Source organism: Aotus nancymaae, unplaced genomic scaffold (genome assembly GCF_030222135.1).
Source record: "Aotus nancymaae isolate 86718 unplaced genomic scaffold, 86718_ANA_hifiasm-v0.15.2.pri h1tg000017l, whole genome shotgun sequence".
Taxonomy (NCBI): Eukaryota; Metazoa; Chordata; class Mammalia; order Primates; family Aotidae; genus Aotus; species Aotus nancymaae.
In genome coordinates, this window is record NW_026988429.1 from 12052931 (window position 1) to 12123827 (window position 70897).

Consider the following 70897-nt stretch of genomic DNA (forward strand, 5'->3'; position numbering starts at 1 on the left):
AACAGCCACAGAAAAGGGACCAGCAAGGAGTGAAGCTCTGTTCTGAGCCTCAGAAGGGAGCAGCTAGGAGGTGGTCCTCTGGTGAAGATATGTGAGGGCCTGCTAGTTGGATCCCTTCTTTCCAGAATCTCCAGTGGAATGGCACAAAGGACTGAGGGTCTGGGGGGTAGATCTCTGTCCCTTGCCAATAAACGTGGGCATCTGCCAAGCTCTCACCTGGTGCCAGGCACTGCTCTGAGTACCCTGTGCATACATGCTCTTCACAGCTGCCTGGCCGAGGGGAAGGTATGATTATGACCTTCGTTTTACAGGTGAGGAAAGGGAGGCACAGAGAGGTTAAGTGACTTTCCCAATGTCACGCAGTGAGTGGCAGAGCTGGGGTTTGAGCCCAGGAAGTCTGCTTCAAGCAGCTATTTTGCCTCGATAAATAATAATAATAGTAACAACCACAGCTCCCATTTGACGACCTCTTCCTATGTGCCTGGTGCTTTACTTCCTCAGATCAATGCTGTGACTTAGACGTTGATGTTTTCCGAATTTCTAATTTCATAGATGAGTAAATCCGGGCTTAGCAGGGCGCCTGGTGTGAGGTGACTGCAGAGGCTCACAGACTTTAGGTCTGCCTAAATCCGAAGCTTCCACCCTCCTCTGCCTCTGTGACTTGCTGTGTGACTTTGGAGCTTTCGGAGACTCAGTTTCCCTGTCTTAAGCCCTCTGCTCCTCTTGCTTTCCCGCTCCAGCAAGTGGGAGTGGACTGAGCTGCCGCGCCTCGCGGGTGACGGTCGGGCAACGCTGAAGTTCCCCCTTCCCCATCGGCCCCCCGCAGAAGTCCCCGCTTCCCCCGTTTTCTGTTGCTTGGCGAGTTGGGGCGGAGGGACCGGCGGGAAGGTACCGGGTGGGCCAGGTCGGAGCTGTGTCACCGAGAGGCCGACGAGGCCGGGGAGAGAAGGCACCGCTGTGATTTGGGGAAAGGCCAAGGGGCCCCTAAATCGCGTGCTCGGGGCGGCTGTGCAGGAGCGGATGGTCCTCTGGGAACCCAGAAGCGCCCCAGACTTGAGTAGGGGAGGGGAGGGAGAGCCGGAGGAGGCAGATTCTGGGCCGAGGGGATGGGGGTGGGGGGAGGCAGGGAGCACGCGGACAAAGGAGGCGGCCGGCGGCCCAGCTGTTTTGAAAAATGCTTCCTGTTTCTTTAAAGGCGCTCGCGGCTCGGGCGGCCGGGGCTGGGGAGGCGGTGGCGGCGGGAGCTGCCTCCTCTCCGGGCGGCGGCGCTGACTGATCTCGCGAACTGGGCTTCTGTGTAAACTGAGGCTAAACAAACACAGATGGAGCGCAGCGGGCGTTCTCCAGAAATGCTGGCAAGGCGGCAGCGACTTCAGATGACACTCTGAGCGCTCCGGGAACGGACAGCCCGGCGGCTTCGCGGAGCCGGCGGCGCAGCTGCCCCGGGCGAGGGGGAGAAAGGGAGAGAGGGAGGGGGAGGCGGGCGAAGCGGGAGAGCCAGAGACTCCTCGGCGCTGAGCGCGGCGGCGGCCCGGGCAGCCCCACGCCCCTGCCTCGCGCGCCGCCTGCGCCATGAAGCACATCCCGGTCCTCGAGGACGGGCCGTGGAAGACCGTGTGCATGAAGGAACTGAACGGCCTCAAGAAGCTCAAGCGGAAAGGCAAGGAGCCGGCGCGGCGCGCGAACGGCTATAAAACTTTCCGATTGGACTTGGAAGCGCCCGAGCCCCGCGCCGTCGCCACTAACGGGCTGCGGGACAGGACCCATCGGCTGCAGCCGGTCCCGGTCCCGGTGCCGGTGCCAGCCCCAGTGGCGCCGGCCGTTCCTCCAAGAGGGGGCGCGGACACAGCCGGGGAGCGCGGGGGCTCCCGGGCGCCTGAGGTCTCCGAGGCGCGGAAACGCGGCTTCGCCCTGGGCGCAGTGGGGCCAGGACTCCCCACGACGCCGCCGCCGCCGCCACCTCCTGTGCCCCAGAGCCTGGCACCTGGGGGACCAGAGCCACAGCCTTTCCGAGAGCCGGGTCTGCGTCCCCGCATCTTGCTGTGCGCACCGCCCGCGCGCCCCACGCCGTCCGCGCCCCCAGCGCCGCCAGCGCCCCCGGAGTCCACAGTGCGCCCCGCGCCCCTCACGCGCCCGGGAGAAAGTTCCTACTCGTCAATTTCACACGTAATTTACAATAACCACCCGGATTCCTCCGCGTCGCCTAGGAAACGACCGGGCGAAGCGACTGCCGCCTCCTCGGAGATCAAAGCCCTGCAGCAGACCCGGAGGCTCCTGGCAAACGCCAGGGAGCGGACGCGGGTGCACACCATCAGCGCAGCCTTCGAGGCTCTCAGGAAGCAGGTACCCGCTCCCCGCCGCAAACCCTCACTGCGCCTGGGGACCACTGCTGGAATGGGTGGGTGAGTGGCCGGGCCGGGATAGAGGTGTGTTTAAGGGGCAAGCTGCCCAGCCCGGTCCGACCCTGGGGGGCCCAGACAGATGTGGGCAGCCCTGGGGCAGTGACTTTGCCACAACGTTGGTATGGATCATAGTTTTCAAAGTGGAGATAAAGGTTGGAGATCTCTGGCCCGAGCACCGCACCCCCCACGCCCGCCCTCAACCCCCGCCTCGGGGGTAACGCTGTCTGCGCGTCTGACTTCAGCCTTCATAGTTCACTTTTATGGCAGCGAGTATTTGCCTGCCGGAGTCCCCTGGGCGCGGTGCGCAGTGGAGAGGGGAAATGTGGGAATCTGTCTTGGTCGCGGGAGAAAGAGGGCGACCCTTCTCCAGGCATTTGGCATGGTCGGGGTCTTGGCTCCCTGTTGTTGGTGGTGAGGCCGGGAACGCTGCGGCGGGGCAGTCCGGGGGAGCTTGTCAGCCCTTCTTCAGCCCCCAGCTCCCAGCAGTGATGCTCTAAACATTCAGGTTGCTAACAGGCTATGCATCCCTTGCCCTGGTATCCTCAAGAACCAGCGCTACAAGCCTGTGCCCTCTCCCCAGGGGTGGCCTCAGGAATGAGCTGGTGGGAGTCTTTCCCTGAGATCCCTTCCTTTCATCCTGTGGTGAAGCAGTCAACTAGGCGTGCTGAGGGAGGCGCCTAGTTGAGGGATTTTCTCTGAAGCATCTTCAGAGCCTAGTTCTGGGGTGAGTTGGGGACTTTTTAGTTTGGGGCTGGTGAGGGCTGCCCTCATCAGACAGTGCCCCTGAGCAGGTGGAGGAAGAATGCTTAACCCAAGAATTACCCGTGGTGGGACGGGACAGTTCACAATTCCACTTTAGACAAGGTTGGCACTGATTTGGGCTTCTAGGCTTCTTATTTTCTTAGTGAGAAGGGGCTCTAGGAAGGAGGTGGTGAATTATCTCCCACCCGACACAGGGCTCAGAGAAGGGTTAGGGTAGATGTGGCTAATTCTAAGTGTGTGTGTTTTTTTGTTTTGTTTTATTTTTTTCATGCTCTACAGCTGACTTGCTGTGTGACTCCAGGAATTTTGCTCAACTTCTCTGGGTTTTAGCCAGCAACAAAATATTTCAGAAACCATAATCTTGTTTTTGGATCACTCTCCTCTTCCTCCTGTTGGTTGGGGTGGGGTGGGGCAGTAGTGCCTGTGTCTACCCATGGAAAGGAAATTGAATCCCTGGGGGAAAGAGGCCCTATGACTTTTGAGCAGAAGTGTCTTGCTTGGGCTTGGGGAAAGTGGTGAGTGAGGTGGGGTGGGGGCGGGGGGGGCTGTCACAGATCAGGCTGGGCCTCTGCCCTCAACCACACCAGCTGGAACCCTGGGCAGTGAGCCCAGTGGAGCAGTCAGTCCTACCCTGAGCCAGCAGCTCTGTGCCTGCATTGCTGGGTAGGGGTGGCAGTGCTTGGGGGATCCTGCGACGCACTCTCCAGGACAGAAGGATAACAGAAGGGCAGAGATGCCTGTCCACTTGCCCACCTTGCCACTAGGGAAGCCCCTCCTAGACTGGGGAGGCATGTACCCAGAGCCTCACAGTCAGTGAATAGCAGGTCAGGGCTGGCACCTACGGCCTTTGACTGCTTGTTCTGGACCCTTCTGCCCCTCTGCTACCTCTTTGTGTGCTGAGAGAATACTCATCTGAGTGTTCTGTTACATCTCATGTGCCCACTGGCTTTTACTTCATTCAGCAATCAATTCCATCTCATTTGATCTAAACAACATCCCCGTCAAAATTGGATTGGCTTATTTTATAGTATGGCACCCTGAGCCCCAGAGATGGAAGGAGACTTGTCCCAGATCACCTAGTGGATTAGGAAAGATGACAGCAGTTTCTGGAATGCCCTCTGGCCAAATGCTTCCCTCAGTGCCATCTGTATCAGCATCATGTGCTCCCCTCAGCCCCCAGCGGGATGTTTGTTAACAATCAAGGCAGGGTGTACACTTGGCCGACCCTTTGAAATGAGATTGTTCATCCTGGTCTCCTTTTACTTCCCCTGGTTCCCTCGGGAAGTTCTCTATAAAAAGGACAAGTTCAGCGTGTCTAAGCAGAAGGCAAACCCATGCCTTCTCAGGGAAAGAGTATGTATGCAATGCAAACACTCATGCAGGTACACACACACACGCTCCTTGCACGTGCTCAAAAGCACACACAAATGCACGGTCACAAAAGCGCCTGTTCCTGTTGGTTTCCTCCTTGCCCCAGCCATTCTGTCCCTTCCCTAGAAAGGCTGCCAGGCCATAGTGGGCACCTCTCTGTTAGCTGGGAAGGAAAGAAATACGGCCAGGACGTTTCTGGTCATACAGCCAGGGGCCAAGGCCACACTCACCATGTTCCCCTCACCACCATGGCACCCATTCAATGGAGGAAGTCCTGTGTTCTGGAGGAGCCCCTTCCTCCTCTGGGCCTCAGTCTTCATAAAATGTACTCCCCACCCCCGCCCCCAATCCAGATGAGCTGTAGCTCTGGAGCTAGCCTCGGGCCTGACTGTTTGAAATGGGCCCTTGGAAAGTGACAAAAGGCAGAAGATCAGCTCTGCCTGAAACGGGGCCTTGGCCAGTGTGGCACTGAGTTGGGTTCTGGGATTGTGTCTCTGGCCTGGGGCTTCGTTCTTCTGAGCAGCTTCCTGGGACCATGAGAGATGTACTGACCTGGGAACCTGGAGGCCTGGCATTGAGTTGTGTCTCCTCTGCATGCCTTCTGTGTGGCCGTGGGCAAGTCACTGGCCCTCTCTGGGCCTCAGTTGCTGAAGCTGTAAAATAGTAATATTGCTGATCTCATCCACAGTGTTGAGAAGAGCAAATGAGGAAAGAAGGAGGCCTATAAGAGCAGTGAACATTTCTTTCCTTCCTTCCTTCCTTCCTTCCTTCCCTCTCGCTCTCTTTCTCTCCTTTTCCCTTCCCTCCTTCCCTCCCTTCTTTCTTTCTATTTCCTTCTTTCCTTCCTTCCTTCTAGACAGAGTCTCTCTATGTCACCCAGGCTGGAGTGCAGTGGTGCGATCTCAGCTCACTGCAACCTCCACCTCCTGGGTTCAAGCGATTCTCCTACCTCAGCCTCCTGAGTAGCTGGGATTACAGGTGCACGCCACCATGCCTGGCTAATTTTTTGCATTTTAGTAGGGACGGGATTTCACCATGTTGCTCAGGCTGGTCTCTAACTCCTGAGCTCAGGTGATCCACCTGCCTCAGCCTCCCAAAGTGGTAGAATTACAGGCATGAGCCACCACGCACAACCAGAGCAGTGACCATTTCTTATGCAGCTCCAAGGTCCTCAGGGCTGGGCAAAGCTCTCGACAGATGAAGCAATAAGAATTCTTTAATCATTTTAATAACTATCAGAGAAACTAGCATTTATCACATGCTTACTTTGTGCCAGGCACGGTTCTAAGCCTGTTATGTATATTAGTTCATTTAATGAAATAGATATTGTCATGATCACACCCCCTGCCCTGTTTCATGGATGGTGACACTGAGGTTCAGAGAGCTTATGTAAGTTGTCCCAGTCTTTTGCCACTGCATGTGGCCCTGTGGGTTTTGTGCTACACCCGACCTTGGCCAGACTCTAGGGTGGCGGTGCCTCGCAGCAGTGTACATTTGCAGGCTGCGGAGCTTGGGTTGGACTCTCAGGGCCTCGACTCCTAACAGCTCTGCTCCTCAGCCTGTCTAATGTCCTGGCACCATCCACCCTCAGCATGAGGAAGCCAGACAAGCTCCCACTGTGTCATAATCCACTGTCCTCTCAACCACGAAGGGAGCAGGGAGGGTGGCTGCATGGCCGCAGGTGGGGAGGTGCAGGTGGGAGAGAGGCCCTCCAGTCTGGGCTGGATGGTGCGGGGCAGATGGTCAGGCCGCAGCACATGCCACCAGTGCAACTGCACCAGAGCCCTCCCTGCCGCCTCATGTGAAGGCCATGTGTGCACAGCTGGCCTGGCCCGGGAGTGGGGCTGCTCCCTGCCAGGTGGGAGGGGTCAAAGGGAAAGGCTGGCCTTGTGGGGTGGTGAGGGAAGGGGCCAGAGTGGCAGGACTTTCTGTCTCACAAGCTGTGCCCACCCTTGGGGCATCTGATGCGCATGTGGATTTCCTCTCTCCCCTCAAAGCCCCTCAGCACTGATGGAGGATGGCTGCAATAGAAGGCAGTGTGGGGCCCCAGGTTCTGCCATGGTCCTCTCCACTGACAATGTGCCAAGCAGTTGGGGCCCAGGCCACCTCCCCTGCTGCCCCTGAAGCCTCTCAGGGGGTCCTCATCGAGTGAACTCAGCGTGACCCTGGAGGGGGTGAGGGAATGGTGCCCCAGCACATTCCTCACTCTTAAACTCCACAGAGTGCAAGGGAGAGGTGGGGGGTGCAGAGAAGCCTGCGCACCATCCCCTCAGCCAATGAGGGACAGGCCTGCTTGCACTAGGGGCTCCATGCAGATAGGTAAGGATGATAAAGGTCTTCCTCGTGTTCCATCGTGTCCACGGTCACCAGGGCGGCTGCTCCTGCACTGAGTGAGGCCCGACCTGAGCCTGCTGTGGGAGGTCTGAAGTGTTGTCTTCCCATGTTACAGATGAGGACACTTATGGAGAGGTGAAGCAGATTGCTCAAGGCCACAGAGCGACCAGAATCTGTACTGAAGCCTGTCTGGCCCTGGAGCCATAGCTCTTAACCACCCAGACCCAGGTTCTTTCTCAGGGTCCAGCCTGCTGGCTGTGCAGGAGGTTGGGAGTTGTTTTTTTTTTTTGAGTCAGAGTCTCATACTCTCGCCCAGGCTGGAGTGTAGTGGCATGATCTCAGCTCACTGCAACCTCCACCTTCCAGGTTTACGTGATTCTCCTGCCTCAGCCTCCCGAGTAGCTGGGATTACAGGCGCCCGCCACCACACCGGGCTAATTTTTTGTACTTTTAGTAGAGATGGGGTTTCACTATGTTGGCCAGGCTGGTCTCAAACTTCTGATCTCATGATCCACCTGCCTTGGCCTCCCAAAGTGCTAGGATTACAGGCGTGAGCCACTACGCCCAGCAAGGTTGGAATTTTAAAGGACCTGTTTAGATAGACTTTGGGAAGGATGCTGAACAGCTCTGGGTAGAGTGGCTTCACATCGGGAATCCAGCGCTCACTGACATGAGACGATCAGATGATCATTTCAGTGGAATCTGATGCTCGTCTGTGTGTAGTGGGCGTAGTGCTGTTGGAGCCCTATGGGCTTCCAGGAGGGCGTCTTGGGCTGGGTCTGAAGGGTGGGCCAGAGTCGGCACAGAAACAAGAGTGTGGACGGCTTTGAGACCTTTTTTGCATTCTCTGGTAGGTTCTCAGCATTATTTCTTTGGGAAGCTTTCCCACATTTGCACCTGTGATCTCATTCTGAGGTAGCAGGTGTTCTAATGCCCATTTCACTAGTGAGGAAATTAAGGTCCTGTAAGCTTATGGACCTGCCTAAGGTCACATGGATGGCCAGGGGTGGAGCCAGGCCCTCGGGCTCCCAGGCCAGTGCTCTTCATGGTTTTTTTTTTTGCTTGCTGGAACTGGGTCCAGCTTAGGGTGGGTTGGGTGGAAGGTTTTGGGGGCATATGGGACCTTGTGAAAATGCCAAAGTCTATTCCTTCAAAGTTGAAAAATCCTTTTGGGATGAGCATAAGGCAGATCCTTTTACTTTCCCGGAAGTTGGGCAGTCTGTCGGGAGTGGGAGCCAGGTAACTCTGCCTCCTCCTTTGGCCTGTGTCTCCTGACCAGGGTGAGCAGACAACTGCTGTGGGGGCCTCTGTAGGCCATGGTGGTGGGTGGGCTCTGGGCCTTGCTGTGGATGCTCTAAGAGGGATCTCATGGCATCATCAGCCCAGGACTCTCCATCTCCAGCTCAGGAGGGTGGGCTGCCTACCTCCCCACCTTAAGCTATTGACACTTATTCAGATCCCCAGGCAGTTCCTGCTGGCTAACTGGAAAGAGCCCAGCTAAGCCACCAGTTCAAAACCCAGCTTATCACTCACCAGCTGAGAGATCCAGGAAATTCCTACATGCCTGAGAGTCACATGCTTTGCTGTAAAGTGGAAGTGATCATTTCTACCCCTTTGGGCTGCTTAAAAGATGAATGTGGACATCGTATTTGAAACGCTCACCCTCTGCCTGGCCTTAATAGATCATAATAACCACAAGGTGGCCTGGCCCAGCAGTCACGGGGAATCTGTGCTGCTCAGACTCTGGCGGGAGTTACTCGATGTAGTCCTCGAAGCCCTGTGAGCTGCCCAGGCATTGCTACCCCAACTTTCCAGATGAGGAAATGGGGGCTCTGAGGAGTGAAGGCACTTCCCAAAGTCACACTGCTTGTAAGTGCCTGGAATTCACAGCAGCTCTTTCCACCATATCTTGACATTCCAGAGCCAGAATGGGTGATAGATTCTCACTTTGTGGTGACAGCCCAGGCTGGGGTGCCTCTGAGCTGGGCTGTTGGGAGCTGAGCGGCTGCATCCTGGGGCATGGGCACCAGGAGGATCTGGAATTGGCCAGGTAGTGAGGAGCTGCCCATGGGGGTAGGAGAGGAGGAGAGGTGAACGAACTGAAAGAGGCCTTCGGTGTCCTGGATGTGGCTACTGCTGGTGTGGTGGGAGCTGAGAGAGCCTACTGGCCATGTGCCTGGTGTCAGTCAGATGAGTGATCTGGGGCCCAATATGTCACCTCTCTGTTTTTGTGTGTACAGATGGTGGGGAAGGTTTAAGTGGGCTAACACTACCTGTCAATAGCTACTGCAGTGTCAGATATACAAGAGCTCAATACATGGGTTTCTTCTTGTTAGACCTGAAACTTGACAGAAACAATAGGCAAGAAACGTATCTAGGACAGAACTGGCCCAGAACCTGGCATGGGAGCCCCTAGGTTGGCCTTGGCCTCAGCCGTTGCTTTGTGGTCCCACAGTGACCCTGGATCACGGTGTACAGATCCCTTCCAAAATCCCTGCTCCCTCCTGGAAGCCCAGCTGTTACAGGCCAAGGGCTCAAAGAGCTGGGCCTTTAAGAGAAACTCCTAGCATGGCCTCTGTGTGAAAGCAGTGCTGAGGGCTGTGTCATAGAGCTGCACCTAGTCCGCAGAGCCTCCCCCAGGCTGCCACACCCTCCCTGGGGTGAAGAGGAGGCAGCAGTGCTGGCCAGCCCCTGAGACCCCCTTCCCCGGCCCAGGACTGCCAGACTTTGTTTATTTGTTCAGGCTGATAAAGCAGGATTCCCTGGACTCTGGCTGGGAACGAGCAAAGTGCATTGTTCTGCTAGCATTTCTGGGATGGGTTTGGAGCTGCGGCCAGGGCTGGGAGTGGGAGATGGGGTGAGGGGTGGAAAGCATGGGAGTTGGCTTTCTCTGTCGCCTTCCTCTCCCTCTCTGGGTTTCTGAGTCTCAGCACCCCCAGAGGGTGGAGGGTGGTACAGGCACGTGTCCTGGCTCTTCACCTGCTCTGGAGCCCGACTTTGGGGACCTTCTGCAAAATCAACCATAGTACTTTCACAGACCTCTATCAGGCCTTACTTTATGCAATGCATACATCATCTCATTTAATCCTTACCACCTTGTGAGGTCAGTCCTGTTCCCGATATGACAAGGAAACGAGGCTCAGAAAGAGTCTGTCCCTTGCCCAGAGTCTTACAGCTAGACAAAGCTAGAGCCAGGAGTTGAACCCAGCTAGCAAAAAGGTATGTGTGCTTAGCTTTATGCCAAATAGCTACATCTTCATCATCAGAGAGAGGAAAGGTGTTTGAGCCCAGTTCAAAATATTCTGGAGTGAAGATCCAGAGGGAGATAATTCATTTGTTCACTCATTGCCTCAATCAACAAACCCTCTTGAGGGCCTGTTATAGGCAGGACCTGTGCTAGGCTCTGCAGACATGGGCCTTCCACCCACAGTTCATAGGGAGACTGACCACTAAAGTGCCAGAGTGTGGGCAGTTATGGCCAGATGGGGTGCTATTAGGGCCCTATGAAGGGCAAACCGTCCTTCCTCGTGTAGGGTAGAGGTGCGGAGGTCAGGGAAAGCTCTTGGACGCAGTGAGGTTTAAAGTGAGATCAAAGTGGGTGATGTGTTAGGGTCCCCAGTCTGGGGTGACTGTCTTGTTCATGCTTTTCCTCCAGGCTCTGGAATAGGGATTTCCGTCCTTCGCACCATCGACATTGGGGGCAGGTAATTCTCTGTTGTGGGGGCACTGTGGGATACTGTGCGCTGTAGGCTATTTAGCCGCATCCCCACCTCCGTCTCCGCAATGCCCCCACTCCCCTGCGGTGAAAAGCAGGAATGTCTCCAGAGATTGCCAGCTGTCCCTTGAGGGACAAAACCATCCCTGGGTGAGAATCACTGGCCTGGAAGAGTGCTTGGCATATTTCGGGGGCTCATTAAATACTTGTGTGGATGCATTGTGCCATCCCACCCGCTGTAGTATAGGGTTCGTCAGTGATATGGATGCCACGTGTAGATCCTGAAAAGCCATAGCGAGGAGAAAACCGGAAGCCATGGTTGCTAGGTTTTTAGCCCTTTAGGTGAACAGTGCATTATAGGAACATAGGGTCTGTTAGTTAGTATCTATCAGGTTGATTTCATAGAGCTATTTCCAGGTTTCAAGACAGAACTCTGTTTAAGTATGCTGCAGTCTTTGGAGCTTTTTGCTCATGCAGCATGAATATTGATGGAGCAGGATGTTAAAAAAATCAGAGGCTCCATCTTTCACCCCATATAAATCCCTGTGCAATTAGTGAGGAGCTAGTTGGTGATGAATCAGTGACAAACGTGTCAAGTTTGTTCAGTGCCATGAGTGTGTATTACACCACTGTTGTCTGCCCAGCAGCACCCCAAGTCCTAAGGGAACAGAGAAAAAGATTTTTAAAAAATGAAAACCAACCATGTTTGTGTCTTTCCAGCTGAGCACTGACACTTTCCTTCCTGCATGTCCCCAGAGTCCCGAGCATGACATTATAATCTCACTCAAGCGAAAGTTCTCTGAAGCAGGAATCAAGTCATTCATTGTCGCACTACCCAAGTGCCCACCAAAACAAGTGTTACTGAATGAATGAATGAATGGAACATCAGAGATGAAAAAACAAAATGCCTGTTCTCTCAGAGAGATTCCTGCTCAGGAGGGTGGAGGGCAGAGCTCTGTGGTGGTCGTGGAAACTCACTGAGCTTCCATTCAGACTGACTGGCAGGCAGGCACGAGCTGAACCTGTTTCTTCCCCTGCAAAATGGGAATGTCGGTGTATCTCAGAGCAGATGAGCTGAGGGGTGTGTCTGTGTGTATGTGTGTAAACAGCAGGTGCGTAGAGCAGATCATAAGATCAGGGTAGAGGGCCCAGATACACTGTAGACAGGCCACCTCCCATGCCTGCCAGGCTGGGCACTGCGACCCTGCAGCCCTTCCTGATGCCTTCTCCCCTCAGGTGCCGTGCTACTCGTATGGGCAGAAGCTGTCCAAACTGGCCATCTTGAGGATTGCCTGTAACTACATCCTGTCCCTGGCGCGGCTGGCTGACCTTGACTACAGTGCCGACCACAGCAACCTCAGCTTCTCCGAGTGTGTGCAGCGCTGCACCCGCACCCTGCAGGCCGAGGGACGTGCCAAAAAGCGCAAGGTATGCGCCAGCCTTGTGGGGGTAGCCTCTGGGGAGCATGGGGGAGGCAGAGACAGGAACTTGGGGGTGCCCTGTATGTGCCCAGAATTCTGAAGGGGCCAGAGAGATCAGCTCTTGGGAATTTGCTGGGAGTTACTTCAGCTTCAGGGCTCCTCAAATCCCTGGAATGATAGGTGTGTCCCTACTCCTGGTAACTGGCTGCTGGGTGACCTCGGACAATCACCCAGAGTCTCTGAGTCTCTGGGCCCAGGTTTGCTCCTCACTGAAATGAAGAGGACCATTGATCTCTAAAACCCCTTCCTGACCTTAGGTGATCTGGTGCTGAATTCCCTGGTTGGCCCCCGATAAATGTCATACCAGGACAAGATTCCCCTGAGCAGGGTGACAGCCCAGGATAGTCCTTTGGCAGGTTTTGGGAGGGTGAATTGGCCTGTGGGTTATCTGAGACTATGCATTAAAAGGGGTGATGGTCATTCATTCATTCAACCTGGAGAGATTGACGGAGCCCCAGCCATATGTTGAGCACACTGGGCAGGGTATAAAGATGACAAACATATGGTCCCAGTCCCCATGCAGCTCACAAGATGGTCAGAGAGACCCTCCTGTAAGTAGATGAGGGCAGGACCCCTGGGGAAGACCAGGTAGAAGGGAGACAGAGTCACCCTCCTGCCCACAGGAGTTTGAAATGGCATCTCAGTGTAAGTGGTGTTTGAGCTGGGACCAGCAAGACAGCCAGGTTACCAGACAGATGAAAGAGGGAACAGCATCCGAGGCAGAGGGAACAGCTTGTACAAAGCCTGATGTGGTTGGGGAAATGTGTGCAGGAGGAAAGGTGTTGGGCATAGATATAGGTCCCCAGATGGCCATAGCTGCGGGCATTCCCAGTCAAGGGTCACTGCTGAGCAAGGCTTAGTGCAGCCCTCCAGATCTCTGTTCCCACGTGGCTTGCGGGAGGGGAGCAATAGAGTGGGACCCAGTCTACATCTGTGAGGCAAGACGCCTGGCCCACCTAGAGGGTGAGGGTGAGTGCGGGACCCTGTCATCCTCCATCCATTCTTTACGCTGCCTCCTTCCTTCCTGGCCTGCCCCTCCCCCCATCCCTGCTATTCCTCTCCAGACCCCTTTTCAGTAGGCCCCTTGGTGGGTTCTCCGGGTTTCCCAGAGGTCCCCCACAGACTCCAGGCTCATGCCTGGAAGGGTCATGGCATCTCCTCAGGGCTCCCCGCCGCCGCTGCCACGGTAACTGCACGTTGCATTCCTGGGAGTGCTTTAACTTGGACCAATTAGACAAAATCCTCATCAAGTGGGTGAGAGAGGAAGTGCCACTGGCGGCTCTGGGCGGCTTTCCTCTGGAAAGTGACACTGGTAAATTAGGGTGTGATTGATGGCTCCCGCAGTGCTCGGTGACAAAGGAGGTTTGTAAACTCTCGGTGAACTTCCCCTGGCATTCAGGCGGTCTGGAGGTGTGGATGGGCAGAGTGGGCAGGCGCCCTGTCTCCATCTCAGCCCCTCACTGCCCTTCCCCCGCACCCTCCTCTTCACCCAGGGAAGGCAGAAGTGCAGCGTGGAGGCCCTTCCTTCCTGCCATCGCAGGTTCCCTGATCGGAGCGGGGTCCTGGGCTGGGAGGAGGCTGGAAGCCTGGCTGGCGAGGAAAGAGGGACAAGTCGGGTGGAGAGGCCCGACAGAGCCAGCTGAGCTTCTGGCCTCCCCTGAAATCACCTCAAATCTAACACATCCTAGACACCCTCTGGGCCTGGTCCAGCCTCCCCATTGTGGAGAGTTGGGGTCTGTACCTGAGGCTACAGGTTGTGGTTAAGAGCATCGCACAGCCCTGGGTTCAAGTCCTGGCTCACCGCCCGCCAGGTGCGCCATCCTGCACCCTTTGCTTAGCCTCTTCCGCCTCAGTTTTCTTGTTGATAAGTGGGGACAGTGGAAATACTCACTCATGGGCCACTGTGAAGATGAGAGTCACTGCAGGAGAGCGAGGGTGGGGTCTGCATTGTTGCCACCCTCAGGGTAATGAGTCCTCAAAATGCTTGAGCTCTGAACTTGAGGCTCATCCTACTGGGTTGACTTATGTGGTGAAATTGCCCTGGAGTGGGATTTTTGGGGGTCGAGATGGAAGTTCCAGGGTAGGAATGTGTCTCTTTCCTCTCTACCCTCCGTCCCTCACACCCGGCCTGGGCCTGAGGGCACTTCCTGCCTCCTGCCCTTGTCTTTCCCAGCTGGTGACCTCCTCCCCCAGCTGGGACTCTGGGAGGCAGGGTCTGTATGTCACTGCCCTGATGACCTTCATGGTCTCACAGACTCACATGATACTCGTGGTGACACATTTCTCATATGAAACCACTCAGGGAGCCCTGACTGGCCCTGCGTCTCCCCATGGGGTCCGGTGTTCATAATTCCAGCCATTCCTCAACCAGCCCCTTCCATAGTTTCATCTGGACCACCAGGATTTGACCTGGCAGACTTTGCAAGTGTGGGCATCTCAAGCAGCCAGATTCCTCCCCAGCTTGGGACCCCTGGAGTGGCTGGAGCCCTTAAGCTCCCAGGTGCCCCTTTCAGGTGGGCCCCTGCGTCCCACCTCTGGGCACCGATGCTTTTGCTGCCATAATCGCTAGCTGTCACCCTCCCTCTGTCTGTCTGCCTGTCTGTCTCTCTGAGCAGTCTGGCTCATACTGTCGCCCTCTTTGTCCTCTCCCTTGGTGGGGATGTGTGGCCTCACACTGAAGCCCAGCATAACTGGCCTTGGCTGGTCTTCTCAGCAGATGTCCTGCTCTGGGAGTGGACTCGTGCGCACTGACACAGAGGAGGCCTGGAGCCCTGGGGGGGGCCTTTCCTTGCCTCCTGGGGCCCCTTGTCCTTCCCTTTTGACTGGGGGCTTGAGATGGCCTGAATGAGGAGCACATCTTTAGACGTGTCCTGGCTTTTGAGTTGCATTTGGAACCTCACCAGTTCTATTTTCTTCCTTTTGTGGTCTCCCAGCCTGGGCCTCTGAGGCCCCACCTCCATTTACAGATATTCTGTTTGGGGAACCAACAAATATTCTTTCCTCATGTGTGGGACTGTTTCTATGAGAAGACTTGCAAAGGTCTAACAGCAGATTGCACCTGGTTAAGAGTTTTTGGGAAGAGGTGACTGACAGCACCGACTGCTCACAGCGCTCAGTCCGGCCACACCACAGCCTGGCAGCCAGGCAGGGTCCAGGGGAAGCCCAGGAACTTACAGTAGGTGCTGGGAGGAAGAGCCCCTCTTCCCCACCCTCCACCCTCTTCAGCAGGTGTCCACCTCCCCCAAAGGACATGTGACCACTGCAGGGGTCCCCAAGCAACAGATGGGTATCTCAAAGCACTCCTTGGTATTCCCATCCCTCTCCCCTCCCCACTCCTCCCTTCCCTTTCCCTCCCTACCTCCTTTCCCTCCCTCCCTTTTTTTTCTTCCTTCCTTCCTTTCATCCATCCACCCATGAACAGCTATTGAGTACCCTCTATGTACCAGGCACAGTGAAGGTACAAAATAATTTACCACATTGTCGCCACCATCAAGCAGCAACTGAACACTCCTTGGTCTAGAGGATTTGGGAACCAGGAGTGGTTAGGGTGAGAAAAAGGAAAAGCAAACCAAAGAATTTTTGCTCCTAACATAAGTCTCTAGCCATCAGGGGCCATCAGGAAGCTGTGGACTGTGGAGGGGACCCAGGAGGGCCGGGGAGATTGCTCAGAGTCCTGCAGGGGCACAGGAGCGTGGGAGAGGGGTGAGAACTCGAGCCTTCCATCCACACCTGCTCTGCCTTGTCTGGGTCAGGGGGTGGGTTCATGGGTTGGAGTCCCTGCCACACAAGGTCTGGATTAGCACACCGTCCCTGGGCCACCACCCTGGGGCTTGCCTCTTGGCATCACCTTGGAGACGGCTCTGGGATGGGAGCTTGGGCCCAGTTTGTGTCTGAATGATATCACGAGTGTGCAGTTTCTCTGTGGGGCCTTTCCACCTGACTTCAGGCCACTGTCCCTCTCACGGCCACTTGGGGCTGCTGGAGTCCCTTGCTGTTCCTCTCTGGAAAATGGGATGACCACCTCAGGGCTACTTGCTTCCCAGCCCTTTCTCCCCAAAATGAGCCATGCTTGCTGCCCCTTGTGTCTGTGGCTGTGGAAGCCTGCCTGGTAAAGGAGTTCCTGACGAGGTGCATGCTGGCCCATAGCCTCACAGTCGCCCTCCTGGAAACTCAGTTGCATGTTAACTGGGCTTTCAAGCCTTAGGACAGAGGAGCACCTGCTGATGGGCCAGTCAGGCAGGGCTGCAGGAGGCTGGGAGCAAAATTTGGATCAAAGACTGTGAGGCCGTGGGCAGATGCTTGCCCTAGCAGCTGTGATGGCGGTGGTCATCGCAGGTGTGATTGGAGGCCATTTGAACTGTCCCACACAGGGACTGCTTCTTCAGAGCTAATGTGTCCAAAAGAGACTGGGCGACCCTCCTTCAAGATGCTCACTTGGGAGGTTGAGCTCAGCGTCCTCTGAGGTCCCTCACACCCCAGTGAGCTGCCCTGTCGGTCCAGGTTAGCGTTAAGGAGATTTAAAGGGCGCTTGGCTCCCCCTCCAAGCCCAGATTCATCTTTCCACCCATCTCAGCCCTTCTCGGCAGGAGGTGGGGGACCTGCATTCCTTGACCAGTGAATCCTCACCTTGCGGACCCCAGAGATCATGACTTCTAGGATTTGGAGCCCCATTGGGAAGCCCCAGTAGTGCAGAGGCCCATGTCAGAGGCCACCCAGCAGAGAGACAGGCAGGAGGTGTGGAAGCGCTCTGGGGAGTTGAGTTCTGACTCAGCTGCAGCGGGAGATAATGCACGTTAAGCACCTGGCTCCGGGCCATGTTTCCACAGCTCCTGTTTTTAAAGCAGCAATTCCTGGGAGCTTCTGAGAAGGAGGAGGGGAAAGAGGAAGACGAGGAGGAAGCAGAACTGTTCTTCTGCACCTGGGCCGGGTGGGCCATCCCAGAGCTACGGAATAGGAAAGCACTGATTGTGCACAAACCAGGGCATCCTCTTCTAATGATTTTAAGCCACCAAGTAGTATATTAGTAACCACAACAATAGCTACTCAAATTGATAGCATATTTTGAGCCCTGGCAATAAATGGGCAGTAAGTTACTGCCCTCAAGTTGCTCAAAGGCTCCGGTTTGGCATGGGAGATAAGACGAACCACAATGTGCAGAGTTGAGGGCTGTGCCAGAGGCCTGGCTAGCAAGTGAGACCCCCGGGCCGTGTGCCTGCAGCCGTGTGTGCCAGTGCCGGGAAGGCTGGGTCTCCAGGGCTGGGAAGTTTGCTCTTGGCCCTTTGGGTGATCTAAAAACAGAGGTGTCAATTGCACTGGTGCAGCTTCGCCAGGTCAGTGTCATCCCTCTTTTCCTTGCTGCTTTCTGGGGGTGGGAGGCGGATCCTAGTATGGTCTGGTTCTTCTTTGGAAGAGCATCTTGGATGCAGACCCCTGTAGCTTTGGTGCCAGGGACAAGATGACAGGCATATTGGATTTTGTCGGGGGAAGGGGGTTTGGCGTAAGCCGAGGGTGTGTAGGAGGGGCCCCATTCTGTCTGGACAGCTGAGCCCAGGCCTGGGACAGGATCCCCTGGCGCCAGCCCCTTCAGCAGACTGTGGGACTTGGAGTCTCCAGAGCTGCACCCTGCCTGGATTCAGTCCCACCTGTGGCTCCAGGGTGCCCACCAAGGGCCACTGTCCCAGCTTTGTTCCCACTTACCATGTACATTGTCAGCCCCGCTGAGGCCTCATCTCCACTGAAAAGTGAGGAGCTATCTTAAATGATTTCTCAGGCCCTTGACAAGCCCACCTCAGCTGTCTTTCTGCTTTAATGATGACCCCTGTGTTACTTCTCTTCTGCCATCATGGACATGTCACAAATATTTGAAAGTCACTCCTAGAGACTATTGGGGCCCCAATGCAGCTCGTCCAAGAACACTGGCAACACCTGATGTTCAGAGAGTGGGGATTGTGTGCCAGGCATGTGCTTGGTGCTTCCTGGGTATCACTTCTTGGGCTCCTCTCACTAACCCTGGAGGTGGGGGACCAGTGTTGTTCTGATGCACAGATGATGAGTCTGGGACTCTCTGAGCCCCAGGATTGCCGAGGTCACCTAATCACTAAGAGAGGTGCACCCCAGCTCCTACCGCTCCCTGTCCTGCCTCTCACATGGAGGTGGGGTTGGGGAAAGGTTGGTAGTCTCACATCTTCAATTCCCCCCTGGCCCAGTTATTAAGTTAAATACCATCTGCTTTCAAAGCCCACAGAGGCCATCTATGCTGGGGAAAGGGGGGTGGGTGGGAAACCACCATCAAATTCCCAACTAGTCATAAAAATGGATGCAATTTATTTTTTCTGGCATTCCAATTACATAGACGTTTGTCGCCAGCTGTTTGTTCTAACACGGAGTGTTCTCTCAGCTGCCGTTTCTCTTCTCCCATTTGACACTGTTAGGCCACAAGTCTGGCAGGGCCTGGGTTGGAGGGGTCATTGGCTGGGGAGCCTCCCAGGTGAGCTGAGCTGGCTTTCCCAGAAAGTGGACCATGCCTCTGATGTTCCCCGGGTGGTCCCAAGGCAGGCAAGGCAGGGGTGCTGCTTCCTCCCTCTGTTCACACTCTCTGCCCCTTTCCTCCTTCTCTCTCCTTTTCCAAATTGCTCCCCACCCTCAACATGCGCTCCCAGGCCCCACGCCTCTCCCCAACACATTGGGAATGAATGAAAACTCAAGTCTTTGAGTTGTGGGAAGTCCCCTCTGATGCCCTAACTGACCACCCTAGGGAATGCAGAGAACCTCCCGGAGCACCTCTGAGCCAGGATTCCCCTCTGGAAGCCCCTTGGAGGCTTAGTGGCCCTGGGGAAGCTGGAGAAGGGGTGTCTATGTAGGGTGGGGGCTAACCTCAGAGAACGCTGTAGTTCTTGCTGTAGTGCTATCGTTGAAGGCACAGAAATGCACACAGAATTGATGCCCCTCAGCAAAACTGTGAAGTAGGCAAAGTGCAGAGCTTTGGGGCCAGAGACCTGGGTTTGAGTCCTGGCACTGTCACTTCTCACTCTGTGACCTTGGGCATGTCGCTTGACCTCCCTGATCGCCAATCCTCTCATCTGTAAAGTGAGAGCACACGAATCTGCCTTGCTGCCTTGCTGAAAGGATTAAACAAGACCCCATATGAGAAAGGGCTGGTGTGTTCTCAGTGAGTGCCAGAGAGGAAATCTCATGAATTTATAGCTACAAGGTAACAACTTAATTGGAACCCCAGGAAGGAACATCTCAGAAAAGGGCAGTGCCAGGGGTGGATGAATGACGGACCAGCCAAAAGGCAGATGGGGAAGGACCAACCATTCTGAGTGAGAGATTCCTCTCTCTCTAGCACTTCAGCGCAAACCCCTGGTCCTGCAGCCTTAGCGTGGGGTGCAGCCTGCAGCCCATCCAGAAGTCCTGATTTCAAAGTACATGGATTCATACCAAGAAACGTGCATAACATGTGGTTGTACAGTCATGCTAATCAGCAGTCCAGCAGACACCACCACCGAACACATCAACCGTGTGGTGAGTGCCCACTGTGTGCTCTTATGGGCACCTCACTCACATTATCTCTACCCTGTGTTATACTAACCCCAAAGTTGGGACCACTTTCCTCATCGCACAGATGGAAGACTGAGGCCAGGAGCCTGGGGCCACGTGGCCAGGAAGTGGCGGAGCTCAGTTTCCAACATGTTTTATCTCTTTAGTTCTGAGTTCTGAGGTCTTCAGTTCCTGAGGCCAGGCTGCTGCCTGAAGCTCGCACACTGCCCAGCACAGTGGCCTATGCCCAGGAGGCCCCCAGCAAGTGCCGGGTACTGTGCCTTGCCCAGAGCAACAGCTCTTATGTAAGCAGCCGGGCTGCAGTGCATGGAGGCTCCACTTAGCTGCAGGGAGCCAAAAGCCCGCTGGTGGTGGCCCTAGGAGCGGTGAGGGGTGGGGTGGGCAGGGAGGTATCATCAACTCGGAGCACCCCCAGCTCTGCGTCGTCGGCGAGGCCTGACACCAGGTTAAGTCGCCTGGCGGCCTCTGGCTGCAGCTGGGAGCGCGCCTGGTTCCCATTCGGGCGCTGTGGTTTTGATTAGCTGTTCTGCGAGGCGGGCCTGCTGGTGAGTCCATGGGAGCTCCGCTGGAACAGAGGGTCCCCCGCCCGGCCGCTGCGGCCCCCCCTCCTGGCAGCCCCAGACTCCAGATGTTCTGAGCACTCGCTGGGAAGGCCTGCTGGCGCCACGGAGGGCAGAGGGCAGGGAAAGCACGCGAGCTGGAAGCCCAAGCACTCAGTCACCGCAGGCCTTGGCAGCCCGCCCGGCCTTCTGCTGGCACATTCCCCAGCTCTCCCCTGGCCATCTGTTCCCAAAAAACCCTTTCAGAGCCTCATCATCACTCAGGATACAACAGCGCGAGCAGCTGGTTTGGAGGCAGCAGGGAAAACCGTGCAAAAGGTTCTTTGTGAGAGAGGAAACTCGCTTATGAATAACAGGACTGGACGCCGTAAAAGTTGGAGGCTGGAATTCTTGTTTCTCAGGCGCCGCTGTTTGCTCTTGACTTTTTATCTCTGGTTTTTATTTTGTCCCCGTTTTCTTTTAATGTTGTTTCTTCCTCTTCTCACATCAGTTGTGACTTTTCTTCCTCCTCTGTGAGCCTGAAGGCCACCTCATCGGTGCTCCTGGACACTGCCGAACTTTTCTTTCTCAGGGCTGTTGTCACTGGGGAAGGTTGGAAGTGACTGTTTTCCTAAGAAAACAGCTGGAGGGGACATGGGAGCAAGAAGGTGCCTGGGAGGGCAGGTCGGTGTTGAGGCTCAAAACAGGCAGCACCGTGGCAGAGTCGCTCTGCCGTCACCCCAAATAAACCCCAGGCACACAGATGTGAACAATGTCTGCTCAGAGGGAGGGTGTGGGAGACCAGACGCCATGCAGAGACCCCCATCAGCTCATCAGAGAGCTTCTCGGAGATGCTCTGGTAGGACAGTCACATTCATAAATACCCCAGTGCCTAGGCCCCGCGGCTGACTGCAGCATGACATGAAGCCTTTTTTAAGAACTGGCTGCTGCCGCCAAAGCCTTCTGGGAGATGTCTGCCTGAAACCTGGGCAGCTCCTGAGAGCAGTCGCTGGGTGGCCTGTCAGGGGCTGTGGGGTCCTGGGGCAGGGCCGGCAGTTGGAAGGCCAACCCTGGGGAGGAAAGGGCAAGGCTGGACTGCTTTCCCCACACCCCCTGGACCTGGAGGGAGGAGCTGAGTCGGGCGGAGGGAGGGGCTGCCATGTGTCAGATGGTGGTGATGGATGGGGGAGACACAGGTCAGGGGCAGGTACTGGGAGTTTCCCCTTTCCTTTCTCAGTTCGTTGCACCCATTTTCCAAGGGCTGCCTCCCCAGATCCAGAAGCCGTGGCAGCCCCTCATCCCAGCAGTGGAAAAAGCCCATCGTCGATGCTGCTGTGGGTGGCCGGCTTTGCAAAAGCCTCACATTTGGGGCTTTCAGGGCATTTTGCCTTTCATCTTTACTCAGGCTCCTGTACCTCATTCCTCTTGCCCTCCTCTCGGTTTTCCTCCCACTTCCAGTTAGAGAGATGGCAGCTCCGGCAGGACCAAATATTGATGTTTATGGCAGTTTTATGGCCGTCCATCTCACCATCTGAAGGGCTCAGCACAGGCCCACGGATTCTCTCTCCTGGAGTGACCTCTGGGGGCAGGTATCTGGTCTGGATGCTGGAGCTGGTCCCTACTCTGCCCTTGTGGGCTGTGCGGCCGGGTGCTCAAGTGTTTTAACCTCAGGACCCTCAGCTCCTGGGTCTGTTCACGGATCAGTGGCATAAAGGACATAACATTGTTTTGCAAAATCTGCTCTCCCTCCCGTGTCTCCTGCCCAAGAAGTTGGTCTTCATGGGGCCAAAGGCAAGGAGGACCTGAGGAGAGAAGAGGAACCACTGTCCGCAGCCCCTGATGATGACGTGGAGTCAGCCTAGTGACCAGAAATTGCTTTTGAACTCTGTGGCTGCCAGAGGACAAGAGGAAGAGGACAGGGCTGCCCTGCTCACTGCTCAGCCTTGAGCCCTGCACCTGGCACAGTGCGAGGCCTCGGACAGAGGGTACCAGCAGGTAGAAAGGGCACCCCATCTTTAAACAGGCCGTGCCCTTTCTACCTGCCCAGCAGACCAGAAAACAGTTTCCACAGGAAACAACAAACCTTCCCTGTGCTCCCAGGATAAGTGTTTCTAGAGGGCAAAGTCGGGAGCCATTCTCTCCTTTAAGGCTTTGCCACCTCTGCCCAGGATTCACAGCCACCGGGGCCTGTCTCAGCTGCCCTGGCTGCCAGTCCCATCAGAGCCCCTCCCGGCAGCTCTGCTGAAAGTGGGTGGGACTGCCTCGCTCCATCCCCTGCTCAGCTCCCCAAAAGCCTAGGAGCCTCCCTATGGGCCAGGGGATGAGGCCAGACTCAACAGGACACCTGATGGGCCCCCCAAGTGACCTGGCCCTGGCCAGTCACTCCCTATGTCCCAATTTACACCCCAGCAGCACAGAACTCCTTGCCCAAAGGGGCTATTTTCGGCCTCTGTGCTCATGCCGTCTCTTCTGCCAGGAATGTCCTTCTCCGCTGTCTGTCTGGCTAACTCCTGCTCATTCTGGAAGGCTCAGCTCCTCCTGAAAGCCCTCCCTGAACCCTACCCCAGCTTCCTCCTCAGGGCGTCGTAGCACAGGGATGCGCATGGTCTAATTCAGGAGAGCATCATGTGATATGCTTTTAAAGTAATGACTTAAAATGTTATACAATATGAAACTCTATTATGTGAGATATTCGATTTTATGTGATTATATTGCATTATATTTGTAGGCGGTATGCTGTGTGACATAAGATGCAATGTGATATTAATCCCATGACACTATGTTACACAGTGTTGGATTAGTGCCTGTGTCTCTAGCTAGACTGTGAGCCCCTTTCTCTTTGTGTCCCATCTCCTGGCACATACTAGGGCCCCAAATAATGAACACCATTCCTTCCACTAAAATCCACACTGCTAGGACTGACTGTCCCTATGCTGAAGGCAAGGACTCTAGGGAAGGATTAACTAGGGGCATTAGACACAACTAGGGAAATGCCCCTGGGCTGTTCTGTGCCCCAGCTGGGCTTATACCCTTGTTCCCTTGAATCTGCAAGGAGAGCATTGTGTTTCAATAACAGAAACCCCTCAAGCAACAGCTTAAACTAATGGGGGCTGGCATTTTTCATAGTTCAGAAGTCAGCTGCTCCCTGGAATCCAAGAGTCCAGGCTTCTTTTGATCTTTGCCTCATGGCGGCAGAGTGGTTGCCACAGCACCAAGCTTTTCATCCTCAAACTGCATCTACAGTCAGGGTAGGGGGCCATGCCAAGAAGAGTGTTTCTCCTCACCAGGGCAGTCAGTCTTGCCCAGACAGCCCCTCCCTTCCCCCAAAGGAAGATGCTCCCCTCGAACCCAAGAAAAACATCGAGGTCTTGTCAGCTGGGAGGGCAGCAGAGAAAACAGCCACGTCGCTCATGCCTGCAGGGTTGGTCCTGATATGTGACAAGGTGGTTTTCTTCCCAGGGGAGCTAACCAGTGTCATTACCTTAACCACGATCTCAGAGCCCCACTTCTTCGAGTTTGCCCAGTCCTCACCACAGCCCCACAAAGTGGGTGTCACTAGCTCCATTTTCAGGTGACAGTGCTGAGGTTCACAGAACCAAAATGACCTGACTAGGCCCCCAGTGACCTCGTTCCTGTTCACAGCACTTTCCAGTTTGCAGAGCCCTCTTACACCCATGACTTTCTTGAATCCTAGAACAAGCTCCTGGGGTCCACATTATTAAACATGGGAGTGAGATGAGGCGAAGTCACCCAGACTCAAGCATCTGGACAGGGCTGGGCAGGGCTTGGACAGGCTGAATCCAGGCGACCGCTGTCCTCTGTCCTCTGTTCTGTCAAAGGGAAGGGTGTGAGCTTCAGGGGTTGCCAGCAGTGTGGGACCTGGGGCTGGGGACACGGGTCTGAGTCTCAGCGCAACCACTCAGGAGCTCTGTAACCTCAGGCACCTGCCTTCAACAAGCTTCACTTTCCTCATCAAATGTGGATAAAGCCAGGTGAGGAGTGTTTGAGGAAATTAGGGCTGTCAAAGCATTTTTTCAACCGAAGGCACAGCAGTCAGAGAGGGTCACTGGAGGCCACTGCTGGTCTGTCAGGAAGGTGGGCAGAAGGACCTAAGTGTCCCCTCCTCACCCGGTGACCTAGAGAACATGCATGCATGCACACATGCAGGTGTGCTGGCGCGTCCGTAGGCACTGTCTGTTGGGGTCAGGTGGAGGGCCCCCTGCATGGTGGCCTGATTTCCCATGCACATGGGAAGGGGGCACCCCCTGGAAGGTGGCTGGTGGTCTTTAAGGGTTTCCAAACTGCCCTCCCCGCACTGAGCCCTGGAGCCATTAAAGATGGCCCCTCTGTGGCAGGGCAGGGTGGGGCAGAGCCAGGCAGCTGGGACGTGGAGAGCAGCTCTCAGAGTGAGCTGTGCGGAGCCCACCTGGAATCTGGGGAGCTGTGACCGGCATTGCTGAGAGCCACCCCTCCCCGTCCCAGCAGCTGTGCCTCCCGCCTCGCTTTCCTGCCAGCCCTGTTCCTACCACCACGTACACTCGAGTCCCTGCCACCACGGCCCACCCACCCCCTCCACACGCACACACAGGGACTCTTCACGTGTTCAGTCTTTTTAGGTACATGAGTTTTGAAAGATGAGTAAAACCTGAAAGGCCCTGCCCTGCACATCTACTTCAGAATAAATCTTCCTGAGTGTTTACTCTGTGTCAGATGCTGTTCTAGTGTTGGAGGCATTTGGGAGAATAAAACAGGTCCCACCCTTTGGAACTCAGAGCTAAACTACAAAAAGGCTATGCATGAAAACTGAGAGGAGGGCCCCTTGGGACGGTCTTTGGAGCCCACTACACTTAGTCTGCATACACTGCTTTTGAGCTTGACTCTCACGCCCCTCAGATCTGAACCTCAGAACAAAAACAGCCTGTGACGGCAGGGGCTGGGGGATCAGGTCCTGGAGCAGGTACAGAGATAGCACCGAGAATCAACCAGTGGCCTCATTGAGTAAGAAGAAACAGACACACAATAAAAAACAAGGTCAGAGGCTCAGAAGGACGGAGAGGCTGGAGGCCCCCTTAGTGTCAGGGCAGAGAGCCCGCAGCCTCAGGGTCCTTGGAATTGTGTGTGCACTGATGTTCATGGGCTTGACCTTGAGTTGTCCAGAGGAAGCTAAAGTACATCCAGTAACGTCGGGCTGAGAATGCAGGGAAGTGCATCAGTTATTGGGAAAGGGCCCATCCACGCTGTTTTGGCACAGAAAACATGTGGCTTCCTTTCTCCAGGCAAGTCTGCTTCTGTGCAGGAGCCTGTCTCCTAGGATGGCGGAGCTGGGAGGGCTGGGCTTCTCGTCTGCTTTGTTCACTGTGGGATCCCCAGAGCCTCCAGTGGAGCCTGGCGTGGCCTAAATGCTCGGTAAACATTTGCTGGATGAATGGAGCAATGGAAGCATGAGGCAAGGAGATGTTTTCAGTTGTTTTCCACAAATATCGAATGGGCAGCTCTTCTGTGCCGGTACAGAGGGAGGCCCTGGGGATCCGAAGTGGAGACGAAGTTCCTGCCTTGAGTTGGTGGTGGGTAAATAGGGTGGCTGGGGACTCTTCCTCCCCACCCCCATGGAGCCTACGTGCTCCAACACCGAGTGCCTGGCTTTGCAGCCATTGTGTTCTTTAATCTTCCTGACAAGCTCATGCAGTAGATACTACTATTACCATTTGTAAGTAAAGAAACGGAGCACAGAGAGGTTAAGCATCTCGTTCAAGGTCATACAGCTGGTAGAATGGGAAGTCAGGATTCAAACAGAGGCAGTCTGGTGCCATAGCTGACACATTTAACCACCGTGCTGGATTGTTTGCCAGTGGGTGTGCACATGTACACGTGTGTGTGTGTGAGAGAGAGAGTGAGAAGACCTCTGATCAAAGATGTCCTCACCTCCACCTGGATCCCTTGGTGGTGCCTGCATCTAGCTAGGGGAGGGGCTTAGAGACAATGGAAGAGGCTAGGGGAAGTGTTCCTCATCTTAAAACTGCATCTGCATGGAACGCACACTGTTTTTGCTGAAATCATTGGATTATTTGGGCTTCCCAAAGGGCTCGTGGCCTCTCCAAGCCACAGGTGGCCCAGTGGTCCTGAAATATCCACAGCTGGGCTCCCTCCTGGGAGTCTCCCAGAGAAGCACTGTGGTCTCTGCGAAGGCTTGCTGGCCAGCTCTTTGGCGTGACTTGGCTTGTCTGGTTGGTGCCCATCAATCCCTGCTGTCACTTTGCAGTAAGGACTGGGGAGGGGAGGCTCTGTGAGAGGCAGCAGGGTGATGGGAGCAGTTCCCAGTCCAGGAGGAGGCAGGCCTGATGGGGACCCTCCACCGTGGTCGGGGCATGTGAGCTTACATGTCTTGTTGGGGTGTCTGTGTGAGGATCGTAAGTCAGGCCCATACGGCAGGTAAAGAGCAAGGTTTTCCTTGCATGGCTGGGCCACCAGTCTGCCCATCGGTCTGCTCTCCTCCAGCCAGGTGGGCAGCCTCCTCCAGCCTGGGTGCCTCCTCCAGCCTGGGTGCCTCCTCAAGCCTGGGTGCCCCTTCCAGCCTGGGTACCTCCTCCAGCCTGGGTGCCCCTTCCAGCCTGGGTACCTCCTCCAGGCTGGGTGCACCCTCCAGCCTGAGTATCTCTTCCAGTCTTGGTGCCCCTCCAGCCTGGATGCTTCCTCCAGCCTGGGTGCTTCCTCCAGCCTAGGTGCCCCCTCCAGCCTGGGTACCTCTTCCAGCCTGGGTGCCTCCTCTGGCTATGCAGTGTGGCCATGGGCCCTTTGAGCTGCTGGCATCTGAAAGAACAGTGAAGCCAAGTGCAATGCCCGGACAGCTTCGCAGGACAGAAGCAGATGGGAAGCCGCAGCAGCTGCCTGAAGCTTTGCCTGGCCAGCTCGACCCTCACAGTGCCCCACGCTGGGGGTGAGCTGGAGTAGGGGCCCAGAAAGACAGATAGACTGATGGACGTGGAGAGACAAACAAAGAAGAGGCCAAGGAAGAGTTGGCAGAGACACACAGGCAAAGCACGAAGAAGGAAACAGCTTGGCAGCCAGAGAGAGTGGCCTGCAGCCCGAGAAGGCGTCAGCATGGCATGGCTGCCCCTGCAGGCCCAGCGGGCTCCTCTGAGCAAATGGGCCCTGGCCCTGGGGGTGTTGAGCTTCCCACTGCCAGCCACTTCCCCTAGACTCCAGAAGTCGAAGGCCAAGATGTTCTTAGAACCAGGGAGGTGACAGCTGGGTGGATGACTTGGGGACCTGCCATTCCTGTTTGCCAGTGAGAAAACTGAGGTCTGTAGGGTTTCAGGGTCTACCTTGCTCTGCTGCATCCTGGCAGAGTGGCCTAGGGCAAGTGAGGTCACCACTCAGGCCTTCATTTTCTCATCTGCAACATGGGTGCAGCTGCAGGCACCTCCCAGGAACTGCAAAAGACAGCACATGCAAATGAGTGTGGCACAGTGCCTGGCAAGTGGCCACCCTCCATAAATGGTGGCACTGGGCACTGACGCACTTGCTTCTGTTCCCAGGCCCTGGGAGGATGGGGTGCTGGTGGTGGAGGTATAGCTGAGGGGACTGTGGCAATCACACCGATAACCATTCGTGGCGTAAGAAGATGTAGGAGGAGTTGGGATAAAGAGCTTCAGGAGTTCAGAGGAGGCATCTGTTGTCCCCAGCTTGCAGTGGGCATGGGGCTGATGGGGGTAAGAGGCTGGACATGAGCAGGCCCTCATTGTCCCTAACTAGGGAGGCAGCAAGGTCTCAACTGACAATCCACCGCCCCGGCCCTGCACGTGTGGAACCTACATTCTAATGGGTGGAAGTAACTCCAAGTAAGGCCCTGCAGCACCGTGGCATGCATGGTAGGTGCTCAATAAATGCTAGCCTAGAATACCTGGGACCAAGTACCACCTCTAGCATCTCAGCACAGGAAGGGCTCCCCCAGGCTACCTGCTCTCATCCTCAACATTGTCTGATGCAACAATTGTTTCTTACTAATAGGAAAGTTCTGCACGGCCTTGACTGACTCTGAGGTTTGAACACGTCTGTTGGCCTCAGTGAAGGAGGAGTTGGACCACTAGTTCCACCTTGCTCCTGACCTGGGGAGCTGGGGCCTGGGGGGCAGCTGTCTGGCCAGCACAACTGAGGCCTGTGCCAATCCCCTCCTCTCTGATGAGCAGCCTTGAGAAATATAGAAAGGACTGGGTGGAATCCACAGTAGTGGCCGGGAACGGTGGTCCTCAGCTTTCCCTTAGAATTAGAATGTAAGCTGCTCCAGGGCAGGGCCTCTAACTCCAGTGCCTGGCATAGAGCTAGCCCCTATTAGGAACTAATACATCTTTGCTGAATAAATGACTTTTTCCTCCCCATTCTTGGCCCGTAGGCCAACTGTCCTGGCTCACTAAAGGGCCTGGCCATAACTGAACTCTTAGACACCCGGGACCTTGAAGGGCCCTCCCAGCCTGGACACAGCACTAGCCTCGATTCATGCCATGTTCCCGCCCCCAGCAAATAGCAGCCAACTCCGACTCCTCATAAATTTCCTGCCTGTCACCCATGGCGCCCAGGCCAGGCGGGCAGGAGGTGCTGGGGGCCGACTGGCCCATACCTGCTTCTGGGTCCCTGGGGAGCATGGAGGCCAGAAGCCCAAGCCTTGTGCCTGTGCCCAGAATAACCTCTGCAAAGCCTAGCCCTTGGAGAAGATGTGAAAACAGATCTTTCAAACGCAAGGATGTCCAGGCTTGAGCGTTAAAGAAAACACCAACACAGCTTATGGTGCAGCTTGTACAGCGTAATTTCACTTTTCATAAAATACTGTATTTGAGTACGCATACGCATGGGAATAGCATATAGGACAGCAGTCACCCAAATGTTATGAGCGGTGGAAAATATTTTCTTTCTGTTCACTTTTCTGTACTTTCTTTCTTTCTTTCCTTTTTTATTTGAGGCAGAGCATTTTAGGGGGCTGAGGCGGGTGGACCACTTGAGGTCCAGAGTTCAAGACCAGCCTGGCCAACATGGTGAAACCCCATCTGTACTAAAAATGCAAATATTAACCAAGTGTGATTACACATGCTTGTAATTCCAGCAACTTGGGAGGCTGAGAGTCGAGAATCGCTTGAACCTAGGAGGTGAAGGTTACTCATGAGCCAAGATCACGCCACTGCACTCCGGCCTGGGCAACAGAGCAAGACTCTGATAATAAATAAATAAATAAATAAATAAATAAATAAATAAATAAAGGCGAGGAAACTGACCAGGCACGGTGGCTCACATCTCTAATTCTAGCAGTTCTGGAGGCTGAGGCGGGAGGATCACTTGAGCCCCGAAGTTTGAGACCAGCCTGGGCAACAAAGTGAGACTCCGTCCCTACAAAAGATAGAAAAAAACTAACCAGGTGTGGTGGCGAGACCCTGTGGTCCCTGGTATACAGGAAGCTGATTGGGGAGAATCACCTGAGCAGTGAGCCTTGTTTACACCACTGCATTCCAACCTGGGCAACACAGCAAGACCTTGTCTCAAAAAAAAAAAAAAAAAAAAATGAGGAAGCTGAGGCTTGGAGAGTTTAAGCATCCTGCTCAGGGACCCCCACCTGACTTTAGGGCCAAGATGAGCCCCAGTAAAAATCAAGAGCAGCATTCAGAGGCAAACATGAAACCCCCCTTCCAGTCCACATACTGGTGTACTTAAAAGTGAAAGGCAAACTATCCTTTTAGTTTCAAAATAGCATTTGAACTCTGACTGCCCTTTTTAGGAAAGACCAATTTAAAAAAAGGCAGAATTTCAACCCTGTTGAAGGCTTTTCCCTTTCTGCATGTAGAAGGCTGTATCCAAATTGCTTAAATACAAAAAAAAAGTGTTTAATTTGAAATAGTGGAAAATGGTAAAGCAGGTAAAGTGAACAAGGCAGATAAAATTGTTTTCTTAAATGCTCCAAAGTGGTGAGAATTACCCTGCAGTGCACAGAAGTGATCAGGAGAGGAGAACCATGCATTTAAATCCAGAGACAAGCTTAGTAAGCCCAGGAAGTATAATTAGAAAAATTTTTTAAAACTGGAAATGAACAAAAGCATAAAGGATGCTAAATTTTTCCAGGGTTTCATAACAATTACCACAACTTCCCCTAAAGTATAGACAGACATATTTACAAAAATGCTCAATGTTACATTTAAAACAGGAGAAATATCTTGCAATATTTCAAAGCCACAGTGAGTAAAATGCCTGTGACAGGAAGTAGCTATGATTGAGTCAACCAGTATTTATTTGTTGCTGTCATTTTGAAACGGAGTCTCACTCTGACACCCAGGTTGGAGTGCAGTGGCATCTCAACTCACTACAACCTCTGCCTTCTGAGTTCAAGAGTTCCTCCTACCTCAACCTCCCAAGTAGCTGGGATTACAAGCATGCACCAGCATACCAGGCTAATTTTTGTATTTTTAGTAGAGATGGGGTTTTGCCATGTTGGCCAGGCTGGTCTCGAACTCCTGACCTCAAGAGATCTTCCCACCTCAGCCTCCCAAAGTGCTGGAATTACAGGTGTGAGCCACCACGCCTGGCCCAATATTTATTGAGATACTGCTGTGTGTTAGACACTGTTCTGGGCATTGGAGCCACAACAGCAAACAAAACAGGCCATGTCCCTGCCCTCGTGGAGCTGGCATTCTGACCACAAACAAGTGAACAGATAAAAAGATGATTTTTGCTTGTGATGAATGGTCCCACTTGGCCATCTGACCAAATCACCTCACTCTGACTTAGCATGTTGGACCAGCTAAGAGGACCTGTGAGACTATCTCATCTAGTCATTCTCAGGGTTAATTTTAGCAGCAGAACCTGTTGTTTAAAGGACATCTTCTGTGGTGGCAGGGGCTCTGAGGACAGTGAGCCAGGGAGTAAGCTGGACCTAGAGCCTTGGCCGGCAGCAGAAACACAAAAACCCACAAAGGGCCAGAGCTACGGGGAATGCAAGCTCTCGCACTGTGACCCTCACACAGGACACAGGATGTTGCCAGGCATTCCTTGAAAAGGGGTTCTGTGGTGTGGTGGTCACAGTGGGGATGATTGCTGTTCTCCATATTTGCAATTACGCACTCCCACATGCACGCTCCTACACACATAGCCCCTTATGAAGAGATATCATTGGTATATCCCTCAGCCACAGCCAATTGGTCCAGGGGAAGGAATCGGACCTACGCTGGACCAATGGACGTCCTCCACTGGGTGTTGGGGATTGGCGTGCTGGGAGACCAGGCTAGTCAGTACCCAGGGAGATAGGCAGATACCTGCAAGTGGCTGTTATTAGCAGGCATCTAGAGGGCAGCCACAGACTGCCCTTTGCTGTCTTTCCTGAGACCTTCCCCCTGGTCTCTGTGAAATGCCCTTTTGTAGCTTTAAATGACTTTCCTGGAGGGTTGAAGTGAGTTTCTGCTCCTCACCATGCAGTAGCAATTACATGGTCAAATCAGTTGGGGAGGCTGGCTACAGTGACTCATGCCTGTAACTTTGGGAGGCCAAGGCAGGGGGATTGCGTCCCAGAGTTCAAGACCAGCCTGGGCAACATAGTGAGACCTTGTCTCTATAAAAAATAAATAAATAATTAGCTGGGCATGGTGGTGCATGCCTATAGTCCCAGCTCCTTGGGAGGCTGAGGCAGGAAGATCGCTTGAGCCCAGAAGGTCAAGGCTGCGGTGAGCCGTGATCACACCACTGCACTCAGCCTAAGTGATAAAGTGAGATCCTGTTTCAAAAAAAGAAAAAGAGTCAGTTGGGAAACTGGGTCATTAAAGCCACACACATTTCTTCACTGCAGGACTTTTCAGAGCCTTTGTGCTAATATATATAGTGACTTTCCAAGTTGGGGCCAAGGTATGTGGTGTTTCCCAAACTCATGGAATACCTCACATAGCTGGGGTTCCACAGAACACATTTTGGGCAATGCTAATCTACCTCTCTCCCCTCACTGAACAAGTGAGGAAATTAAAGCACAGAGTGGGAGAGTGAACTACCCAAGGTCACACAGCTGCTTAATTGCAGAGAAAGTCCTGGCACCTGAGGCCTCCTAGTGTTCTTCCCATTACATCCCTGTGAACATAAGACTTCCTAGAATGGATGACGTATGTGTTGGGATTCCTGGGCAGAGGTGGTGGTGGTCCAGTGTAGACACCAGGAAAAGGCTGGGGTCATGAATTGAAGGTCAGGCCTTGGTAAGAGAAACCCCTGTCTCCTTTAATCTTCAATGGCAGCCATAGCTTCATCAGGGACTGACAGCCAGCGGAGGGCTTGGGACTGGCCCCAGGCTGCCCCAACTGCCTTTACAGCATGCCCAGGAGGACGGCTCCAGCCAACCCAGCCTCTGCTTCTTCCTCAGGCCACGGGCAGGCTGAACAGAGAAAAAACTTTTCTGCCCATGGCAGGGCCGGCCCAGGCAGCCTGCGCCGGGATGATGTGGGCTGTAAATCACCCCATGGACCACAGACTCAGTGCCATCCCCACGGGTTTCCTTTCCGCTTCTTAATCCTCCTCCTCAGACTCCATAACACAAAGCAGATTCCTGCTGGGGCCAGCCATGCACAGTGGGCTTGGAGAATGTGAGCCTGGGATTTACCACATCAAGATTCTCCCGCCTCTCCCTTTTCCTTTTCTCCCTCCTGAGCCACTATTAGCTGGAGAGCACTCCCTCCCTCTGGCCCGGCTCCCTCGCCCTCCTTGGACCCCACTTCAGCCTTGCCCCAGCCTTGCATCTTGGCCGGCAGCCGCGGCCCGCAGAGCTCACCAGGGCCTGTGGTTAGCAGGCCCTCCAACATCGTGGTCTGGCTCCATCCCGGCTCCCCAAGCCTCCGTCTCAGTGAGAGCAGCCTCTGTGGCAGGATGAACACTGCCGATCTGGATTCAAATCCTGATGCTGGCAACTTCTAGCACTTCCTTCTCACAGCCTGGGATTGCTCACTCGTGAGACGAGGGAATGAGAATGCTCCCTGGCAGGTCGGAGGTGCCTGACAGATGTTTGCTTTAAAAATAACTACTTATTAATAGCTGTTGGTTGAGGGTTGGAGCACGAATCAAAAGGGTGTTTGGAGTTGCTTTAAGAGGAGTGTGCTGTACTAGGGTCAGGGATTTTGTTATGTTTCATTCTGGGTGGGTCTGGAGGTCTCACAGAGCCTCCCCACCAGCTCTTAACTCCCCAGGGAGCTGAAACTCCCAGCCCGCATGACCTTTCCCCCTCTCCCATCCCTTCCTGGTAGCCAGTTACACCCTCTGCTCAGAGCAGCAAGTTCAGCTGCCAGAATGAGGATTGCACAGATCAGGGTTTCAGGGAACTTAAAGGTGGTCTAACCCAGCAGTTTTCCAACTGTGCTCCCTGGTACCCTGATTCTCACACATGTCCCAGGCTCTCTGTTGGGAGGAATGCAATAGGTCTCTGGGTCCCCCTCCCTCTGTGTCCCCTGTCTCCACTGCACCAAATCGACTGAACGATGTTTTCTGTGTTAGCGCTTCATGTACTTCATTCTCCTGCTTAAAAGGAGCTTGAAAATCATTGACCTGCTGCAGCCATGCCATTTTACATCTGAGGACACTGAGGCCTAGCGAAGTCAAGTGACTAGTCTTGGGTCACCCAGCTGGCAGGTGAATGTGCTACAACTAGAGTGGGCCTTGTGACTCTCAGGGCAGTGCAAGGAAGCCACGGACGGCCATTCCAGTGGGGCTGAGCCTACAGAGGAGCCTGCCACCCCAGGGTGGGGATGGGCCTGACTCTGAGACCCCTTAGAGGGGTGGCCCTGCGGATTGTGGTGTCAGTCCCAGGTGTCCCCGAGCCTCCAGCGGCCCCGGCTCCCGATACCCACTGTGGTCCTCTTCTTTTCCCAGACCAACCGCAATGCAGGGGCTCTGAAATGCAGCACTGAGGAGGAGGCGGGAGTGTGGGCTCTGGAGGTAGCCAGGCCTGGGTTTGAATCCTGCCTCTTCCACTTATCGAACGCTTCAAGGTGGAGGCCCCTGCCGGGAGGATTCAGTGAGGGAACATTCTGCAAGTGTCCAGAAATAGGAACCAGGTGGAGTAAGGGCAGCTTTCTAATGGCTGCTCATGTCTTTCAGGAATGACTGGATACAGGAGAGACCGAGGACAAGGTGAGCTTGCACAGTCCAGCCTGGTGGTGTTCTCCAAGATGCCGCCAGATGCCCAACCCACAGCCTCTCAGGGTCGGCCTGGAGCACGCCTGCCTCCCTCTCTCCTCCGCCCCGACCTAGCCACTCCGAGGCTGCTTCGCACTTTGCCCTCTGCCTGGTGGGGAGGGGACAAATCAGCCCCCTAGTCACTCAGAGCCCAAGACCCACTGTCCAGCTGCGGAAGTTCATTGCCAAAGATTCGACAGAGACACCGAAGGAAATGGGGTGACGAAGCCCCACAGTGAAGAGCCACACCGTTGCTCTGTGACTGTTGCTCCTCCTGTTACCTGAGTCCCATCTCAAGCCAAAGACGAGTCAGCGGTTCTGCTAGGAACTCATGGAAGGGATGGGCATTTGGTGACCCCCGGGGGCACTCTCTCCGCAGGGCCTTACTCTGGCTGAGTGCAAGACAAGCCTTGGGGGCTGTGAGAGGGAGGCTGGGGTGCCTGAGCAGGACCGGGAGTGGGGCCTGAGATCCCTGCCCACTCTCTGCCCTTCATTGGCTGCCCAGGCCACTGGCCCCAGTTGCCAGTGTCCCCTGGATCCAGCTCCTTGGGCCCTGAGCATCACCAGAAGGGAGTAAGTGGGGAGAGAAGCAATATTACCCACTCCCCTACGCCAGGGCTTGCCCCAGGGCAGGTACCTACGGGTCTCTGCTCCTCCAGCCAGCCTCTCCTCACTGTGACCACCCCCATGGGTGACCATCCCAGGCAGCCAGCACCATGGGCAGCTCTCCTATGGACAGAAAGGGAGTTTTTCTCTTGTTCACCCTGCCCGTGGCCTGAGGACGGAGTGGGGGCTGGGCTAGCTGGAGCCGTCCTACTGGGCAAGGTGGCTCCTCACTTGGAGGGTGGCAGTCTGTCTGTTACAGGGTGTGCAGGGGCAGAGGAGGAAGGGACCGGGGACTGGGTCAGTATGTGGGGGACAGTGGGTGTGTTCAAAGCCAAGGCCCGCTCCTTCCTTGTGCTCAAAAGGCCAAAGCTGTTCACGTCTGTGCTCAACCATCTGCTTCAAATTGAAGTAAAAGCCCCAAAATGTCAAGAAAATACTTGTGTGGAGTGGACTCTGTGGGTGACCAGGACTTTGGCCAGTCATCGGCTGGGGTGTGTGAGGGAGGGGGTTGATCTCTACCTCCAGGTTGAGAGCCTTTCGGGAGCAGACACTGTACAGGTGAGAGTGTGTGTGTCTGTGTGTGTGTGTGTGTGTCTTTGCAAGTGAGTGTGTGTGTCTGTGTGGAAGTGGGTAGAGGGCAGCTCCCACAGTAGTCTCAGCCTGGACTAGTGACCAGGAGGCCTGGTCAGGAACACCTGAGGAGCCCTCTCTGTCAGCACTGCACTTAATCTGTACCATGGATTTATGAGATGAGGGCCTCTATTATTCACCCCATTTCACGGATGAGGAACCGAGACTTCAAGGAGACAGGGCCAGTTGGTGACAGAGCCAATTGTCGAGTCAGGATGGCCTCACTCCAAATCCTGTGCTCTGAAACCCTTTCCAGCATCCTCCCAGTCCCAGCCCAAAGACTCTGTGTGGCCTTGTCACATGGTTTCACCTCAGCGGGCCTAAGATAGGAACAATAAAGGTCCACTGGGACCGGGAGAAGGGGTGGTAAGAAATAGGAGAGCACTGTCAAAGCAGAAGGGACAGGGCTGCCCAAGAAAAGGGGGAAAGGAGGGGACTGGAGGCTGCAGCCATGCAGGGCACAGTTTGTCCCTTGGTTTCACCTGTGTCACTTTCTCGTCTCTGCTGCTCAGATTCCTGGGCTGGGGTGGGGTCGGCTGCAGGAAGCCCCCCTTGCACTAATGTTTCCCAGGCTGCCCCTTTACCGAGGACCACAGTGTGTGGGCTGTCCTGGATCCCTGGGCTGGTGCAGAAACAGGGGACCCAGGTGGCCCTGAGCACTCCGCAGAGCAAAGGTGCTCTGGAAGCCGACTGGACAGAGTGGGCGTGGAATGGGGTCAGGAGGGTCCTTAGGAAGGTTCAGCCACCCTGCAACCCCGGCACAGATAACAGCATTGCTCTGTTGTCCTAAGGAAGCAGGACATGTGGGCCGACCAGCATCAAATTGTTGGCATAAAGGACCATTTCTGTTACTAAAGGGTATGGAGTGTACCCCCATTCTGCTGCCAAGGGAGCAGACCCATGGTCTTACCACCCAGAGACAGCCCATCCCCCACCTCCCATCTGCCTCCTGCATACGGTCTTCATTACATTCCTTCCATTCTGAAGCATCACTGATGGCCAGCTGTCTGTCAGACACTAAGATAGGCGTGCCATCATGGAGCTCGGGGTTCTGTAGGGGGGTGAGGTGGGGTGGGACAGACAGGTAGACAAGCAAATAATTATGATTGCAGTCAGACAACTAAGGTATTGTCAGGAGCATCAGGAAAGAAAGAACTAACTCCCAGGGAGGCTCTCAGGAAGGATTTTCCTGGAAAACAGCCATGGGATTTGGGTCTTAAAAGGTGAATAGAAGCTTTCCAAGAAGGGGAATAGAAGGGCTTTCTATGCAGAGGCAGGACATTGGAATCACCCGAGGAGATTATTAAATATTTGTATTGATGGCCCAAATTTCATCTTCAGAAATTCTGATGTATTGGTCTGGGGTGTGGCCTGGTCTTTCACAAGCTCCTCAGGTGATCTTAATGTGCAGGCAAGGTTGAAGCCGTTGGTCTAAGTGGGCTCTGGTCTACAACAAGAAAGCAACTTAGAGCCGCCAATTTGGGAGACAGGCTGTGGGTGGATGCATGTGGGTACACATATGTATATATGTGGATGACTAAAAGTCCATGCTCTCCTCTCCTTTCCCAGCTTCCTCTCTAGCACAGCAACCTGTGTATGCGTACATATGCACACTCCCTCTCCTGTGCACATGCACACCCACACGTACACTCGTGTACATTTCCAGAAAATGGAATTCCATTTCAGATAGATTCAGATTCCACAGCAGTCTTCTAAACAGTTTTATGAAAGCAGCCATGCAAGAAGACCCGCAGCAAAATATAAATGGTGAGGAGCTGCCCTCACAGGGCTCTGTGAAAGCCCGTTGCAGTCCGGTCTTGAGTTTGTGGTCACAGAGTCACCTGCGAATCTGTTTGTAGCTCACTCTCCTTGCCCTGTTGTCTGCTCTGGATCACCAGGCACAGGCCATAAAGGGATGAGAGGACCCTTTCCAGGGGCCCACAAGATCGTCCTGGGTGAGTCTGCATGAAGCCCCACGTGTGCACACGCATCTTCATGTGTATGTGCCAGGCTCCTGCTCTCTGCAACACAAAACCAGAAAGAACGGCTCTGGGAGTTGGAGATCTCAGCTTACAGACCAAGCTTTGCAAGACTCTCCAAAGACTCTGCCTACAGACTGTGCTGCTTCCTGGGTCTTGCCTGAGGCTGTCCCAGAAGAGAGGGTTAAGTTCTGGAGATGAGGTTCTGAGCAAGTGTCCATCTCTCCACGCTACACTCCTTCCTGCCTCCATGGCCACACCCTTCATGGCCCTGTGCCGTCCTCTTTGATTCCGGATTTCTCGACCTCCACCAAAGTCCCTGTTCTCACAGCCAGTGGAGGCATGAGTAGGCAGGTCCCAGGGGCCAGACACTGGGTAGCATTGCCATGTGCGGGGACTGTGTTGGAAGCTGCAGGTACAAGCAGAGCCCCTGTCTGCTCAAGAGCTTGCTGGTGAGCCTGGACAGAGACACAGGGGCAGCTAATTAGGGTAAGATAGGGGCCACACTGTGGCCAGCCATGGGAAGCTGGCTAGTGGGGTGGAGTTGGGGCTACATTTGCCGTCTTCCTATGCTGCTTCCTGAGACACGAACTGGTCGTTGCCAGCAGCCTAGGAAACAAACATCAAGACTCAGACATCTCCAAGGACACCCTTTGAGTGGATACGTACCATTGTTCTTGTCTCGCGCTCTTGCTGCGCCCCCATCTTTACAGCTGCTTTCTGTTTCCTGGTTCCAGGAAGATAGTGGGGCACAGGGTCCCTGCTTTGTGGGGAGGGGCTGGCTTCACCTTTACCCCTGGGGTTTTTGCCCTCACAAGTGTCTCCCTTCTGGTGACCTGGACCCCAGACAAACTATGCCTGCCTCCCTGAAGCCAGGCATCCTGAGAAACTTAGATTGACAAACAGTGACAGCATTTTACAGAACTGTGGGCACGTGTCTAATATCAGATGGTACTATGAATTCCTGGAGAGCAAAGTTTGGATCTATTTCAACCCCCAATCCTTGAAAGGGCCTTGCAAAGTGTATATATTGGTTTCTTTGTTGAATAAATGAATAAAACATGGAAAATGTGGTAACTCACTCATTTTTGTTTTCTCCCTTCCACAAATAACTCCCAAGCATCTAATTTGTTCAAGACTGGGAGGAAACAGGGCCCAGACCAGGTGATCTTCTATAAGGCTTCAGAGAAGTTTGAAGGGAGAGGGGTTTAGAGCTGAGAGAAGCCTGGCCTTGGACCTTTTTCCTCTTTATGTGGCCAAGCCTTTGTGAACTGAGCTAAGAGGACAGCATCATAGCAGACATCTGGCACACGGGCACTGAATGAACAGTTGCTGAATGTGTGGATGAATAAACGAAGGCCACCAAGCCTCCTTACAGCCCCACCTCAGACATCACTAATCAACAGTGGCTCTTTTTCTCCAGGGGTTCCCACGCTGCCTGAACTCTGCTCCAGACAACGTTCCAAGCAGTTACTACTAATCAATCAGAGAGATGAGCTGTCTCTGCCACCCTAGTCCTGTGCCCTCCCTGGAGTGGGCCAGCCTCCTTGGACCACCCCAGCACGGCGTTTGAGGTTACGGCAGGAGTTCACCTTTGCTCCTGCTCACAGACCATGTGGCTGCCTCCTTACTGGCTTCCCTGTCAATGGTCCGTCCCTTCCGACCCTGCCTCTGCCACGGCTGATACAGGTTTATTTCCTCCCCGGGCCCATTGCCTCCTAACTAAAGCCCAGGCTCCTGTGGCCCAGGCTGGAGTACAGTGCTGTGCTCTCGGCTAACCACCACCTCCGTCTCCCGGGTTCAAGGGATTCTCCTGCCTCAGCCTCCCGAGTAGCTGGAATTACAGGCATGCACCACCACTCCCAGCATTTTTTATTTTTTTGTATTTTTAGTAGAGACGGAGTTTCACCATGTTGATCAGCCCGCCTCCGCCTCATAAAGTGCTGGCATTACAGGTGTGAGCCACCGTGCCCGGCCAGCCCAGGCTCTTAGCTGCTTATCACAATGATCTTTTGTGCCCTCCAGATCTACAGCATCTCCCTCTCACCACCGTGTCTGGGCATGCCACCACCTTGGACATCTGAGGGTGGTGGCCCAGTCCCATCCCAAGGTATCATTAGCAGCTCCTCTCTCTCAGTCCTGACCCTGTTTCCTTCTCTCTGGCTGCCCATGAAATAGGATTCTTTCTGACCTTAATGTTTGCTGCAATGGAAGCAGTTCCTTTTTGTCCTAATGTTCCCCAGCGTTGTATCCCGCCTGGCGCATGGGTCGCCAGGGAACTCTAGTTCTTTCAATCCCAGAACCTGGGCAGACAGAGAGGCCCTACTTAACCCGACAGCAATGACCTAGGTTGCCACCCTCCTGCCCTCGGGGCTCATCTTTCCTTTTCACATATAAATAAAAACATCTCCACTCCTGCGCCATGTTCAGTGGGAAGCCAGCCCAGCATTGCCTGTGTCTCTGAGGATTCTCAGGGGACTTACATCCCTGGCTTTGATCTTCGGGGCCCGCTGAATTCATCTCTCACTCAGTGGCTCCTGTAGCTGCTTCCTTCTCTTTGCCCTGGGGCCCTCAAGGGAACACAGACACCTTTCCTCGATTTCCCCAAAACATCCCTCACCCAAGGCAGTGGTGTGGAGAGGAATGATTTTTTTCTTTCCTGATGAATTGTTTTAAATGCTTACACTCATGAAAAAACTAACAGGACCTTACCTTTTACTTCCTAACATATGCAGCTAATTTCATGTATTTTTGACAGGTTCATCATGTTTCTGGCAGTTATAAGTTTTTTTCCCCCTCTGGCTTCACTCCCTGGTGCTACATTTCTGGACTGTGACTCACCCGAGCTTGTCCCACAGCTGGCACTTAAATCTTGTCTTTTTTCTTCATTCTAACATCCTCCCTGCCCCGCTCCATGCCCATCACCACCAATATGGTGGCTAATGGATAGACCATGAGCAAACACAGCAGCTGGTGAGGGCACTCACCTGCCCTCAGCTGAGCAAGTATCCAGAATCTCACCTCTGGGAGAAAAGATGCACCGCCCTGGACCAGCCAGCCTCTCCCGGGGCTCTCCTGTCACCAAGTCTTGTCCAAAGGCAGCAGATGGGCCACACAGTGGGGAGCAAGGCCAGGACAGAGCCTTCCCCCCTCCAAGAAACTGGCAAAGCCAAGCCCATGCCCCCAACCACCTCCAAAGCCATCTGGCTCACAGACAACATACTTTCATCCTCTGGGATTTCATTCCCAGCACCACAACCAGAAGTTTCTAGAGAATTCCCCTGTGGCAGGCACACACATGCACACCACACACACACACACACACACACACACACACACACACATTTTAATTTCTTTTTTTAATAAGGAACTCAAAAATGTTTCCAAATCCCAGGAAAGGAATCTTCATTTTTGGAGAAGAAAATAGAACAAAAACAGCATGTTTATTTATTTATTTATTTATTTATTTATTTATTTTTGGTACGCTTTGAGATGGCTACATTGACCTTCATTTCCTAAATAAACATCAGGACAACAGGTTTGAGGAAGATTTAAGTGCCTTTTCTGCACAGGTCCTGGTGTGAGAGGCAGCCTGGAAAGCCAGATATTGTAATCTGGGGAGCAGCCCTAAGATGAGTAAGATTAGGCTGTGTAAGAACCACTGATTCAATGATCCTGTCCATTGAGGACCACAAGGTAATATATCCTTTTCCTAAAGGCACTGAAAAGTCCTGCAGTAGAAACACTCATTTAACTTTTTGAACTCAGTGCCTCTCAAACTTATATGAACACTTATCCTTTAAAAAGAATTTTATTATGGTAAAATATACATAGCATAATATTAAGCATTTTAACCATTAAGTGGACGGTTCGGTGGCATTAAATACATTCATAATGTGTGCAACCATCACCATTATCCATATCCCAAATGTTTTCATCATTGCCAACAAAAACTCTGCGCCCATTAAACTCTACCTCCTCCCCTCCCTCACCCTGAAAACCTCTATTCTACTTCCTGTCTCTACGAACTTGCCTATTCTAGGTACTTCATATAAGTGGAATCACACAATATTTGTCCTTCTCTGTTGGCTTATTTCACTATGCCTAATGTTTTCAATGTCCATCCTCGTGTTGGCATGTATCAGAGCTTCATTGCTTTTCGTGGCTGAACAATGCCCCATTGTATAGATAGACCACATCTGTGTTGATGGAGAATGCTTATCCTTTATTTCAGGGACCCATCTTTCGTGGAACATCAAGAAAGGTCCCCAGAACACAGTTTGGGCACCGTTGTCTTTTGGAGCCACTAGAATGTTGGGATTTGGAATGGGCCAGGGTGTTCATGTTCTTACCCACACATTTGCCCCAGGCACTGACAGAGGCTCAGTCTCCAATCTTAAGGCAAAGACTGAAGCCCGGAGTGGAGAAGCTGTCTGGGAGGTACCCAGGGGGTGGTGGTCAGTGGTCAGCCCTGGGGGCAAAGCAGGGGCCAGCCTTGTTCTCTAAACCCACAGGATGCTTGGTCCTGCTGGGAAGGCTGGCAGCTCAGTGTCGGTGCCATCTGTCAGGGCTGACTTCCCTGGTTTTGAGGACAAGGCTGGACAGAAGCCAAGTTTGAGGGGAGCAGTTGCCTGGAGGCCCTGGCCCCTTTTTGGCAGCCTCATGGGTCCTGTTCCTACAAGGAGCTGGACACGCTGTTCTGAACAACTGCCCCTGCCCCTCCCTGTCAGCACCTCCCACGGAGACCCCTTTCTAGTGGGTATACATGCTGGGGATTAATGAATTAGGGGGCCCAGAACCCCAGTTCAGGCAAGTGAGGAGACACCCAGAGTTGAGCCTCCAGTGACACGGGAACAACATGGACCTCTCTGGGAACCCGAAGGCCTGGGCTCCAATTTGGCCTGATCCTCCACTCCGTGCCCGTAACCTCTGAGGTCGCTCCTGGCTCAGCAGTCTCCCATGTGGGCCTCACGCTGCCTTGTCCTCCCCCAATGCTGGCATTCAGGGTCAGATGAAAACTCCCCTCGCTGGCTCTACTGCCCCACCCGGAGACCAAGGGCCCAGCCTGTTCTTGCTGGAACAGCTGTACTTCTCCTCCTGAGACATTTTCTTTTGAGCCAGAGAATTATTTGAAAGAGCAAAGACCTTCCAGAATTGTTAAACAAAACAACACAACACAGCATCTCTAGGCAAATTACAAATAAACGGGGTTCACCCTTCAAATCTGGATAAAGCTCCCCTCCCCAGACCTCAAACCTGTTGCTCAAGTAAAGCTCCTTTGACCTTGGACCAGACCTCCCTGTGCGGGGGCCTCCCAGGTCATCTCCTCTCACTGCTGTGACCAGGTTCCTTGCATCTCCATCTGTCTTCCTGGCTCCGTTGTGTACTCCTGGAAGGTGGTGAGTATGTCTGGTCGTCTCCCCAGGGCAGAACGGCCCTCAGGACCTGCGTTGATGCAGTGCTGCCAGCCTGGCTAGAAAAGCTTTTCGTGATTCTCTGCCCTGGTGAGGGGCTGCAGGGTCCCGCCCACCCCAGCACAGCCCAGCCCAGCCCAGCCCTCAGGTTATCCAGCAGAACCCAGCTGAGAGTCAGGTGTGGGAGGGAAGTCTGAAGTAGGATGAATGCTCTTGTACTCAGTGCACGAAATGACTAAGAAGCTGGAGCCAAACGGAGCACACAGTGAGGGGAAGCCCGAGAAGTACCACGTGTCTCCAGCGCAAAGCCATTCAGAGGGACTGAAGTGAATGTCTCGTGCACACGGCAAGGTGGCAGTGCCTGTTCCTCCCAGGGCCTGTCTGCAGCCCCCAGCCCCAGGTCCTGAGCCTCCCTTGAGGCCTGTCTCCCCACAGAGCTTCGTCGCTCTCTCCCGCTGAGCCAGGCCTGTCATCAGGACCCCCTTTCCTCTCCACAGAGACCAGCACTCTCCCGGCTCCCCTGGCTCTATCCCGGCCCATGCTGCCTCTGCTGCTTTCCTCAGTGCATGGGTTCAGCGGCAGCAACATCTGCAGGGCACCCTCTGGCCTGCGGGTGTCACAGGGTGCCAAGGGCCCTGGTGCTGGTTCTCGGCCCTGCCACTCACTGGCTGCAGGACCCAGGGCAAGTTGCTCCCCCCTCTAAGCCACAGTTTCTCCCTTTGTAAAAAGTGGTTGGAAGAGATGATGACTAAAGCCTCTTCTAGATACATAACTATCTTGCTGGGTAACAGCTGCTCATTCAACACCAGACTGAGTTAAACATCTAAGGAATTTCTACTAGAAATCCAACATTTAGAGCCAGCCCTACCCCACCAGGCATCATCCACGACAGGCAGGCAGAAGCATTGCATTCCTTCTGCTTTCTCCCTCAGCACTGGCCTCGGCTGCCCTGTCCTTGCCCAGGTCCTCCAGGCCCCTCCCAGGGCTGTGGCCTTCCTCTGGCCAGGTCCTTAGGCAGGGCTCGTTTCCTCCCCGGCCTGAGCACCTTCCCGAGGAGCTAGCGCCTGTCCCTGCTGCCCAGTGCTTCCTCAGAGGCAGGGCCTTGGCAAGTGCTGCCTTGCTGCTGATGAGACTTAATTAACTCAGGGATCTGTTTTCCTCCTGGCCCTGGGAGAGAGGCGCCCGCCTCGGAGCTCAAGGACACAGCGTCCCTCATTGTTCTTCGGAGAAACGCAGCTGCCCCTCCGCAGCTGCTGCCCCGGGCCTGTCAGCTGCTGCCCCTGTTCTCCGAGGGCCTTCCCACTCTCCTCCCTGAGGCGCTTATTCAAGCGCCCACCAGCAGCGATCCTCGTCCTTCCCCCAAGCTGGTCTCTTCAGGGTGTCCATGGTGCTGACTCTCGGCTCACTGCAACCTCCATCTCCCCGGTTCAAGTGATTCTCCTGCCTCAGCCTCCAAGTAGCTGGGATTAAAGTGTGCACCACCATGCCTGGCTTTTTTTTTTTTTTTTTTTTTTTGAGACAGAGTTTTTCTCTGTTGCCCAGGCTGGAGTGCAGTGGTGCGATCTTGGCTTACTGCAACCTCCACCTCCTGTGTTCAAGTGATTCTCCTGCCTCAGCCTCTGGAGTAGCTGGGACTACAAGGGTTGAGCCTTTGACCTATTGGACTGGACCTATCAGGTATCAGAGGCAGCCCTTTCCCCTGCTGAGATGCTGTTGTCACTGGCTCTGCGGCTCCGTCTACCTGGTTTGCCTCCTGCTTCTCTGATGGCTCCTTCCAGGCCCCCTTTGCCTGTTGTCACACTTTGGGGCTCAGCCCTTAGTACTCCCTACTCACTCAGGGCCATACCCTACATAGGCTGCTGACTTCCAATTCCTGTCTGTATCCCAGAGATGGATAGGAATAGATTTTGCTCTACCTTTTACAATAGGCATTCCTATCTGTATCACAAAGAGCGAAGCTGAGTCCTTGCCTTCAAGGCCCTGCACCACCTGTCCTGACAGCTCCCTGGCCTCACCTCCACAGCTGTCCTCTGTGTAGTTCTTTGACACACCAAACCCAGCCACCCTTTGCATTAGGCCCTTGTATTGGCTGTTCCCTCTTCCTGGAATGCTCTTCCCCCAGTATCCACTTGGCTGGTTCCCTTACCATCTTCACTTCTCTGATCTAACACCACCTTCTTAGTGAGGACTTCCATGATGGCTCTATTTTATTTATTTATGTATTTATTGTTTTGAGAAGGAATCTCACTCTGCTGCTCAGGGTGGACTGCAATGGCACGATCTTGGATCACTGCAACCTCGCCTCCCAGGTTCAAGTGATTCTCCTGCCTCAGCCTCTGAGTAGCTTGGATTACAGGTGTGCACCACCACGCCTGGCTAATTTGTATATATATATGTATTTTTGAGACAGAGTTTTGCTCTGTTGCCCAGGCTGGAGTGCAGTGGTGCAATCTCAGCTCACTGCAACCTCTGCCTCCTGGGTTCAAGCGGTTCTCCTGCCTCAGCTTCCAGAGTAGCTGAGATTACAGGCGCATGCCACCACGCCCAGTTAATTTTTTTGTATTTTTAGTAGAGACAGGATTTCACCATATTAGCCAGGATGGTCTCCATCTCTTGACCTTGTAATCCACCCACCTTGGCCTCCCAAAGTGCTGGGATTATAGGCATGAGCCACCATGCCCGGCCAATTTTTGTATTTTTAGTAAGACGGGGTTTCACCATGTTGGTCAGGCTGGTCTCGAACTCCTGACCTCAAGTGTTCCACCCACCTTGGCTTCCCAAAGTGCTGGGATTACAGGCGTGAGCCACCACGCCCAGCCAATGGCTCTACTTTAAATTGCAACTCCCCCCTACTTCCCCTAGCACTGTCTTTCTCTCTCCTCTGCTTTATTTTCTCCATATTACTCATCACCTACTGCCACGCTATGTCAGTTTAAAAACACTATCACCTCCTTCTAGACCATAAAGTTCCTGGGAGCAGGGGTTTCTGTTTTGCTGACTATCCCCAGTGTCTAAACAGTGCCCCCTTGGGGCTTGTTGGAACTGGGAATGCTGTCCTCAGCCCACAATAGCTGATTAACAAGTATTTGTTGTACAGATGGATAAGAGCTTATTAAATGTACTTGTACATGTATCTTTATGTCCTGGTGTTTGACTCCTGTACACTAGATCCTGGAAGTGGGGTTATTCTGTCCAGTGTATGTATATTTTTAATTTTAATAAACTACTCCAGATAGCTGTCCCAAGAGGCTGTAGCAATTCATGCCCATTTCCCTGCCTGTGCTGGACGTTATCACACTTGAGTTCTTGCCAGTCTTCTGGGGAAGTGGGGAATGCCTCTCATTGTTTTAATTTTCATTTTCCTGCCTAATAGAGAAGAACATTTTTCATGTTTATCGATCACTTGAATTTCTGTTTCTGTGAATTGTCTTGTTCATTATAGCCTTTGTCCATTTTTGTTTTTACAGGGGAGGTGGGTAGGGGAGGACTGACTTTTTCTAACGTGTGTAGGAAGGAATCTTTTTTTTTCTTTAATCATTTCAGGTAATTCCGATACTTATGACCATTCCCAGTGCTATCGCTCTAATATGAAGACTCTCCTGGTCGCACCGCCTGGCAGGCTCTGGGGTCCTCTACGGGTTTTAGAATGAAAGGTTTTAAGGTTTTTTTCTTGTTGGTACTCTGTACTTTCTACAATGATCTTGTGTTACTTTTTTAAAAAGGATATTAAAAACAAACATAGAAAAATTCTTGCACTGTAATACCAAGTGGAAAAGCGTATACAATTAGGATGTGATGTACTTTCTGATGAGAACGACATAAAAAGGCTCTCTGTATGCAGAAAACTCTCGCCGTGAATGGCCAGGATGAAGACATAGGATTGTGGGTAATTTTCCTTACAATGGGAGGCAGACAAGCGGGGAAAGAAGAGGCGAGGGCGAACCCCTAGTGGAAAAAGAGTGCCTGCTGGAATGGTGGCACTGTGGCTAAAATACACTCCTTTTGTGCCTTGGCAGACATCACTAATTAATCACTTCAGCAGTTCCTACTTAGCTCCAGCTCGGCCTTAGAATCTTTCTCAACACCGTAGTTCAGGGAGCACTGCTCACAGATCAGAGCTGGCAGACGACATTAAACCCAGTCACCAACCTTGCCTGAGCAGGGAGCAGCGCAGTCAGCCGTGGCAGCTAACTATCTTGCTGGGGCAGCAACAGGCTCCCTGGCAGCCTATGTGGCTGTGTTGGGGCTGCAGTCCAATTGGCGGCTCCTGCCCAGCCGTACCCTGGGGGTGGGGGAGGCACCTGGGGTCTTTTCAACCTGTACTGGCTCTCATCTCTGATACAGAGCATAGCTTCCTGGCATCTTTTTGCCTCCCAGCCCCTGGGGCTTGTTGGAACTGGGAACACCGTCCTTAGCCTGATTCTTGGCCTGTGCCTTTGCCTGGACATCCCCTCCAGCACCACACTTTGGCCACTCTCACTGTTTGGTCTGACTCTCCAGCCTCTGACCTCTGCTCTCGTGATTTCTGGCATAACCCCTCTCCACTCACATGGTCCCAGCTGTGACTTCATGCCCTGATGCTGTGTTCACTGGCACATCCTGACTGTCTACCCAGGCCCCTGGCTCTGCCCCACCTGCCTGCCCTGCGCATGGCATGCCTCAGAGCTGACAGCTTCACCAGCCAGACTCACTGCACAATGCAGGAATTCCTCATCCATCTTCTTCCACTAGACCAGCTTGGGGAGGGGTGTTGATTAGAAAGAATAGGAAAAAATATTTGTATAGCTTTTTCTGTTTTTGGAGAAACAGCAAATGATACAGAAAGGTGACATAGAAATATATGGGGAAATCGCCACTAATCTAATCCCCTGGAGATAACCACGGTGACTGTGTTGGTGAATATCCTTCTAGTCACCTCTCTGCCTCCACACTCTTTGAGATACACATATGCAAATTGCCATAAGTGGCATCCTGCTCCTATTCAAGCTGCATTTTTCACTCAACTGTATGTTATGAGCATTTTCAAGAATGAAATGATCAAGGTCAATAATGAAAAAACATGTTTTCCACCCCTAGAAGGTAAATTACATTCCACAGGATTCTTGTCTTTTCCTCCTAGCATGTCAGTGTTTTTGCTTCTTCTGAGGCAGAAACGTCATTCATTTCTCGTTTCTCTCTCGTAGTAATAGACCAGCAATTTCTAGTTGTGTGGATGGCCACTAGAATGAAGACAATGTATCTCAGCTTCCCATGGGACTCTGCAAGGCTGTGAGACTGAGTTCTAGCCAATGGGTGCAAGCAGAGGAGGTATGCGTACCACTGCCTGGATGTGCCCTGTGCTAGGTAGTTTTATATATGGCCATAAATTATTTGACAGTCCTTCTTCCATTAAGGTAGAGGCTTAATTCCCATCCTCTAAGCCTTGCCTATACTTTGTGACTTGCTTCTAATGCACAGAATGTGGTAGAAGCGATGAATACCTGAGGTTGAACTGAAGAGGCAGTTGGCTTTCTTCTTGCTTTCTGTCTCTTGTATTATCCACTCTGGAAAAAGCCAGCTGCCATGTCATGAGGCCAAGGTAGCAGCCCTGTGGAAAGACCCATGTGGCAAAGAACTGAGGCTTCCTACCAACAGTCACGTGAGAAAGCGATTTTGAAAGCAAGTCCTTAACCCCTGAACCAGCCTTCAGGTGACTGTGGTGCTGGATGACATCTTGTCTATAACCTCTGAATTCCTGACCTACAGAAACTGAGATAATAAACATTTATTGTTTTAAATAACCAAGTTTTGGGGTAATTGTTTTGCAACAATAGACAACTGATACATACCCTTAAAAGGATGGATGGGTCTTCCCTTCGCCTTTACCCTCTCTCTGGATGGAAGGTGGACGTGCAGTGTGCCATCTGGGATCTTGCAGATAAGGGCAACATGCTAGGGATGGAGGAGCAACAATATAGAGGGGGTCTGGGCCCTTGATGGCTTCATAGGACAGGGTTAGCATAAGACTTCTATGTGAGAGGAACATGAACATCTATATTAATTAAGCCAGAGCTTCCTAACCAATGTTGGACTTTCCTGGGATGCTGTAAATGGGTTGCAGGTGTATGAAGCTATTGATCCTCTGTCTCAGGACCACTTGCTTCTGCTTGTAGGCAGCCTTATAGATTGAATGTTTGTGCCTCTCCAACATTCATATGTTGAAACTTAATCCCCAATGTGATGATATTAGGAGGTGATTAGGTCATGAGGGCGGAATTTTTATGAATAGGAATAGTGCCCTTATAAGGGGCTAGTGAGACCAGAGATTTTTCCCTTTCCAGCATATGAGGACACAGCAAAAAGGCACCATCCATGAACTAAGAGCAGGCCTTCACCGGACACCACTCTACCAGTGCCTTGATCTTGGACTTCCCAGTCTCCTGAACTGTGAGAAATAAAACTCTGTGTATAAGCTATCCAATGTATGGTATTTTGTTTTAGCAGTCTGAAAGAACTAAGACACAGCCTTATTCTTTAACCCCGTGAGCTACACAATCGTTACAATTTTCTCTGTGTACTGTGATGGAAATAACATTTGGGAAGCCTTGGGTCTCTGTCATAACAGCCAAATTTTATCTCAATGAATACATTCTCCAAAGTGAGATGTGGCTTAGTACTTTAACATATGCTGCTCTCCTTAATCAGGCCATGGGACACTCGTGCTCTGAGGGGTATGTCAGGTCTTGGTAGGTGAGGTGGCAGGTACTACAAGTGGTCGGGCTTTCTCTAGATCCCAGAGATCCCAGGTGCTGGTGATCACTCACCTTGCCTGTGCAGGGACTGATTCTGCAAACAACAGGAGCAAACCTTCCTCCTGGCCTTGGGGAACCACTCACAGTTTGCCTCTGACTCTGGCTCTCTTCCCCCTGAGCTGTGTCTGCATTCCAATCTCCTCTCTCTTCTCAGGCTCTGTCCACTCAACAAGTTGCAACAATGTCCACCTCAACAGAGCTGAGCTTAGTAACATCATTTCTCCCTGAGGATGGTCATGGCTCACACACCTAAATCGAACCAAGCCTCCTGTGTACAGAATTCTATTAGGAGAGACAGGACTGGGGCTTTCCTAATGTTGCCCACTCAGAAGAGCAAAATCTCTATTTTAATGGCTAGGTGTTATACACGGAATGTTTGTGTCCTGCCTAATTCATATGTTGACATTCTAACCCCATGTGATGGTACTCAGAGGCGGGGCTGTTCAGAGGGGATGAGGTCATGAGGGTGGAGCCCTCATGAATGGGATTAGTGCCCTTATCATAGGAGTCCCTGGGACCTCTCACACCCTTTTCCACTGTGTGAGCACATCACTCAAGAAGATGGTAGCCTGTAACCCAGAAGAGGCCTCAGCAGAACGTGACTGTGGTGGTACCCTGAGCTCAGCCTTCCAGACTCCAGAACTTCGAGAAATACATTTCTGTTGTTTAGAAGCCACACAGCCTATGGCACTGTGTCATAGCAGCTCAAACCGACTGAGATGGTGAAGTTCACTCTACCCAGGCAATCCACTGGATGTGTCCTCCTCTCTGCTTAAACTCAGGGCTATATGAAATCAACAAAAGGATCCATTTGAGTATGAGTGACTTCACGCTATAACATGAGAAGCATATGCATTTTATGATATTACCTATGCAGACTTAGATCTATATGACCAGAAAGATTCCACAGTGGTGGCCGGGTGTGGTGGCTCACGCCTGTAATCCCAGCACTTTGGGAGGTCAAGGCAGGCAGATCACTTGAGGTCAGGAGTTCGAGACCAGCCTGGGCAAGCTGGTGAAACCCCATCTCTACTAAAAATACAAAAATTAGCCAGGCATGGTGGTGCATGTCTGTAATCCCAGCTACTTACAGGGGCTGAGGCAGGAGAATCGCTTGAAACCTGGAAGGCAGTGGTTGCAATGAGCTGAGATTGTACCGCTGCACTCTAGCCTGGGTGACACAGCAAGACTCCATCTCAAAAAAAAAAAAAAAAGATTCCACAGTGGCTTCTAGACTCACTGCCCAGTGGCTCCTCATTAATAACTGATGGGAATCCCAAACAGCGTGGCCAGTAGACTGCGTCAGCTCAGACCTGGTGGGTCCCTCTCCTCACAGGCCCTGCTGCTCCCTTCAGCTCTCCACGTCGCTTCATGACCACAACTACTGGTTGGTCTTGAAATTTAGTGTTTTTTCTTTTATTTTTCTTTTTATTTTTAATTTCAGGGCTCTTATTTCCAAACTAGTTCAGTGTCTGCTAAGGTGATTGTTCAAATTTTGCTTTGAGAATGAATTTGGGGGATTGTTTTCTTCTCATTTTGGAGGGGACAATTTTTTATTGCGTTAAAATATACATAACAAAATTTAACATTTTAGGCCTTTTTGAGTTTATAATTTGGCGGCATGAAGTACTTTCACAGTGTTGTACAACCATCACTGCTATCCATCTCCAGAACTTTTCATCATCCCAAATTGAAACTCAGAAGGTATCAAACAATAATTCCCCATTTCTCTTCTGTAACCCTGGCAACTCTATTCTACTTCTGGTGTCTATGACTTTGCCTATTCTAGACATCTCATCTAAGTGGAATCATGCAATCTTTGTCTTTCTGTGACTGGAGAAATATAGCCACACTCCATGTGTTATGCACGGAATGTTTGTGTCCCGCCTACACTTAGCATAGTGTCTTCAAGGCTCACCCATGCTATAGCGTGGGTCAGAGTTTTCTTCTTTTTAATGGCTGAGCTCATAAGTTTTTGTTTGTTTGTTTGTTTGTTTGTTTGTTTGTTTTTGGAGACGAAGTCTCGCTCTGTTGCCCAGGCTGGAGTGCAGTGGCATGATCTTGGCTCACTGCAACCTCTGCCTCCCGGGTTCAAGTGATTCTCCTGCCTCAGCCTACAGAGTAGCTGGGATTACAGGCGTACACCACCATGCCCGGCTAATTTTTTCTATTTTTAGTAGAGACAGGGTTTTACCGTGTTGCCCAGGCTGGTCTTGAACTCCTGAGCTCAGACAATCCGCCTGCTTCGGCCTCCCAAAGTGCCAGGATTACAGGTGTGAGCCACTGCGCACAGTGTAAGTTTTTAATCCATGGATTTCACTAAAAAACATGTAAGTGTTTAATCCATGGATTTCACTAAAGGTTGATGTTTCCAATACATTCTGCAAAATTCCTGCAGACACTTGTTAAACATGGAGTTGACTTCTCTTTTTCCTGAATCATTGTTTCCTTCATTCTCTACACAGTGACTGTGTGACATCTGGTAGTGTCTGAGCAGGTGTTTCATTCATTCTCTCGGATGAGAGGAGGTCCCCCCGGGCTGGAGGTCTATGTTGGCAGTAGGTGCCCCATGGAGTGGCACCGGCGGTGACACTGACAGATGCCCCTGTCTGATGACAGCTCTGGTCTACTCTTATATTCTCGAAGCCTCATCAACATCATGCTTTGGTATTTTTCAGTGTGGCTGCACATTTCTTACTTCATTTAGTCCAAACGCCCTGATGGGGGCTATGTGTCAGTAACCCTTTTAAATCTGAGGAAACTGAGGCCCAGGAAGGTGATGGCTCTTGCTGCCCCAGGAAGTCAGTGGCAAGTGGGGGCTGACCAGGGCACCCAAGTCCAGGACTGTTACCCCTCAGGGAGTCTTGAAGGTGGCAAAGGCTTCAGGCTCCCTCCTTTTTGTGTTGGCCTTCCTCCTCCTACCTTGATGGGCAAGGATGGAGTTCTAGGCGCTGGAGAAGGTGGAGAGATGGGGGAGAATGAGCACCAACCTTTCAATTCCCCAGCTTGTACAGACCTGGTTTCTTTTGAGCTATCTTCAGGGCTGAGTCTGGCACTCTTAAAAGGAAAGGGTGAGAAGGTGGCAAGAGGGGCTGTGGCCACCTCCAGGGGACTGGGGCTAAAGCCACGGGGTTGGAGCCTTCCCCTCCCCCTGCAGGAGGATACCAGGAACTACAGCCATTTAAAAATAAATGATTCATGCATATGGTTAAAAAATTATGAAATAAAGGAAATGCGGTGAAAAAATCTCTTCACTCTTGTCACCAGCAACCATTTCCTTCCTTAGAGGCATCAAACATTTTCTATTCTTGCGTATGTTTCCTGAGGACTGTTATGTATGCATATACACATAAGTACATACATATTTGTATGTATGTATGGGTATGTGTGTGTATATATAGTCTTGCTTCACTTTTTCCCCACAGGTAGTAGCATATTATACATACTGCCCTGTGCTTTGTTCTTCCATCACCTTCATTTAATGTATAATAATAATAGCACTGAACATTTATTAAGTGAGTACTATGTTCTGGGGTTCCGTGTACTGTTCTAACAACTTGATATGGGGTAGTCGTCTTAATACATTTGATCCTCACAACAGCCCCATGAGGTAGCATCATTTTTTTCAATCCTATACATAGTAAAAAAAAATGCAAGTTAAAACAACACTAAGATACTATTTTTCATCCATCATGCTGTTGAAGATCAAAAAGTTCGCTAATACACGGTGTGGAAGAGGGTGTGGAGACATTGATACTCCATAGATTTTTGGTAAGCAATTCAGCAAAAGTATTACCATTATAAAGGCACAAAACTTTGATTCAGCAATTCCACTTCTAGGAATTTTTCTTGCAGATCCACTTCACAGATGCTGAATGAGTTGGGCACCAATTATTCATGCCCCATTGCATAATAGCAAAAGACTGAAGATAGTTAAACATGCATCAGTAGGGACTGGCTACACGTGATATATTAACATCCATTTATTGAAATATTAGGCTGTGAGGTTTTTTGTGTTTTTTTTTTTTTTGATGGAGTTGCCCGGGCTGGAGTGCAATGGTGCAGTCTTGGCTCACTGCAACCTTCACCTCCCAGCTTCAAGCAATTCTCCTGTCTCAGCCTCCCAAGTAGCTGGGATTACAGGCACCTGCCACCACACCCAGCTACTTGTTTGTATTTTTAGTAGAGACAGGGTTTCACTATGTTGGCCAGGCTGGTCTCAAACTCCTGACCTCGTGATCCACCCACCTCGACCTCCCGAAGTTCTGGGATTACAAGTGTGAGCCACTGCACCTGGCCTAGGCTGTGAGTTCTTAAAAAATGAGTAAATTACTGATGCACAGAAGTGGTATTAGTGTGTTCTCATGCTGCTAATAAGGACATATCAGACTGGGTAATTTATTTTTATTTTTTAAATTTTAAATCATTTTCTTATTTTTCTAAGGTATTTTGTTAAGAGACTGGGTAATTTATAAAGAAAAAGGTTTAATGGACTCACAGTTTCACATGGCTAGGGAGACCTCACAATCATGGCAGAAGGCAAAGTAAGAACAAAGTCACATCTTACATGGAGGCTGGCAAGAGTGCGTGTAGGGGAACTGCCCTTTTATAAAACCATCAGTTCTCATGAGACAGTTCACCATCACGAGAACAGCATGGGAAAAACTCATCCCATGATTTAATTACCTCCCACAGGACCCTCCCACGACATGTAGGGATTATGGGAGCTACAATTCAAGATGAGATTTGGGTAGGCACATAGCCAAACCATATCAGACTGGCCAAATATGACATATGATATGATATATTAACATTCATTTATTGAAATATTAGGCAGTGATTTTTTTTTTTTTAAATGAGTAAGTTATTCATGCCCAGAGATGGGATGCTCTCCAAGGTGGAGAAGCAGTGCAACGTAGCGGTTCAGAATCCATCTCGAGCCCGGCTTCCTAGGTTTTAATTCTGGCTCTGCTGCTTATCAACTGCTCAAAACTGGACTTTTATTTTACCTCTCTGTAACTCTGGTTTTCCATCTGAAAAGTGGGTCTTGTAATAATAACACCTTGTAATACCTCCAGCTAACCCTCAGAAAGGAAGAAATAAATGGTCACGGTCATCTGCCACTGGGATTTTTTAAAAAACAGTTTTTACACAGCATGAATGCTGTCATAACTAACTGATACAAGTGCACAGTAGTTGTTCAGTAAGTATTGCTTAATAGGAAACTGAGCAAGCCCTTTCTTTACAGTGGGGAGCTTCACGGGTTACCTGAAGAACAACTCCATGTAGAGTCCAAAGAGGAAGCTCAAGGTTAATATTCAACACACAACCAAGGCACCTTTTATTTATTCAGCAGGCTGTCTTTTTGTTTTGTTTTGCTCTTTTTTTTTTTTTTTTTTTTTTTTTTTTTTTTTTTTGAGTACTGGCTGTGCTAGAAGCTGACACACATACAAATAGAGTAAGGACTGACCCCTGTCCTCAGAGTGCACAATCTCTGGAAGGAAAAGATTTATAAACGATTAATGATAAGTATTGTGCCACTTGCTGTACCAAAGGTATGCAGAAAGTGTGCAAAGGAAGGAGCAAGCATTTCAGCCCATGATGGATTTGGAGTGAAGGAGGTGAAGTCATGGGAGGGGTGGTGCCTGCTGAGGGGTAAAGGGACAGAGAGCTGAAAGGTCAGAGGAATCCAGAGTGGGAAGGGCCTTGAAAGCTTGGGAAGGAGTTTGAGTGATACAATTTTTTGGCAGAGGGGTGCCATGGTCAGGTTTCAGAAAGATCACTTTGGTGGCAATGTGGAAGGTGGGAAAGGCAGCGATTGCAGGGCCCAGGGTGTGGGGCTGCTGACATCCGACCTCCTACCACAAGGGCAGAATTGACTGGGGACAATTTCTAGGGACAGGATTGATCTGGGGGCATGTGGCCCCCATGGGGAAAGAGAAGTCCAGGAGTCGGTAAAAGAAGTCCATTCTTCTAATTCCCTTGCTAGGCACTGTACAGTTAGGAAGGCATTTGGCTGCAGGTAACAGAAAACCTGGTTCTAGAAGTTTAATCACATGGGGTGCATTTTTCTCATAATAAGAAATTGGTAAATGGTGGTTGCTGACTTTGCTGACTTTGCCTCAACAACTCTAAGATTCTTATGGCCTCTCCTCATGGTCTTAATCTGGTTGGGACAACTCTAAGTATTGTCTCTATGTTCAAAAGAAAATGAAGAGGCAGAAAGGTTAAAAGAGAGGCCCACACCAGCTGCATCTGTCCCCGTTTGTCAGGAAAGCAGAAGTTTTACTTGACACTAGCACCCCCACCCCTGACTCCACCCGACTTCCATCTCTATCTTATGGTCCAATCCTGGGTGCAAGAGGGTTGGGGAACTGGGGAACAGACTTGTCATGCTTGATACAGAGCAGCCATGGAGCCTTTGTGTGGGACAGGCCCATTTCCATTCCAAATGAATTGGGTTGTTATGAGGAAGAAGGGGAAATGGATATTGTCAAGCAGAGGCATGTCCCCAAACATGGCCAGAGATGGCATTTCTTTCTTTCTTTCTTTTTTTATTTTATTTTTTTGAGATGGCGTCTTGCCCTGTTGCCCAGGCTGGAGTACAATGGCGCGATCTCGGCTCACTGCAACCTCCACCTCCTAGGTTCAAACAATTCTCCCGCCTCAGCCTCCCAAGTAGCTGGGACTACAGGCTAGTCGTGCACCACCACACCCGGCTAATTTTTGTATTTTTGCAGAGTTGGGGTTTCACCATGTTGGCCAGCATGGTCTCAAACTCCTGACCTCGTGATCCACCTGCCTCAGCCTCCCAAAGTGCTAGGATTACATGTGTGAGCCAGCTCCCCTAGCAAGATGGCATTTCTTCTGCCATAGGAACTCCTGGTACACGGCACAAATTCAGACATTCTGCCTTCTGGACCTGACACTGTGAAGCCCATTGCATTTCCCCACTCCCATTCCAGGCCTCTGCCTCAGTGGGTCCCAGTTCATCCCTGTCCATCCCAGAGGGGTCCTCTTAAATAGAGCCAGGCCCTAGGTGGAGGCAGTGGTCAGTGCTAAGCAGAGTGGGATGCAAGCACCATCACTGAGTTCCTGCTGACACTTTCTGAGCTGAGCTGACACAGGGCCCCTGACACACATATAAGAGTGCATGTACATCTGGTGAAATCTGGAACCATTCTAAGGGCTGTACCAAGTTTCCTGGTTTTGATATGGTCCTATGGTAACTTAGCAAGACATTGGGAGAGTCTGGGTGAAGGGTGCATGAGACCTCCCTGTACATATCCTTGCACCTTTCTATGAATCTGTAATTACTACACAATGAGACCAAAAGAATCCTGGCTGAGCATAGTAGCTCACACCTGTAATCCCAGCACTTTGGGAGGTGGAGGCAGGTGAATCACTTGAGCTCAGGAGTTTGAGACCAGCCTGGGCAACATAGTAAGACTCCTTCTCTACGAAAAAATACAAAAATTAGCTGAACATAGTGGTGTGTGCCCATCCCAGCTCCTCAGGAGGTGGAAGTGGGAGGACTGCTTGAGCACCGGAACTTGAGGCTGCAGCGAGCCATAATTGTGCCACTGCACTCTAGCCTGGGCAATAGACTGAGATTGTGTCTCAAAAAAAAAAAAATCCCTTCAGCCACCCATAAAAAAATGTGCTTTGGGGGTCATAGCATTCATATATTTCAACTCTTAAACTACTCTTAGTCCTCTGACTTGTCCCCGATGGGCTGAGGGGACAGCAGATCCCATCCTCCAGAGTGTCATTGACTGGAATGCATGAAGAACCACCTGAGTCACTGCCACTGCCATTTTTCTGCCTCTGTCACTCTTATGGTTTTCACTGGTCCACAGCTTTTTATCAGAAACCCTTGGGCCCAGGAAGTTGTGCATTTTTTTTAAGGGGGGTTAGAAAAGTTGTATCAGGCTATGGTATTTATTATGTAACTCCCTCTCCCTGAAAAGGATGTGGGGCAGACCCTATCATCAAACACATTCATATTAATGTAATTAATATTCACAAATGTAAGGCATAAATACTCCCAGGGAGTGAGATAAAGACAGACTAAAATTCTCTCGTGTCACTTCAAGTCACCAAATGACTTTTGTTCAGGTCAAATGTAGCCCTAGACATTACACACGTGCTCACACGCACACACACACACGGCTGGTTTTCCGAGCTTTTGGATCTGGGAATTGCAGAACAGAGCTGTGGAGCATGGCTGAGTGTGTGCCTACCGTGACTCCTCAGGTGCCAGACCCAGGCCCTGTCTGACCTATGGGTTGTGTGGACAAGAGGCCACTGTGCTCAGGGTGACAGGGACCCCAGACTCCTGGGAGTGAGGGGCTGAGAGCTTTCCCAGCTGTCGCCCTCACACCCAGCCACTTGACCCTAGAACTGCTGCACCCTGAAACACACTCCTTCCCTTACTGGCTGGTTGTGGGTGTCATGATGTCACAGCACCTGGAGAAGAATCTCCCACCCCCAGCAACTTTTGTCCCCTCCAGAGAGCACAAGCACCTTATTTGCAGCCCAGGTGGCTCCCAATCTTCTTAAACTCCAAGGTGCTGGGTCTGACAGGGGCCAGAGATGGAGCTCAAGCCCGCTCTGTTTACAAATGAGGGAACTGAGACACAGAGAGGGTGAGTACCTAGACTCACACAGCAGGTCAGTCTGGGCACTGTACTGGGTGATTCCTGGCAGGGAGAGGAGAGCTGGGGGCATGTTTAAAAATCAGGGACTAGAAGAGCCTCTCAGCCTCAGAGAAGACATCTGGAGCAACCTCCCAGCCACAGGGAGCTCCCCGAGTTCCCACCCCAATGAAGTGGGAGAGGTTCCCAGGCGCAGGGGGAGGAAGGGGGTCATGCAATCCGCCCTTGCCTCCCGCCACGAGTGTACCCGGGGACTTCAGGTTTGCTCAGCGGCAGCGGGGCCAGTCCCGGCGGCTGGAAGGCGGCCGGCTGGGCCTGGACGTGGGTGTGGGCGCCCTACCCACCTCCCCGCCCCCGCAGGCGCCCCCCGCACCCCCAGAGCAGGCGCCCCCCGCCTCCCCCCTCAGCAGGCGCCCTGGTCCCTGTGTGGGCTGCTTTGACTCAGCGCCGGGAGCCGAGCTTAGGCAAACCACGCCGCACTGGACGCCATTCAAGCTTTTACAGGCCCTCAAATTGGGGCTGGAGCCGGAGAGGAAATACTAAAATCCTGTGTACACAACTTCTGTCTGGGCGCGCCGGGGCTCCGGGAGAATCAGGCGCGGCAAGGGACACATTTGGACTGTTTAAGGGCTCCTTTCCCCTGCTGTGCTTTTAACAGGCATCACGATGTGTCGCCTAAAACCAAGACTCCTGGGTGTGGGCGCCAGGAGGGTCTGCGGAGCGGGTGAGCTGGGGTGCGGCGGGAAGAACAGAGCTTTTCTCCTGCCCCCACGTGCCAGGCACACATGCGCCCAAAGCTGGGTTCAGAAATCCCTGTGGTCCATAAACCACACAGTCTGCATGGCCCAGGCCCCTTCCCCTGCAGAAAGACGCAGCTGTCGGATGCTGGCTCCTCAGAGCCTGGGCTTGGGAGTTAGGCAGGCCTGGGTGGGAACCCGGCTTTCCACTTGGCAGCGCTGTGTCTATGGGCAAGGGCCTCTATTCCCTCATCTGTAAAATGGCCATGATCGTGGTAAGTTACCTCGGAGGTTAAAGACATGATATATATAGATGGGGAACTAGCTCAAAGCCTGGCACATAGTAGGTGCTCCCTAAATGGTAGCTGTTAGTACTTACATGGATTAATAGTGATAGCACCATGTTGAGCCTGGCACATGCTAAGTGCTGCCTAAAATCAATTCATTTAATCCCCACAGCAGCCCCATAGGGTAATATTTTAATCCCGTTTTAACGGCAGAAAGTAGGTCAATTGATTACCTACCCAAGATCACAGAGCTGGCGTCTGGCTGGCCAGTCAACTGAACAAATGAACAATTGAACCCAGGCCATCATTTCACAGTGCAGGTGCTTTGTCACACTCTGAACTGTAACAGAGGAGGAGCTGGTGGCCAGAGCTGCTGGTGAGCTATGTGTCCATGGCATCCTCAGCCTGGCACCAAGTCCCCACACCTGGGCCTCATCCCACTGTCCAAGTTCCAGCCCTGCCAAGTGCCCTCAAGCACTTCCCACCTTGGCCCACCAAGAGCCCAAGCTGCCCCCTCCTACCTTCGGCCTTGGCTCAGCCCTTCCCCCACCCTAAGCTCGCTGGCCGCCTGCCTGTGCATCAGGCCACTCCCTGGCCACCCCTCCAGTGAGGTTGGCTCCTCCTCTGAGCTGCAGCGCTTCCACCCCCAATCAGTGCCTTTAGCTTCCCTTCTCTTTGACTTGGGCCACGCTGGTGTGTGATGTGTGTCTCTCCCTCATTCTCGTCCCTCATCAAAACCCTACAGATCTGAGGCCAGATATGGTGACTCATGCTTGTAATCCCAGCACTCTGGGAGGCCGAGGTGGGTGGATCACCTGAGGTCAGGAGTTTGAGACCAGCGTGGCCAACATGGTGAAACCCTGTCTCTACTAAAAATACAAAAATTATCCAGGCATGATGGCACCCACCTGTAGTCCCAGCTATTCAGGAGGCTGAGGCATGAGAATTGCTTCCCGGGAGGCAGAGGTTGCAGTGAGCTGAGATTGTGCCACTGCACTCCAGCCTGGGCAACAGAGCAAGACTCCATCTCAAAAAACAAAACCAAAAAACCCCAAAACCCTACAGGTCTGGTCCAGTCTCTTGTGCAGAGCAGGGTCTCCCATTTGTGGAAATGAATTTTCACTGGTGGTAAATGTTGGGTGATTGATGACATTGTCCTCACCGGTGACTTGTATAAAGGAAAAAGAGAAGCCCCAGAAAATTTGTATAAGGAGGCAGGAGACAATGTGGGCATCCCCCTGTGTTCCTGACATCTGCTGCCAAGCACATGGGGGTGTGACTCCCCTGCCCACCCCTCCCCCTGCAACCCTCTTAATTGTTCTGTCATCAGGGCCTCCCAGAAGCCCATGCTGTCTCAGGTAACGGCAGAGACCTCTCAGGCGTGTGAGCCTCTGGTTGGGCTGCCCTGTACCAGCAGCCTGCAAAGGGTTTCCATTCTGGGATCAGAGGGGTTGCAGGCCTGCCCATGAGCTACATGACTCCAACCTCAGCATGGGCCATGCCAGGCCTGAGATCACATAGCTGATCTCCCACACCTCTGCTGGGCAGCAATAGCTGCCATTCTGAGTCCCCCTAACAGCCCAAACCCCCAGTGCCCACACCCAAGAGGCACGACAGTGTCGTGGAAATAACATGGCCCTTGGAATCCAGAGATCTGGGTGTGGGTCCTGACACTGCAGTTCCCCGAGGTCTTGGGCAAGTCGCTTAACCTTCCTTCGAGCCTCAGTTTCCCCATGGAGGTGATCGTTTATATCTTACTTTGGGATTGAGAGACAGGAGTATGAGAGCGCCTGGCACTCTGTGGGAGCTGAAGCATTGGTTTAAGTGGGAGTCATAGCTGTGGGGAGCTAGGCTTGAGGGGTGACAGGATGACCCAGTGATCTGGCGCAGCAGTAAGAAGGGAGGAATTGATGATGGAAAGGCTGGCTTCCCCTGGTCTGGCCTCTGCAGAACTTGTAGCTGAGTCTCCCCACCCCTTAGAATGGGGGTATTCCTGGCCCCAACCACTTCATACCTTTGATGCTTGGGGGAGGGATACATGTACAGGTGGAGGCTGCTGGGAGTCTGGGGTGCCATGTGGGATAACCCAGACATCTGGCAGAGCTGCACTGGTGCCATATGGGTGCAGACTGGTTTGGGGTCACACGTGAGCCACCCCAGGGGCTTCCAGAAGGGCACAGTGCCAACACAGCTGAGGATCTACAAGTAAGGAGCCTAAGGGGGCCAGTGGACCTGGGGGCATGTTATTTGTGCCTAAAAATTGGCAGACCGAGAGTCAGGGCATCTGGACTGCTCCAGTGAATAGGGGAGAATGCACACTGGCCACCACGTGCTTGTGCTGCTGGGTACAGCCCGGAGAGCTGGTGGACGGCGAGCAGGAACAGTCTGCATGGTGAGGCAGTGCCCTCTGCTGGCCAGGCTGGGCTAGCTTCGGCTGCTGCTTGGCACAGGAGGGTGATCCCCACACCCCGGCGTGGGCAGCACCTCCACAGCCTCCACTCACGGGGACCCTCAAAGCAGCCAGGGCTCAGGAGCAGGAAGGATCCTGGCAGATGGGGAACTCATTCCCATTTTACAAATAAGAAAACAGGCTAGGAGGAGTGCCGAAAGTTGCTCGGGGTCCCGTAGCTATTGAATGATGGAGCCAGACCCATCCTGAAATGCTCTTTCTTCTAGCCCAGACCAAATCATTTTATACAAAATATAACAGGACTCAGGGATGCTGGAAACAGTATCCTTCTTTATTTTATTAAAGTCAAATTAGATCTGACTCCGCCTCTGCCTGGGCTGCAGAAAACTTCATTCTGACTTGCTTTTGGAGGTGGGAGTAGGTGCTCCTCCTCCCTAGGTCTGTGCAAGAGCCGGGGAGTCTAAGGTGATGCCAGAAAATGGGCATGTAGGAGTAGTGTTTAAATCTTCAGTGGGTCAGGGCCACTGTGAGAGCATCATGTCCAGGCCTCAGGGGGGCTGTGTTGCCTCCTTGCCCAGATTGGCAGCCTAGGAACTGAGGCCTCCCACAGCTTGGCCATGCCACCTGAGGTCTCGTCCCCCGCCCCCACCTCAGCAGGCACTGCTGCTCACAGCCATGGAGCTCTCTCAAATCCCAAAACCTTCCTCAAACCTCTTCCTCCCCTCCCCAGCCCCCAGCCTAATCCCCTTAAATTGCTCCATATCCTAGAAAATAAAAGCAGGAAAGGTAGGCTGAACAGGGAAGGAAACTATGTCAAGAACAAAAAGCATATGATTATCTCAGGAAAAGCTCCTGCCCCGCTAAAGTCTGTGTTGGGCAGCCACACGTGCCAGTGGGAAAGTGCCGTGTCCTTGGAGTGCCCTTCATGCTGCAATGGAAAGCAACAGGACATGGCTCAGACAGGGAGTAGTTTGGTTGAATCCATTTGCAGAAGCTTGGGGCAAGGGGTTGGTAATGAGGAATGTCACATGCCACTCCCCCTAAAGCAGTGAAAGTTAAAAGGAGGTTATGGAAAATTGAGGAAGGAGCTCAATGCCCAGGAGCTTGGGTTGCAAAGCCAATCCTATGTGAGAAGAATAAACTTGGGGACCCCTGTTGTCATCACAACTATAAAAAGAGCCTGGCAGGTCCAACTGTGGCCCTTTGGATTCTGCAGCAACCAGATCTCCAGTTGTCAATTTTGAATCTCTAACCAAGAGATTTGGTTAGAGATCTGTATTAGACACCTAGTTGTCCTTAGCTTTTATGTTCTGTCTGTAAATCTTTTTACTCTGTTTATAAATAGGGCAAAATAAAAACAGTGACCTTCAGTTTTCTCTGATTCACAAGCTATTAACTCAACTTGAAGACACTAAGCTCCAAAAAAAAAAAAAAAAAAAAACCACTTGTGGCTATAAAACTGCCAGCCCAGTGTCACCAGTTACCCAAGGGTGGCACCCTCGTCCTGCTGGAGATGGTGCATTGGCTGCTTCGAGAGCCCTTTTCCAACCTGGGAAACCTTGAGTTTAAGTTTAAATGTGAAGATAGTGAAATAAGGTAAGCCTTTAGAAGCAAAGCTTTCCTCTCATGTTAAGTTTAGAATTAATCTGCATATGTTTGTTTCTTTAAAATACTATAATAGTCTAAAGAATCTGACATATTGAAGACCAATAGATTAGCCTGTTGCCTCCAGTTTTAAATATGAACTAGAATTTAGACTTGTCATGGAACCAACCTAAGTGTCCACCAACAGTGGATTGGATAAAGAAAATGTGGTTTGTATACCCTATGAAATACTATGCAGCCATAAAAAAGAATGAAATCATGTCCTTTGCAGCAACATGGGTGGAGTTGGAGGCCATTATCCTAAGTGAACTAACTCAGACTCAGAAAATCAAAAACCTCATGTTCTCACTTCTAAGTAGGAGCTAAACAATGGGTACACATGGACGTAAAGATGGAGATAATAGACACTGGGACCCCAGAAATGGGGAGGGGGCTGGGTGGGAGGGGGAGAAGGGTTGAAGAATTACCTATTGCATATAATGTTCAATATTTGATGATGGGTACACTAGAAGCCCTGTCTCCACTATTATGCGTGTAATACCCATGTAGCGAACAAGTACACGTGCTCCCTGAATCTAAAATTAAAACAATTTTTTAAAAGAATTTAGACTTGTGATTTTAAGTTGTAAAGGGAAAAAATTCACCCCATTGTTGTGAATATTATTAGAATTTCAAAGAAAACTGATGCTTTGCTATTTTAATAACATTTTATTTCTTAGATTTATAAGAATTTGTTATTTGAAGATATTTTGCTTGTTAAAGCCATAAATTTGCTTTGTTAGGTAAACTGAAATGCTTACAAAAGAAATGTAATATATTACATCTATAATGCAGTTCACAGTGTTTAAGAGAATTTAATTAATTAAATGAACAAATGATTATTAAGGGAGCTGAGTGTCTTCAAGTTGAGTTAATAGCTCATTAATCAAAGAAAATTGAAGGACATTGTTTTTATTTTGCCCCATTTATAAACAGAGTAAAAAGCTTTGTAGCCTGAACATAACAGCTAAGGACAACTAGGTTATTTCATTTTAATGAAAGAACATTAACTTAAAATCCAAGCAACAATAAGTGGTCCTTTCTGGACTGCCCTCAGACATTAAAGCAAAAAGCAAAACAATTCACAATGACAGATAGTAATATGAATAGTTAATGTTTGTATAGGGTTCTACATTAAGGTCTCATTTTATCTTCCATTACAGATGAGAAGCTCTGGGAGGTTAGTAACTTGCTCAAGGCCAAGCGTCTAGGAAGTGATGCGGGTTGAACTTGAGCTTGGCTCTTTGACTGCAGAGGCTGCACTCTTAACCACAGTGTCGGAGGATGTTTGGGTCTTGGTTTCTAGGGTCTGCAGCTGAGGTCCCCGGAGAAGGGCTAACACTTCCCTAACATACTCCAGCGAATGCTATCTGGTCAGCAGTCCCACCTGCTCAACCTCTCTGGTGCTCAACAGAAGACGCGGGCAGATCCTGGCTGCCTAGATTTGAACCCCAAAGTACCACTGCAGGTTTGTGTCCTTACAAACACAGAAAGTCTGATACCCACGTATGACCAGTTACAGACGTGAACTGTGAGAGCTATGCATTATTTTCTTCCTTGTGAAGTGCATTCACCATTTTCCCTCACTGTCTTTCTCCCAATCATTTACATTTTAAAAGTTGGTGGCATTTAGCATTACAATATAGTTTTTTGGTAGCAGAGAGTTCAGGTGGGACTGGGGACTGAACTAGATGAGGAAATAATGTAGCCCAGAGATGGAAGCAGGGACCAGCGGTCTTGGTGTCTAATTTTTTTGTGAAGAGGATGAGTGTGTCTTCATCTGTGTGGGTAATGGCTGTGTCCTGCTAGGCAGAAGCGTGGGTTGTAGTCAGTGTTGTCATATGGAAGCTTAAACATGGTGGCATGGTCACTATTTGGTGGCCTGCACTGGGTCGTGTCTGTTGTCTCTCACTCACTGTCTCTGCCATCCTCTCTATTGCTGGGATTGGAAGCCTGAAAACTATATTCCGACACTTTCTTGTCTGTCTACCTGTTAGGCTCTGCTAATAGTGGGGCGGGGACATCTGGCAGCACTTCTCCCAAGCAGCGAGACAGCAGCAGCAGCAGCTGGTGAGTATGGGCCCCTGGTAACACCCTTTTCCCTTTTGCTTCCTGTAGGTAGAAATTTGTAGGTAGTCTTATCTTCTTACAGCAATTCTAGCACCTCTGTCTCTAATGCTTTGTGTTGGATTCCCTCTGTTTAAAATGTTTGCCATCGTTTCCACTCTGCTGATTGGGCACTGCCTGATACAGATCTCATTCTCTTGTTTGCTTGTTGCGCTCAGCTCTTTGATTTTAAGACAGGTCCGTCTTACACTGTAGACACCAGGTCCGTTGCTTCTCACTGCTGCATATACCATGGAGTATGCGTCAGCCACATTGTACCTCCCCTCCCCCGGGGATTGTTCACTCGGATTGCCGCCCAGTGATACATAGTCTTAAACATGTTGTCTTTTTAGACTTGTGTGAGAATTCCCCGGGAAAAAAGCATGTACCCAGGAGTGAAATTGCTTGGTCATAGAGCATAGCTATGTCATGTTCTAAGAGCTGTAAGATTGCACTCCGAAGTAGCCATGCCCCCGACCCCGATGACACTACATTTATTATTCTGTAACTGGATTTCCTTCACTTTATAAAAGACAAAAATTCAAACAGTTCCAACTGGGGAAATTTAAGAAAAAAATTAAGATGCAAACTACGATAAAATATGGAAACACCTGAAACTGTGCTTCAGATAACAGCTTCTGGATTCAGCCTACAAAGGCTGTCTACCACTCATTAGCTGTGTGACCTTGGGGTAATAGCCTTACTCCCTGTGCCTGCCTCAGTTTTCTCACTGGCAAAATGGACATAATAATAGTACCTACCTTATTTTAGGATGTTATTAAATAACGTACATAAAGTGCTTAGAATATTCCCTGGCACACAGCAAGAACCCAATGTCTGTTGGCTATTATTGTTGAACATTTAGGTAATTTCCAGTGGTTTTTGCTATTTCTCAGCAATGCTCCAATGACATTCAGGGTTTTTTTTTATAGTGGTAAAAGACACACAACATTACATTTACCATGGAAGTTCAGAATTCTTAAGTGACCACCTGAGTACTCACACTGGAGCTCCAGCAGCAAACACCAGCCTGGGTCTAACAACCTTCTGGCTTGGGACACTTGGATCTCTTTAGAAGTAACGGGATCTCTTTAGATTGCCTGTTCCGATTGCTGCATGGTCAAGGCCTGTGACTGGATGTCCCCTTCCAGTGGTTTCTGGATTTCCATATAGCCAATGCCCTGACCAGGGCCTGCTTGAGCTTCTGGGGTGGGTCCTAATCTATAGTCCTAATCTCAGGTCAGGTCAGGGAATGTCTGAACACAGTTGCATGACATGAAGGGACAGCATTGATTCAAATCCCTGCTCCATGGCTTAGCATCTGTGTGATCTTCGGCAAGTGATGCCAACTCTCTGAGCTCTGTTGCCTCACCTGTAAAGTGGAAATGATACCTATCTCACTGTGTGGCTGCGAAGATTTGAGAATTGCAATGTGTCTTAGTCTGTTCACGTTGCTCTAACAAAATACCATAGACTGGGTGGCTTATAAACAGCAGATATTTATTTCTCACAGTTCTGGAGGCTGTGAAGTCCAAGATCAAGGCACTGCAGATTCAGGGTCTGGTGAGGGCCTCGCTGGCTGGTTCAGAGACAATGCCTTCTCGCTGTGTCCTCATTTGGTAGAAGGAACAAGCTAGCTGTCTGGGGGCATCTTTTAAAAGGGCATGAACCCCAATCAGCAGAGCTCCACAAGTATGACCTAATCACCTCCCAAAGGGAGTGCAGTTACTCATATGCCTGTTACCGAAGAACAGTCCTCTATCAGAGAGAGTTGTCCTCTTCAACCAAGCCCACAGCTTCAGGAGGGACGCATGTGAAGTGGGAAGGGAGGAAGGGGACACTCACCTAGCCAGCCAGATCAGCTGAATCAACCCTGGTGATCAATGGGGCCACAGATGTCACAGCCAGATCACCCTCACATCCTACCATGTTTTTGATTTCTATCATTTCCTTTTGATTCTTTCTTAGATTTCTCATCTCTCTGCTTATGTTACCCATCTGTTCTTGCATGTTGTTTACTTTTTTCCATTAGAGCCTGTAATGGTTAACTTTATATGTCAATTTTGAGGTTGCAAGATGCTTGTTGAAAGTGAGGTGAAATATTTAAAGTGTTGAAAGAAACAAACAACCATTAAATTCTGTAGCTACTGAAATTATTCTTCAAAAGTGAAGGAGAAATAAGATTCGTTCTCATCAAAGGGCGTTTGTAGCCATTAGACCTACCTTCCAAAAATGTTACAATAAAATTTTAGAGAAAAGGAAAATGATATAGGTCAGAAATTTGGATCTAAAGAAATAAAGAATGTCAGAAAATGGGTAAGTTTAGATTGGCTGACAGTAGACCAAAAATAAAAAGGAATAAATGTGGTGAAATAAAATCTTTTAATTTTCTTATTCTGAATTACTTTGATAGATTATTACTTTGTTCAAAGTAATATTAGCAACAATGTGTTGGGTGACTGTAGAATATGGATAAGTGAAATGAATGCTAGCTGTGTTATAAATCTAGGAGGGAGGAATTGGGAATAGTCTTGTTATACATGGACTTACATTAGTTGTAAATGTATACTGAAAATTCTAGGACAACTTTGAAAAAATGTAAAGAAGACATATAATTGATATGTTAGGAGAAGAAAGAAAATGGAATCATATAAAATGCTTAATTAAAGCCAGACAAGGCAGAAAAAGAGAGAATTTTTTTTAAAGGAAATAAGAACAATAAAAGAATAAAAAAATTAAAGGAAATAAGAACAAGTGCAACAAATAAAAAACAGCCACAAACATGGTAGAATATCAGTGTAACTAGATCAACAATCACTAAATGTGAATGGTCTAAATATACCAAGTAAAAGAGACTGTCGGAGTGATAAAACAGAGCAAGACCCCAACTATATGTTAAGAGCAATCTTCTTTAAATAAAAAGGCCCAGATAGATTCAAAGTAAAGGAATGGAGAAAAATAAACTATGTTGTCACTAATCAAGAGACCTAGAGCCACTATGTTAATTTCAGGGAAAGCAGATTCAGAACAAGGAAAGCTGTCAGAGATAAAGAATACATAATGATAAAGGCATTGATTCTCTAAGAAAACATAGCAATCTTTAACATACAGGCGCCTCACAGCAGTGTCAAACTATCTGAGGCAAAAACTGATAGAACTGCAAGAAGAAATGGACAAATCCACTATTATATTTGGAGAGGCCAGTACCCCTCTATCAGTAATTGACAGATTCAGAAAATGGAAAATCAGTAATTACATCATGTACCTGAACAGCCTCATGAGTTGTCTGGATTAAATTGACATTTATAGAATACTTCATCTAACAACAGCAAGAATATACAGTCTACACAAGCTCACATGAAACATTCAGCAAGTGTTTGATATTGAATGTTTGTGTCCCTCTAAAATTCATAGGTTGAAGCCCTAATCCCTACGTGACTGTATTTGGAGATGGGGCCTTGAAGGAAGTAATTAAAGTTAAATGAGGTCTTATGGGTGGTGACCCCATCCAACAGGATTGGTGTCTTTTTTTCTTTTCTTTTGAGACCGGATCTTACTGTATTGCCCAGGCTGGCGTACAGTGGTGCAATCTCAGCTTACTGCAACCTCAGCCTCCAGAGCTCAAGTGATTCTCCTACCTCAGCCTCCCGAGAAGCTGGTACTATAGGCATGCACCACGGTGCCCAGCTAATTTTTGTGGTTTTTGTAGAGACAGGGTTTCCCCATGTTGTCTAGGCTGATCTTGAACTCCTGGGATCAAATGATCCACCTGTCTAGGCCTCCCAAAGTGCTGGGATTACAAGTGTGAGCCACGGCTCTCGGCTCTCAGCTGCTTTAATGTCCTTATAAGAGGAGACACCAGAGCGCTTGCGTTCTCTGGTGTTCTCTCTGTCCCTTCCTCCCTTCCTCTCCACATTCCCAAGTTGGTGCACAAAGAGGAGGTCATGTGACCACAAAGCAAGAAAGTGGCTGGCTGCAACCCAAAGGAAGATCCCTCACCAGACACCAACGTGGCTGGAACCTTGATCTTGGACTCCAGAACTGTGAGAAAATACATTTTTGTTTTTTAAGCCACCTGGAGTATGGTATTTTGTTTTAGCAGCCTAAGCAGATGAAGACATCAAGAGAGAACACTTCTAGGCAATAAAACACATTTTAACAAATGTAAAAGAATAGAAACCATACAAAGTAGGACGTCATATCACAATGGAATTGAAAGGGGCGCATACCCATGAGTGCCCTGGAGTTTAAGCTCCACTGGCTTCAGGCAAATCTGCTTCTGCTGGTGGTTCCATGGGCAGGGCAGGTCAGCCTCTGTGTGCACAGCTGTCCATCGTCCATTGTCCATTGCAAACTTCTCTCTCTCTCTCTGTGGCTGGGCTCCAGAACATGTAAAGAAGGAAATTCTGAAGTTATAAGGACTCAGTCTCCAGGGCATAGCCAGCCATCCTTGGTGACCATTTGGAGGCCTGGTGCATTAGTCAGGGTTCTCTTAGAGGGACAGAACTAATAAGATATATGTATTTTATTAGTTAAGCTATATATCTTATATATGCATATACGATATATGTATCTATAAAGGGGAGTTTATTAAGTATTAACTTATACGATCACAAGGTCCCACAATAGGCCATCTGCAAGCTGAGGAGCAAAGAGAGCCAGTCCAAGTCCCAAAACTGAAGAACCTGGAGTCCGATGTTTGAGGTTAGGAAGCATCCAGCACGGGAGAAAGATGAAGGCTAGAAGGCTAGGGCCGCCTCGACTTTCCACATTTCTCTGCCTGCTTTATATTCAATGGAAGCTGATTAGGTTGTGCCCACCAGATTAAGGGTGGGTCTGCCTTTCCCAGCCCACTGACTCAAATGTTAATCTCCTTTGGCAACACCCTCACAGACACACCCAGGATCAATACTTTACGTCCCTCATTCCAATCAGGTTGACACTTGGTATTAATCCTCACACCTGGTAACAGAGGAGATTTCTGTAGCCAGGAAAGTGGGGAAGTGGAATGTGTCTCACTGGATGGTCTCAAAGAGGCATCAGAGTCTTCCCTCTGGCCTTGCAGGGGTCCATGCAGGTAGCTGCATGGAGCCCTTCTTTGGGTCAAGGAGATGATGTCACCTTCACTGACTTTTGGACTTCCTTGAGTCTGCAGGGGAGTGTCCATCCAGCCTTACAGTGAGCAGCAGCAGCTGACCAGATTGGAAGACATTTCCAGTGTCTTCCCTGGCAGCTGTGATGTGTTGTGAGGTGGCAGCGGAGGATTGCCCGCATGTAATCTTTGAGGTTCCAAGATG

At 51.3% G+C, this 70897-nt stretch overlaps 1 protein-coding gene across 1 annotated transcript; it reads left to right on the plus strand.

The window, feature by feature from the left end:
* Positions 1-1572: 1572 nt before the first annotated feature.
* Positions 1573-35864, plus strand: ATOH8 (atonal bHLH transcription factor 8). The gene is made up of 3 exons (XM_012472973.2): positions 1573-2343; positions 11821-12012; positions 34262-35864. The coding sequence occupies exons 1-3, from the start codon at positions 1573-1575 to the stop codon at positions 34265-34267; spliced, it is 969 nt and encodes a 322-aa protein (XP_012328396.2). The 3' UTR covers positions 34268-35864.
* The last annotated feature ends 35033 nt before the right edge of the window (positions 35865-70897 follow it).

Coding starts and splice junctions, on each gene's coding strand:
- ATOH8 (XM_012472973.2), top strand. CDS start 1,573: ATGAAGCACATCCCGGTCCTCGAGGACGGGCCGTGGAAGACCGTGTGC. Junction 2,344..11,820: donor TCGAGGCTCTCAGGAAGCAG/GTACCCGCTCCC, acceptor TTCTCCCCTCAG/GTGCCGTGCTACTCGTATGG.